The 71,538-nt window shown below is 39.3% G+C and overlaps 4 protein-coding genes and 1 long non-coding RNA gene across 11 annotated transcripts; 1 reads left to right on the top strand and 4 right to left on the bottom strand.

The window, feature by feature from the left end:
* Positions 1-2,675: 2,675 nt before the first annotated feature.
* LOC115737756 (zinc finger CCCH domain-containing protein 14) lies at positions 2,676-7,194 on the bottom strand. The gene is made up of 3 exons (XM_030670080.1): positions 6,860-7,194; positions 5,793-5,850; positions 2,676-3,704 (listed from the first exon to the last, which is right to left on the bottom strand). The coding sequence occupies exons 1-3, from the start codon at positions 6,930-6,932 to the stop codon at positions 2,939-2,941; spliced, it is 897 nt and encodes a 298-aa protein (XP_030525940.1). The 5' UTR covers positions 6,933-7,194; the 3' UTR covers positions 2,676-2,938.
* Positions 7,195-11,037: 3,843 nt separating this feature from the next.
* LOC115737659 (protein PHOTOPERIOD-INDEPENDENT EARLY FLOWERING 1) lies at positions 11,038-26,640 on the bottom strand. 6 transcript variants are annotated; one of them, XM_030669896.2, is made up of 22 exons: positions 26,285-26,640; positions 25,869-25,969; positions 25,444-25,524; positions 25,168-25,275; positions 24,946-25,026; positions 24,757-24,845; positions 24,477-24,616; positions 24,348-24,418; positions 23,547-23,682; positions 23,282-23,353; positions 23,137-23,210; positions 22,920-23,051; positions 22,323-22,361; positions 22,048-22,116; positions 21,298-21,360; positions 18,146-21,215; positions 17,981-18,045; positions 17,832-17,899; positions 16,789-17,554; positions 15,829-16,056; positions 15,536-15,732; positions 14,308-15,175 (listed from the first exon to the last, which is right to left on the bottom strand). In XM_030669896.2, the coding sequence occupies exons 2-22, from the start codon at positions 25,926-25,928 to the stop codon at positions 14,731-14,733; spliced, it is 6,054 nt and encodes a 2,017-aa protein (XP_030525756.1). In that variant the 5' UTR covers positions 25,929-25,969; positions 26,285-26,640; the 3' UTR covers positions 14,308-14,730. The 6 variants fall into 6 exon arrangements, with proteins under 6 accessions (XP_030525757.1, XP_030525756.1, XP_030525753.1 ...); XM_030669897.2 differs by lacking the exon at positions 14,308-15,175 and adding an exon at positions 11,038-11,185 and having other exon boundaries at positions 15,536-16,056; XM_030669893.2 differs by having other exon boundaries at positions 15,536-16,056.
* A 19,255-nt stretch (positions 26,641-45,895) lies between these two features.
* LOC125316020 lies at positions 45,896-49,525 on the top strand. Its single transcript, XR_007199320.1, has 3 exons — positions 45,896-45,966; positions 46,130-46,199; positions 48,902-49,525. It is a non-coding gene; the product is annotated as an uncharacterized LOC125316020 (long non-coding RNA).
* LOC115737747 (protein EMSY-LIKE 1-like) lies at positions 49,290-55,622 on the bottom strand. Of its 2 annotated transcripts, none has more exons than XM_030670068.2 (10): positions 55,309-55,622; positions 53,308-53,507; positions 53,117-53,226; positions 52,906-53,026; positions 52,476-52,694; positions 51,155-51,223; positions 50,501-50,737; positions 50,352-50,420; positions 50,157-50,220; positions 49,290-49,619 (listed from the first exon to the last, which is right to left on the bottom strand). In XM_030670068.2, exons 1-10 carry the CDS (start codon positions 55,334-55,336, stop codon positions 49,585-49,587), a joined length of 1,152 nt encoding a protein of 383 aa, XP_030525928.1. In that variant the 5' UTR covers positions 55,337-55,622; the 3' UTR covers positions 49,290-49,584. The 2 variants fall into 2 exon arrangements, with proteins under 2 accessions (XP_030525928.1, XP_030525930.1); XM_030670070.2 differs by having other exon boundaries at positions 53,308-53,475.
* A 14,397-nt stretch (positions 55,623-70,019) lies between these two features.
* LOC115737751 lies at positions 70,020-70,822 on the bottom strand. The gene has a single exon (XM_030670074.2). It carries the CDS (start codon positions 70,786-70,788, stop codon positions 70,171-70,173), a length of 618 nt encoding a protein of 205 aa, XP_030525934.1. The 5' UTR covers positions 70,789-70,822; the 3' UTR covers positions 70,020-70,170.
* Between the last annotated feature and the right edge of the window lie 716 nt (positions 70,823-71,538).

Raw genomic sequence — 71,538 nt, 5'->3', positions numbered from 1 at the left:
GTCTAAGGATGAATCCAGCGTACTCTTGTTGAGTGTTCAGCGATCCGAGGAAGCAGTGGTCAGCATCCTTATTGTTAGATAGCTTGTCGAAGCGATCAATGAATTGGCGTGGAGTGAACTTGGAAGTCTCGGTCGCCATATAAAGAAAACTCAGGAAATCAAGAAGGGTTTAGGGTTTAAGAAAAGTCTCGAAAGGAAAAAGACGACGACGTAAACCTTTACCCGTAAATTAAAAGGGGGGCCGAAAAGAGTCGAAGCGTCGTCTAAAGAAATGATTGCGCTTCGGGAAGGGAAATCGAGAAAAAAAGGGGCAAATCACAGCTGGTAGCTATCAAATCAAAGAAAATCTTTTAAAAGAAATAAATCTTCGATTTATATCTTTTAAAGGGGGCATTTGTTAACACCCAAAGTTACTCCAAGAGCCACGTGACGAGCACGAGCGGGAGTTTTGATCGCTTGCGGGCAAGTGTATCGAAGATAGATTCGGGAGAACCTCGAAGATGCCACGTGTCAAAGAAAGTTTTGGCGGCATCTTCCTTGGAGGATGAAAGGAGAAGCGCGCGAAAGGAGCCACAATCGGGGCGGTTAATGAAAGATTGGCAATAACCCTCACGAGGTGAAAAGAAAGGGTGTGAGAATCAAGAAACCGTCAAAGGTTATCCACACGACTTATCAAAAAAGGATAAAACGTGGACCCAAAGGAAATAACTGTTCGACGGTTACCAAAGCTAGTCTATAAATACCCCGTGATCACAAGACACAAAAAAAAAAAAAACACTTATCTTTACAATTAAACTCTTAGCCTTTAGCTTAGCCGTAGCTTTTAGATTTCCATCGTCGATTCAATTCTGGTGAGTTTCATATTCAGAGTTAGGCGTTGTTGATTAAATTCCGGCGTTTGCTCATTAGGTTCGCATCAGTCGATTCAATTCCGGTGTTATACCCTTCATTCATCCCGTCCAATACCGTTGATTAAATTTCGATATTGTGTCCTACATTCCCCGTCCAGTGTCGTTGATTAAATTCCGGCATTGTGTCCTACAATCTGGTTTGGCCTCATTGATTAAATTCCGGAGTCGCATCCTAAGTCCTAATATGTCGAAGTTCGTCTCACTGTCGAATGTGTGGGTTGTCAAATCGTCAAGAATCAGTATTGCGCATCCGGTGTTAATATAATTATTCTTTGTATTTGACACTCCGTCCAAAACTGACCCGGAACTCCTTATTGGAAAATGAACGGATTAAGTTCGATAAAAGGTTCTCGCGTTAGCAATCCTTTTGGGCTTCAACTCTTTTTGGGCCAAGATTCATCCGCTTGGGCCTCGTCGAGGGATTTCAACACGCAATAGCTGTTATTCAAAAAATAATAAAGAAAATAGATAAATATGCTCCCATCGGCCAAATATTCTCAACAAGGGCGTTTCGGCCTGGCTGATGGGCTTTGACGACCCAGTCAACTACTTGATTGGAATCCCAATCATGAATTTGTAACCGCACCTAATCTCAAAAAAAAAAAAATTTCTAATTATTTCGAACTTTCTTCTGCTCCTCCACGCCCGCAGGGGCAGAGGGCGATGTTCAAAATTCTAGTTATTTCGAACTGGGCCAGGCGTTGCTTACGTTCTTCAATGATAGCCCGCACAGCCATGTGCCTAGTGATACGCCCACCAGGATCATCTCAACCAAAGATAAGCTATCGCCCTCAACTGTGCACATATCACTTAAGAACTCTCAATTCAGTTTCGGATTGCAGGAGGCGAAGTACTGCTTCGCGCATGGCTAGGGCTTCAACCTGTATGGAAGAGGCCAGCAACCCGACTCGAGCCGCGACAGACTCCGGCGATGCGTCTCTCTGATGCTCCCTCCAGCCGTGCAGCCGTCCCGTGTTTAGAAATTGAGGAGACCACGATCTGGCGGCCTCCACTGAATTCAATGAGCAAAAACAGTGAGGGTAATTCTCACTATCCCCAATCAGCCCTGATCCAAAAGCAGACACCCTAGTTTGGAATGGGAATTATATCAGGCACATAATACTGTTAAAAGGTGGATGGGTATAATAGACAGCGCATCAAAGATAACCACATACAATCTAAATCGGCCATCATCATCACTTCAGCCGCCCAAATCTCTATGGACAATTTGAACATGGAACTTGGGCACTCTCAGCCAAAAATTCGTGTTTTCATTTGGAGTGTTTGCCGAAATGCGATCCCGACCCCGCGAAAATTTGTACACCTCTCTGTCCCTTTTGCGCGCAATACCTAGAAAAACCTCAAAATCAACCCACTAGAGATCAGGAGAATGTACAAATGGTTGCTAGAGGCATTTGATTCAACATTCGAAGGAACCACTGGCCAGTGCTCTATGGTTTGTCCGGAAAGCTTTGGAACCCGGTAACCAAAGCCAGGGATCCTGTCTGTTTGATTTGGTCGAATTTGTTGCTCTTAGGGATTTTTTTTTTTTTGGTCAGTTGTTGCTCTAGGGATTTATTTAGATAATTTTGTGCAAAAGTAAAACGACAGGATTTTAAAAAAAATTGCAGATATTTGATTAGAAAAAAGCTTCAAAGCACAATCATATGATTTTCAAAACCAGTTTTCCTTTTCCAATATATTTAACAAGTGCCATGACAACATAGAGCTGAAGTCAGAATTCACCCTCAGACAGCAATCCATGGCACCCATACGAAAAGCTGTAAAATCTCAACTTGCTAGCATCTGACCAAATTAAAACAAGAAAGAAGTTAGAAAAAAGCTACCCCATTACCAAGCTGTGACAATGTAACTTATCAAAGTGATTCGGTAACCCCAAAAATTGAAAAAACAAAAAACATGAAATAAGTAATGCTACTAACTCAAGACATTAGAAGCTCTCCCTAATACAAGGCTGCACAACAGATCCTCTCCGAGAATTGCACTCTCAAGACTCCAAAGATTCTTCAAACTGCTGTCTTGCGTAGCTCGGCAGCTCCATGCGCAAAGTGACACCTCTCTCCAAACGTGCAAGACCCTTTAGCGAAATTATCGCACAGCTTCGTCTTGTAGTTGCTGCCGGGAGGGGCCGGGGCCCCAGGCCCTCCGTGGCCCTTTGCATGGCCACTTAGTGCGCTGATGTTGTCGATCAGCTCCCTCACCATGGTGCTCGCGTGGTTAATCTGTTCGAATGTCCCTTCGAGTTCGATGTTCCTGAGCACCGGGTTGCTCTCATGGTCCCGGATGGACAGCTTGGCCCCCGTCTGGCGGCAAATCTGCTTCGAGTTCACGCCACCCTTTCCAATGATGGCTCCAGCGAGGGAAGCATCAACACTGATTTTTGCAGTGGCAGACGCGCCAAAGCTAGAAGCTGGGCCGGGTGGTGGTGGCATCGGCTCCATCCTCCCACCCAAGCGGTGGCCTGTAATGGGTCCCATGGCACGCGGATCATCGAAAGATGGAGCTATGGGCTTGCCAAGCTCCCATTCACCGTGAGCAAAATGGCATTTGTCACCAAATTTGCAGCCTTCTGCAGTGTTATACTTGTTGCACATGCGGGTTTTGACAGCAGGCTGAGACGCACCCATGCCATTTTGCAGGGGTGGAGCAACCATATTTCTAGGTGCTGGGGGGGCAGCTGGTGCCAGGTTCATCATCTGGGCCACAGCGTTGTAGCCACCAGGCACATAGTGCAAGAAGTGACAGCCCTCACCGAAGGGACAACCAGCAATGCTGCAATCAAAAGCATCCACTTAGAGACAGTAAGATGCATGCCACAAAACGTCAACGAATCAATGATACATGCTCATCCAATTACATGACTCCACTAGATCAAATTGCATGAAGTTTGTGATTTTCACAAAATAGACAGATGCCTACAAAAATGCAAAAGAAAGCTAGCAACTTTTTGTCTGTGCACAAACGCCAGCACCAACATTTGTTTGCCATGGATATACTCAATTTCACAAACAAGAAAACTAAGACAAAGTTGTAGTAGAACTAACAACAACTGATCTTGGTCGGGCTTAGATTCCACAAGGTATAGAATACCTTTTGAGGCCTACCCACCAATAGCATAAAAAGATACAGAAGCTGAGAACATCAAGGAATAAAATTTTATCGATTTCTTTACACTCCAGGATTGAACTACATTTCTGAGCCCTTCAAATTAGAAGATCATCGTGTCAAGAAACTCCCAAGGTAAAGATGCAAATTTCATTATTGTTAGGAGACCGTGGGCACATTCATGCCAGATTATGTTGTAATTAGTTATTTGGGCTTAGGCTCCATTTTTCACCAAGAGAAAAAGATCCAAATTCCAGAGGACACCACCAATATGTGAATTTTGGGTTTCCTATGATAACAATGGTTGAAAAGCAATGCACTACACAGAAACAGCAGTTACATTGATAATAAGATAAACCAATATGGCTACTGGATAGGGTGGGGAAAATTTTCTAACAGTGATTAATAAGCCCTGGGTCCAATATTATGTTCAGAACAGTTTGTCACATATTTTAGACAACCAATATAAAATTTCATCCATGAATTGACAACGGTGCTAGGAAGTTCGTTATGAAACTGACACACAATATATGGAACTGCAGCAGCTTAACTACCGTCATTCTCACCTTCTTTATGTTTCAAGACCTAGTTCTTGTTAAATCCTAGATTTTCAAGCAAGAACAAAATGGTATCCTGGCAGATTCACATGCTTGCGGAACATATGAAACAATTTATTATTTTCAAGTACTAAAGCACCAACCGCCAATTCACAATTTTCGTGTAACCTTCCATCACTGTGAATATTGTTATATCATATAAGAATAAGTTTCACTAATGGACAGCAACATATACTACACGAGAAAATCCTTCCACTATCGCGATACTAATTCTTTCAAGTTAACAAAAGAATTGCTACAGCATGGTCTACGCAAGCTGATGCATCCAATATTCATTCACAACGACACTCATAAATGGAATGAAATCACACATTCATTCAAGAACTCATAGGAGCAATGCTGACAAGAAAGAGAAACAAACAGTTGGAAAATAACTGTAGAAAGAAGAAAAGTTCTTGGATCCCACTAACAGCAGCTTCCTCCATCTCCTCCAAAAAAACTTATAAAGACATTGGACATGATCTCATTTCGTACACCTATTTTATAGTCGCAAGCGTACGTCTATTAAACAAGTATGACAACATATGAAAATTATCTTCCACTAAAAGGTGGGAGTTTTAGTATGCCAGGTTTAATCCAGTCAAAAGTGAAACAGCTTGAGCTGATTAAGACAATTCAACACTCAATACATTGTCAATCTAATAGATAATTTATCTTCATGAATGACAATTACAGAAGCGCAATTTCTATTCAAATGAAACTTTTTACAAGCTAAGAAGGAAGTCTGTAATATTACCACGTTACCTTGTTTGTGGATATAACTTACCAACTGACCGGTAGGTAAATAGCTGTGTAACATACAGTACAAACTAATTAATATGAGATTAATTATAGAAGTCCAATAAAGGTGACATAATCAATCAGACTCCGAATAACTTCCTTGATCCAATAATAGGCAGCCAAAGTTCATCTATCTGTACCGCATGATAAAGCAGTATCTCCATTATATAGCTTTCTTTTACATGGTTAACCAATGCATAATATGTACCTGTATAACAGCTTAAATGTCTCACTTCATTAGTGAAATCAAGTAATTATATCTCGGGCACTCATAATTAAAATTTTCTAGGAACTTGTAAACATTATTAAGAGAGTATGAAAGTTTCAGCTATTTGATTAGATAGGAAAGGATATAAACCTGAAAAACTTTGTGCATGGCTTCGATTTGCTTCCTACACCAGATAAGGACTCCGATTCTGTTACAGCACATTATTAAGTGTTCTCAGTTAAAGATTTCTGTTGATTTCAAATCTGCTTATCTAAAACATCATTTCAGGTAATTGTAAGACCTTTGGTAAAAACCATGATTCTGGAAACAAGTTCATTTGTCATTTCAAAATTCATGAGCAACATTACAAAATCGAACATTTTCCTCGCGAAGAATGCTCCAGGCACTCCTCAGCACTCCATTATTTCATACCAACGACGGCTCTAACACAACTACTCTATAACAAGAGCATTTCTTGTTCACACTTTTTAGTACTCTCATCAGAAAGGACATGGTAAGAACTGGGTACTAAAACAACACCAATCTATACTAAGAAATGCGCACTCAAAATATAAATGAGATATATTTATACACCAAATAGCAAGGAGGAACCAGGCTCATAAATTCCTAAACGATATGTCATCATACAGTTCACCTGAGGCAAGATGGCACAGGCATGGAATTCAATAAGGTAAGAAGTTCTTTTATCTCAGGTTCATCTTTGCTTCATTTACTCTTGAAAATGAAGACAAAGGAACCTCCTTGAGTGAAGCATGACTACAGTCCTGAAAAATCTTTTGAAGCAACAACCTATTAAACAGATCTTTTTCTTTGATTTAAAAAAAAAAAAGAACAGGGCAAACAATTGATCATACTTTTAATTCTTATAGCACCACAAATTACCCAAATTTTCTAGCTCCTGGCTCAGAATAAGGGGAAAACTGCTCGAACAGCTTTCGGACAGCAGAAACGCCACGGAACACACAAAAAGGACGAAAAAAGGGAAGAGACGCAAATTGGCGACAACTGAAATCAAATCAACAACGCTCCAACACCTCGGAGTTGCTAAGACCACGAGATGCGGCACTAAACGACTAAGGCTCATACATTCCCCCGTGGTTTTCTCAGCAACCAAACAGAGCAAGCACTAATCCAACGTAAAAAAACAAAGCACAAGCTCCGGAACACACGAAACGACGAAAAACACGAAGACGAACCTTTCTTGGACTTCTTGAGCCCCCCATTAGCGTGCAAGCCACCTTCGGATCTTCCTCTCTTGCGAGCGTCCATGGTACAGAGGCAAGGTGCAGACCGAGATCCAACTGGGCGACACCCACTTGGCGTCGAAACAACCAGCCCTCGAGAGCGCCTACAAAAAGCCCTAAAAACCCGAGCTTGGAGCGACTCCACCCACGACGGACGCACTGCAGAAACACCCAGGCGAGCGAGTCGGGCAGGAAAACCCTAACCCTAGACGAATCAGGGATTCGCTACTTGTGTGGACTCACTCGAGCTGGGAGAGAGAGGTCGAGAGAAGAAGAGAGAGAGAAAAAGTAGATATAATTGACAAAAAGGAAAATAAAAATCTGTGCTTGGAGAAATTAGGGTTTTGTCTTTCTGATGATCTCCGCTGGTATTATTGACAGATAGATGCCGGAGAAAGATCAGAGTGGTTTTGACTGTCGTCATCAGCCAAAGATACGACGTCGCAGCTCGTGAGTTCTTTTAGGGGAGAGTGGTGACGTCAGCCGGTGCTGAATCGAGTCGCGGGATCAGGGCTTCTTGTCGGAGCCCACGAGGCTTTGTGAGTGGGGAGCCCCCGGCCCGGCCCATTAACCGGTTCAACCGATTCCGCTCATGGTCTTGGGCCGGTGCTGGCTGGTTCAACCGGATTGCCAATCCCGGTCCGGGCCATGAGGCCGGCTCTGATCTATTTGCACTCTTTCATGATCTCAAAACGGTAAATTAAAATCACTTTGGGTTGAAATTTAAAGGGTTTGTGGATCATCACCGAGGAAAAAGAAGATGGAGACATGGGAGGGCAAAAAAAGATGTCTGCAAGTTTAGTTCTTGACTAGAATTTTAGCATATTTGTATCTACGATACAATTTTTCTTGTTGCGAGCTTAAATTCTCGGTTACTTGCATATTATAATGCGACTCGTTACATAACAAATCGTGCGAATATGTTATAGGCGCGGTTAGTAGTTGCTCAATTATTGATTTGTATCTGACAATTGGATTTGACTCCATGCATGGCCTAAATCCAAAATTATCGAATGAATGTGCAAAAGATCATATCGCATAAGCTTTTATCAAATTATTGGTAAACTTACTGATTCGATATGAATCAATAGAGTCTCTCCATTCTTCATTTGTTAAAAAAATTCATGCTTCAGATAAAATTGTCTTTCACAGCACGTAATGCTAAAACAAGATACCCAATTAACATGTAATGCTTTCGCAGTGTACGGCGATCTTCGGTGTTAAGTTTGAAGTAAATCTCATCTCTACGATTACCTAACCGAAGAATCTAATAAGAATTATGTATCACATTGAAAAATCCTTCAGAGCCCATGTAGATGCCAAGATGGATTCCGTAGTTTGGAATATTGAACTGGACTTAAATTATCACAATAACTTGACTCAATTTATCCTTTTCTTAAAATTATGACACCCAGATTGTAAATAAATTTTATTTAAATATTATTTCTATAAAAGTAATTTATTATTTCCCGAATTTTCCATTGGATACAGAAAATGTTCTCCACCAACTCGTTTTCTTCGGCGAGGAAAATGTTTTCGAACAGTTAATTTTCCGTGAAATCAGAAGTAAGAATGAGGTGCGCGGTTTATATGAACTATTTTCGGCATGCTTTTATTACCTAAAATTACATGTATTTTAATTGGTATTTATGATGTTGGGTGTCGGAATCTCTTAGAAGACCAACTACTACTATCGGATCGCGAAAGTAAATCTGATATGGCCATTATCTAATCAAAATCAGAAGAATGAATCTAACAAGAAACATCAGATTTATTGTATAGATACCAAGTGGAAGTTGAACCGGAGTCCAAAAATTCTTGAAAACTCAAAGTAATTGACAAAAAAAAAAAAGTTGGATATCGCAATAACTCATCTTAATTTATCAATTTTCAAAATTATGGCGTAATGACTGTAAATTAATCTTAACCATTTATTTTCTTCATAATTCACGAGTGCGACCGTAATTAGTAATCGTTTTTTTTTTTTTTTTTTTTGCAAGAAAAACCATATACATCTATTTTCACTCTTTCATGATCTCAAAAAGGTAAAAACCACCATCATCGATCGTTCGCAATTTTGACTATGTTCTTACCCAAAAAAAACGCGCGCGAGAGAGAGAAAATTAAGAGACTTCGAACTAACAAGCAGCCCGAGCAAATAATATTTGATCTAGGAAATAGAAATTTTTTCCTTCAATTAGGAATTCGAAATATATCCTTCTCAAGAAGCACGAAAAAGGAAATATTTCCTTGCTTCGAAACCGAACTCCACTTGGTTTAGATACCAAGGATTCACCTCCCTATAAAAAGCACGGATTACATCAAAGACAATAGTATTGCCAAACTCTTTGATACAGTCTTTCATCCCCTACCACACCACCGCCAAGATTTATTGTGGCCGTTCATCGGCAATGGAGCCGAGCCGGAATTGTCCCGCCTCGACGAACAAGGACCTGATCGTCGAATCGCCCTTCACCCTGTCCCCGGCCGAGTTCGTCGGTTTGGATTTGTACGCGATGGTCTCTGGATTCAAGAAAGAGGACGACGTAGACAAGAGGCTTGCATCAAGAACAGAAGATTTCCAGATTTTCGCAGATGATGACCCTCTTAAGGTGATCATCGAGGTTCAAAGTCGCCCTAACGAGGGCTCTCAGATTTCGTACTTCACTCAGATAATCGAGAACTAATATGGGATGGAATTGACAGGGTTTGTGGGATCATCACCGAGGAAAAAGAAGATGGAGACATAGGCGGAAAAACAAAGTATCTGCAAGTTTAGTTGTTGACTAGAATTTGATCATATTTTATGTCTTTGATACAAAATTTTCTTGTTACAAGCTTGAATTCGCTGTCACTTGCATATTATACCGCGACTCGTTAAATAACAAATCACGCAAGTATGTTGTAGGCGCGGTTAGTAGTTGATCAATTAGCAATTCGTATCTTACAATTGGACTTGATTCGATTTCATGGCCTAAAAAATCCAAAACTATCGAATGAATTTTCAAAGCATCAGATTGCATAGGCTTTTATCAAATTATTGGTAAAACTTACCGACTCGATGTGAACTAATTGATTCTCTCGGTTCTTAATTTGTTACAGATATTCATGCTTCAAATAAAATTATCTTTCACACATGTCATGCTAAAACGAGATGTCCAATTGACACGTAATGCTTTCACAATGTATGATGATCTTCATTTCTAAGTTTTAAAGTAAATCTCATTCTATGCTATTACCGAGCCAAAATTACTAGAATGAATCTAAAAAGAATTGTAGATCCATATAGCATATAACATTGGAAAATCCTTCAGATACTATGTAGAGGCCAAGACAGATTCCATAGTTTCGAATATTGGACTGGACTTAAGTTTATCACAATGACTTTGCTTAATTTATTCTTTTCTTAAGATTATGAACATATAGATTGTATATAAATAATGGGCGGCACCTTTTTCACTCCTCTTTTGGCTTTAACACTCCTTATTTTAATGTTTTGACGATATTATCTCTTGTGTGACCCATCGATTTAATTATAATTCAAGAAACGTAATCCCCTTATTTTATTTGGTCAAATCTTTTTTATTTTGTTTTTTTTTTCCTTGCATGTCCCACTTTTCTTCTTCTCATTGTTGGAATCACTTACTTTCCTTCTCCACGCTTTCTCCATCTTGGCTTTTCATTATCTCTCTCTTTTGAAGAATATGTCGGTAGCAAGACTCCCTTGCTTGCCCTAACATGGATATGACGATGCATGCTAAAACATAGCAAGGGCCTGGCGGACAGTCGCCGGCATGGTGGCGGTAAACTCCCCTGCCGCCTTCGTCTCTCCCTAGCCAATATCAGTATATTCTGGCGACAAGGGACAATCATCTAGCTCCGCGATTACTTCAGGAACATAGGTATGCTGAACCATATCATAGCTCTCTGGTTCCTAGGGAAGCTCTCTGTCCATCGCTGAAACCAATCACCCCTCAAAGTCGTGTGCCCCGACATCAAAACTGGGGCTAGAAAAGTCGCACCGTGCACTCGAGACTCTGGCTGATACCATCTGCCTTGGCCGGGGCCGGGGCTCAGAAACTGGCTGGTTAGTAAGGCCAAACTCCATGCTTGTTTTCTTCAACTTCGACTTAAGAGGATTTGATTCAGTCGGTTACAGGAAGCTTGTGCTTTCCCAGAGCCCGTGGCTTCTGCGCTGATCGAGTTTTGACATCAGTCGCCAAGAAACCAGAGGTCGAGCAACTGAGACTTCCTTCAGCACCCGCTCTTGACGCTTCCCTGTAGCTGTAAGAGTCAAATGGCACACAAAATCATCACTTAAACAACAAGAGATGAACACAAAACGGCATGACAAGAGGATGCAATATTCGCAAGTTATCTATACAACCATAATAACAAGTTATATCAGCTCTCATATCAGATCAAGAGGGTTTGCATCAAAGGAATCGTACCGTGGTCCTCTTGAAAATTTCCCGACAAGCATTAGCTCTTCCTAAAAAGGAAGTAATCCAGCCGCACCTTCCAGTATGACTACCTCGGTACGACTTCGCTCCACTCACTAGTTCTAGCTTCGACATTCTCCACCTTGCGGTTAAGGTAATGACTTCGGGCATGATCAACTCCTATAGTGTGATGAGCAGTGTGTACAAGGTTCGGAAACAAATTCACCGTGGTATGGCTGATCGATGATTACTAGCAATTCCGAGCTCACGCAAGGGAGTTGTATCCTGCAAACTGAACTAAGGACTGGTTTTTGGAGTTAACTCACTCTCGCACATTCAACTTATTCCGCGCATGGGCTTGGACAGATGTTTTTTTCAATTGCTGATCTCAGTCCAGGCCATGGGTACCCCAGTCCTAACGCTAGAGAGTCCCAGCCTTGATAACCGGTGCCTAGGCATGAGCAATCGAGACAGTCTGATAATGGCAAACGTAAGTTATATTTTCGAAAAGTAATTTCTCATTTCCCAAATATGAATACGAATTTCCAGTAATCAACAGAAAATTCGTACTCCGATGACTCTTTTCGTTTTTTTTTTTTGGTAAGAAAAATATTTTCGAACGTTTGATTTTTCATGAATCAGGAGTAGGAACGAGGAGTTTAGTTTTTTGTTTTTTTGGTCAAAGAGGTATGTAGTTTTTCTTTTGTCAAAAAGAGTTTCATAGTTCACATGAACTATTTTCGTCTTGCTCTTATTACCTAAAAGAATTACATGGTCAAAGAGGTATGTAGTTTTTATTTATTTTTATTTTATGATGTTGGGTGTCGGAATTTCCTAGAAGACCAACTACAACTATCGGATTATGGAAACTTGTTGACTATGATGGCCTTCGTTTGGAAGTAAATCTGATGTCGTCATTACCTAATCAAAATCATTAGAATGAATCTAATAAGAAATACAGATTTATATAGTAAGACATTAGACGAAAAACCCTTCAAATATTGTATAGATACCAAGTGGAATGGAGTCAAAAAATTCTTAAAACTGAAAGTAATTGATAAAAAAAAAGTTGGATGTCGCAATGACTAATCTTAATTTATCTATTTTCAAAATTATGACGTATTGACTGTAGATTAATCTTAACCGTTTATTCTCTTTATAATTCACAAGTACGACCGTTATTAGCACTCGCTATTTTATTCGCAAGAAAAACCATATACATCTCTTTTCACTCTTCATAATCTCTTCTTTTTTTTTTTTTTTTTGTGGTCAAAACTCTTTCATAATCTCAAAAAGGTAAATTAAAATCACTTTATTCTCCAAATTCGTTTAGAAAACACCATCATTGATCCTTCGCAATTTCGACTATGTTCTTACAAGAGAGAGAGAGAGAGAGAATTAAAAGACAGGAACTAAAGAGCGGCCTGAGTAAATAAAATCTGATTTCGAAAATACAAAGTTTTTCCTTTGATTAGGAATAGGAAATATTTCCTTCTTAAGAAGCACAAAAAAAGGAAATATTTCCTTACTTGGAAACTGAACTCTACTTGGTTTAATTAATAACTAAGGATTCACCTCCCTATAAAAAGCATGGATTAGATCAAAGACAAGTATTTCCAAGCTCTTTGATACAGCCATTCATCGCCTACCACACCTCTGCCAAGATTTATTGTCACCGCTTGTCAGCAATGGAGCCAAGCCGGAATCATCCCGCCTCGACGAACAAGGACCTGATCGTCGAATCGCCATTCACCCTGTTGCTGGCCGAGTTCGTCGGTTTGGATTTGTAAGCGATGGTCTCCGGATTCGAGAAAGAGGACGACGTCGACAAGAAGCTTACATCGAGAACGAGGGGTTTCTGGATTTTCAGCGAAGATAGCCCTCTTAAGGTGATCAACAAGGTTCGAAGTCGCCCTAACTAGGGCTCTCAGATTTCGTACTTCACTGAGAAAATTGAGAATTACTTTGGGTTGGAATTGAAAGGGTTTGTGAATCATCACCGAGGAAAAGGAAGATGGAGACATAGGAGGAAAAAAAAAATCTGCGAGTTTAGTTGTTGACTTGAATTTGATCATATTTTATATCTATAACACAAAATTTTCTTGTTACGAGCTTGAATTTGCCATTGCTTGCATATTTTATTGGGACTCGTTACGTAACAAATCGCGCAAGTATGTTATTGGGTGCAGTTAGTAGTTGATCAATTAGCAATTCGTATCTTATAATTGGACTCGACTCGATTCATGGCCTAAATAATCCAAAATTATCGGATGAATATTCAAAGCATCAGATTGCGTAGGCTTTTATCAAATTATTGGTAAAACTTGCCGACTTGATGTGACCCGCTCGATTCTTAATTTATTATAGATATTCATGCTTCAGATAAAACTATCTTTGACATACGTGATGCTAAAACAAGACGTCAAATTAACATGTAATGCTTTCGCAATGTATGACAATTAATCCGCAGTTTTAAGTTTGGAAGTAAATCTCATTCTATGCTATTACCTAACCAAAATTACTAGAATGAATCTAGAAGGAATTGTTAGATCTATATATTACATTACATTGGAAAACCCTCCAGATCCCATGTAGATGCCAAGACAGATTCCATAGTTTCGAATATTGGACTGGACTGGACTTAGTTTATCACATTGACTTCACTTAATTTATTCTTTTCTTAAGATTATGAGCATAGAGATTGTAAATAAATTAAACCATATAGCCTACTTATAATTCAGGGGCACGATCGCAATTAGCAATCGCCTCGTCCTTCTTTGCCAGGAAAGCCACATACATCTATTTCCATCCTCATGTGATCTCCAAAGGTCAAATTACTTAAATTTAATTTCCTAAGCTTTTAGCTCTGTATTGACTTGATTCGACACTATCGCAATTAGCAATCGCCTTGTCTGAACTTGAGCCCGAGAGAGAGAGAGAGAGAGAGAGAGAGAGAGACTTTAAATGTGCAACAAATGATCATACTGCCTTTGGAAATACCTTCAATATAAACTGCGCTCACACAAATACATCGATGCCAAAATAGGAGAGCACAGTTCCACGGCAAAAAAAAAAAAAAAATTCGGACGGAGGTCAGATGTTAGATTTCTGTGTCCTAATCTAATCAAGGATCAGGCCCATGTTATCTCAGATCTTCTTCAGATCCCAATTGTAACAAAACTCAAAAGATCAAATAACATGAGCGGAGCCTAAAGAATTTGTAGCATTCCACCCCCGGTGCCCCCGATCGCAAGCTGAAGTGCCTCATCTTTGAGGGGCACGTTGTCCGTCGACCGGGACTCATTCGATGGGAGAACCTCGGGTTTCTCCAAAAATCATTCGAGCTTCGTAAAAATTCTGGCCACTAATAAACTGAAAACCCTAGCCAATATCAGTATATTCAGGCGACAAAGGACAATCATCTAGCTCCGCGATTACATCAGGAACATAGGTCTGTGGAACCATATCATAGCTCTCGGGTTCCAAGGAAAGCTCTTTGTCCATCGTTGAAAGCAAATCACCCTCGAAGTTGTGTGCCTCAACATCAAAAATGGGGCTAGAAAAGTCGCACCGTACACTCGGGTCTCCAACGGAGAGCATCTGCATTGGCTGGGGCCGGGGCTCAGAAACTGGCTGGTTAGTAAGGCCAAACTCCATGCTTGTTTTCTTCAACTTCGACTTAGAGGACTTGATTGAGTCGGTTACAGGGAGCTTGTGCTTTCCCAGAGCCTGTGGCCTCTGTGCTGATCGGGTCTTGACATCAGTCGCCAAGAAACCAGAGGTCAAGCAACTGAGACTTCCTTCAGCACCAGCTCTTGACGCTTCCCTGTAAAAACCAAATAGAACACAAAATCATTACTTACACAACAAGAGATTAACACAAAATGGCATGACAAGAGGATGCAATAATCACAAGTTATCTACAAAACCATAATAACCAGTTATACAGCTCTCGTATCAGGTCAAAAGGATTTGCATCAAAGAAATCATATCGTGGTCCTCTGGCATCAATGCAGAATTTGACCTGTCATACACCAAACATAGCCAGCAATGGTCTATGCCATAGCCAGCAATGCATTGCTTCAAAGATCAACTGCCATCCCACAATACATAAAACAGTTGACCATGACCTCTAGAGAGTAATAATATAATTCTTCCAAACCCGATCTAACAAATAAATGACCACCTGAAACGGCATTCTGCGATGTTCCCAAATGATTTTAAAAGTTTGTCTCCAGTAGAATTGCTTGCAGAAGTTGATGGAACTGAGCCAGATATTGATAGCTTCAGAAAGGATGGCAATGGAATGGTCAAGTCATCTTTCTCCTGCTGGAATTCCAGGGTAACTTCCAAACCTTCTTCAATAGCTGAAACTTCATCTCCCTGGTCAGAGGGGCACACAATCTCATTCTGATGACCAACAGCATCTAGAGCATCTGCCATTAACTTCCTACTCAGAATCAAATTACTCATTTTAACCTTCCTTGCAGCTTCAGTTATGGAGTTCTGTGAAGAATGGTTGATAACTGAATCAAGAATGCTTCTACTAAAGTACAAGCCATTTCTGGGAGATGAGAGATTCTCTTGGCCATTGACACGAGACGTCACCCTCCATACCGATGAGAGCAAAGCAGTGAAGTGCTTCTGAAGGAGTAACTCATTATCTGGCAACTCCATGGCAACATCCAGCAGCATTCGAATGTCATCCTGCAACAAGAAACCAGAAAGAGAGGTTGGCTATTTCTAAGAGAGACTAAGCAATAGATAACTTCATTTACAAGATTCAGTTTCAATCCTAGAGTATTCATTCACTGTTTATTCGGCAAAGATCACAAAATAATTTTACAGAAGACAAGATCAATGTCTCCCATGGATTAAAAGCACAATATACATGGAAAGCAAAGCTTACAGAAAACTTTTAAAACCACATTACTGATATATAAACATATACATTCGGAGACAGGAGGTTATCTCATTAAGATGCATTACAAGGAAAGTCTTCCCATTGATTATGCATCAAAATCTAAACAAAGAATTGGTTCACGCAAGTGCCCCAAACTTTTCGAGGGCTTCGAGGAGGCGACTGGACTGGAGTGCTTTCATCAAATGATGCATGTGGGCTGAGCCATTCCCATCTCAAGTGGTGGCCCGATTCGGCCTAGCCCGGTCGAGAAGAGATTCACATAGAGACTACTGCTATCCGGGAATCACGAGTTACACAGTGCCATGGAAAGTAGAGAACAATCTAATATAAAGTAAACAAACTACCTAACACACTTGGATTCACGTGCCCCAAGAATGTTTAAAAATGCCAGGAAATGGATAAAAGGGGGAGAGGAGGTGGAGAAGCAAAGGAACAACAAAATTAACAGAGATTTTTCTTCTTTGGCAGATGGTGGGGGTAACAAAAATCAGCAAAGGATGGACTGTCAAGGTTACCTCTGTCACTTTAAGAGAACCTTTTCCAGAGACGACATGGCCAACCTTTCCATTGTTAGGGTTGTCCACAGCAGATGAAACATATCTCTGAATAAGTTCTCTAAACCTCTCGCAACAATGAATAGGGTTTCGATATCTTCCCCTATAAAATCCACCAGCAGTCATCCCATATAGTGCATCACTGACCAGGCTCCAGTTTGGACCATATTCATGGACTATAGCACTTAATACTGCATCCTCTTGTGGCAACCACAAATCGGGAGATGGAACACAATCTCTAGACCAGATACTCCCTTTCTTTAACTTCTCTGGTCTCATCATAAATACCCGCTTTATTGGCAATGATGTAATGGAGATTTTTCCTCCCATCCTGTTCCTGCTGACAGCTTTCTGCTCACGGTCAACATCCATGTAATCTAATATATTCGAGTCCACAGATTCCCCATGCTTTTTACCGGATGGCTTGTAATCCAAATCTACACAACTTCTAGAAGGGTCATGTTTCTTGGACTTCTTGGAAGGATTTTCTTCATCAGTGTCCTCAAAATGTTCATCCTTCTTACGTTTCTTCTGCATCGTTGAATGAGGCAATTCTCCATCTGAAATGTCAAGGCAAATGTCATCATCTGAGAACATGGATTCTTCCGGAGATTCGCCTTTGAATTGTTTCCCATCAGAAGTCAATGAGCCCTTCTTCAGGGACTTAAACTTGGCCTTTTTTGCTTTCTTCTTTGACTTCGGCTTGGAGGCCCTAGGACGCTCAATCCTGCAAACAGATATAGCTCGATCACAAATGCTTTGATGAGAGAGAGAGAGGGATTTGAGAGAAAGCTAATTCGTTTCACAAACTTTGAATGCCAAAAAGGTGAACCACTTTGTATATTTCTAGCCATTTTACTTGTTTTTCAGATAGGGTAAAAGTAACTAGCACACAGTATGATTTTACCGTCTCTAGTCCTTTATAACCCCCATACAGCATTCAAACCACTCTCTTAAGAGGGTGAAGATCATAATGTCTAAGAAAGTTTTACTATTCAACTTACTTATCGTCGCAATTTTCATCATCTAAATCTTCCTTCAATTTCGCTTCCAATTCCAGCTCCTCCTCCAACTGCAGAAAGTAGAGTAAAATGACCAACTACTTAGATTCCGAGTGGATTAGATGGACAACATTAGTCAATTTGATACCGACCTGATGTTGAGCCAATGCCTCAACTTGCTGTCGGTACGCCTCAGTCGCAAAATCAGCATCCCATTCTAGTGTCAAGACAACATATTGAGTTCAGAGAGGCACAACATTATACAATATTTGTTCAATTCTGAGGTTACAGCACAAGATACCAAGAGGATATCTTACTTTCATACACAAGAGGCTCTTCATCATCATCCATGTCAGCTTCCAGCTCCTCCTTGTACTTCTCCAGACGATCCAGTTCCCATTCAGTCTCCTCAAACCTTACCTGAGAATCCACAGCTCTCTTGTCTATGATAGGGTCCCATAATTCCAAAACCCGCATCGCATAGCGATCGATTGGACGTAATTGATTCTCAAAAGATGAAACTGCCTGTCCAGCTGCAGCTGCAGCTGCTGCCATCTGTTTAACATCAGCCAGCATATCCAAATCATCTTCCTTGACAGCAAGAGTGAGAGCTCGATCTTCATTAAAATCACTTCCACCAGTAAGTGCATCCTCCTTGTTCAGAGTCGGTATTGGGCCAGCCTGATCTGTGGGCTCATCATCTTTGAGATCATCCTCGTTTACAAGCTCATCGTCTTCCATTTTACTGATTGCTTCTTCTGTGAATTCCTGATTGTCCACAGCCTCTTCCTGTTCGACTTTCTTAAGTGCCATGTAATCTGCTTCATCTTCAGCATGTTTTAAAGCAGCTTCAACATCTGCATTCGACAAAGAAACCTCGCTTCCATTGCTAAAAATTTTTTCCTTTGGCATATGCTTAAAGGGAAGAGTCCTGTGACCTGAAAACAATTCCATAGGATCAAGCTTCTTGAAGAAGTCAGTATTGTAGCCTCCACTCTGTATGACCAGATCATCAAGAGCCCGCTTTTGATTTGCTTTCCTTAATATATTCTCCTCAATGGTGCTCTCACTGATTAGCCTATAGATGTGTACCTCACGAGTTTGTCCAATCCTGTGGCATCGATCTTGTGCTTGCTGATCCATTGCCGGATTCCAGTCGCTATCATAAAAAATAACCGTATCTGCACCTACTAGGTTAATACCAACCCCTCCACTACGGGTTGACAAAATGAAAAGGAATATTTTTGGGTTTGTATTAAAGCGCTGCATCAAAGTTTGCCTCTCCTCTGGTTGGGTGGAGCCATCCAATCGCATGTAAGTATAGCCATACAAATTTATAAAAGCTTCCAATACATCAAGCATCTTGGTCATTTGGGTAAAAATCAAAGCCCGGTGACCTTCAGATTTCAACTTCCTAAGCAAGATCGCCAGCTCCTGCAATTTCCCACAATCAAATTGTATGAGCCGCCTGTCAGGAAAGTATACTTGCCTGCGGACAATAGCTGGTCTAACAGGTGATAGAAGAGGCAATAAAATCTGAGAGCACTTTTCCCCCCAACTCGGGTGCAGGAAGACAGAAGTGTCATTTTTACTGCACCAGCAAACGGGTTCTGGGGCCCGTGCTGCTGGAATTGCAAACATGAAACTCTCCACCAAATCAGTCATCCTCTCAAAGCGTTCTACCGGTGAAAGAACTAGGTCAGCAAGCTTTGATGAATATAAATACGACGACTGATCAGCCTTTTGACGGTGAATATCATAAACTGGGTGCTTGATTGTAACTACATCTCTCAGTGATGTTGAGTACATGGGTCTCCTCCGGCATCTCAATGAATTCCACCAAGAAATAGAAGCAGCACGTTCTTTCGCTTCTCGTAATCTCTCCTCCCATAATGCCTTTTGGATCTCTTCAAATATATTCGTTTGATGTGACCTCTTCCAGTCTCTTCTAGGAGAATACCAATCTTCATTCTGGCTATTCAGATCAACCCTGTTTATGATTAGGTCCGATGGAGTTTCGATGGACCTAACTTCATCACTCTCCCAAGATGTCAAGTGAAAATCAAGATCAGTAAATAAAAACCCCAATCCCTCAAGGTCCACGCCAGAGAAGGGTCCCGTAGATAAAATGGAGCATACAGATGAACTCAATTGAGTAACAATGCCACTCATGTCAAATGAACTAATGATTGGCCGGCCCTCAAACAAATCAGGATGGTTGCATACTTTGCGAAGTTGCATTATAACACTGATCATTCCAAAGAAATTTGCACTTGCAAGAGTAGCTTGCGTCTCGGAGCTAGCAATGAAGTCCTCATACAAATTCCGCTGTCTCCTTGAAAGTCTACAGTATATGACATGCTCATGCTTCATTGGAAGCTGCTTCTCCACATCCCTTTTTAACCTGCGGAGTATAAATGGACGAAGAACATTATGCAGGCGATCAACAACTTCTTTGTTTACCTTTTCCTGTCCTTCAACCATTCCAGAGATTGGATTACAAAACCAATCCTTAAACTCTTGATGAGATTGAAAGACGTGAGGCATTAAAAAGTGCATAAGAGACCACAACTCCATAAGATCATTCTGCAGTGGCGTGCCAGTTAACAAAATGCGCCGCTTGGAGTGGAAGTTTAAGAGAGTCTGCCACCTCTGAGACTTCCAATTCTTAATTAGATGAGCCTCATCCAGAATTAAGTACTTCCATTTCTTCCTCTTGAAGACTTTGCAATCCTGTATAACTAGCCTGTAAGTGGTTATGCACACATGGAAGGAGTTGGGTTTCAGCCAACCTTGTCTCTTAAATTTCCTTTCTTTTGCACTTCCAAAATAAGTTAAGATTTTGAAAGCAGGACACCATTTTAGAAACTCAGTTTCCCAGTTTAGCATCACACTTGTTGGAACTACAATGAGGTGTGGGCCCCATATTCCCTTCTCACAAGCTAGATGTGCAAGCAGTGCAATGGTCATGATCGTCTTTCCAAGACCCATTTCATCAGCTAAAATCCCATTCAGTCTCTTCTCATACATTGTAACAAGCCAATCCAAGCCAATATGCTGGTACTCACGTAGTGGGTGCTTGATAAGAAAGGGGAACTTTGTGCGCACTTTGGTTGTTGAGAATGTGTTGCCTGTGGGCTGGGCAGATCTTGCAGCTGCTGCGGCATCTGCAATTCTATTATCACTCTCTGATTTATTCAGTTCTCCCGCCTCTGCGGCTTTTCCAGGAGAAGAGTCTGACAAATTTGCATGAAGGTCACCATCACTTTCAGACATGCTTTCCTTGTATGGTACCTCATACCTGGGTCCTGCAGCATCTTCAAGATCTTCAGATAAAGCAGAGGCATATTCAGATTCATCCTCTGAGACAGCATCATTGTCAATGTCCTAGCATAGCAAACATGACACAATCATACTCAAATAACAATGCAAATTTACCAATCTACATGCAGAAAATCCTCCAACCTACCTTCTTATACCTGGCAATTAATTCTTCAACAGGAACTTCACTCTCCCTCTGCAGTAACGTAATCTGTGAAAAAGTAAATCCATCAAGATTAAAGGTCCTACAAAAGAGCAACATCTAAAAGAAAAAGTCACTGCTATGTTTGGACGCAATTTTGACCCCTGATGTATGGTTCTAGCACAAAGCTAGAAAAAAGTCAGAAGCTGGGTGAACCAACTCAAGTTCTCACTCATGGCTTACTAGTTTTAGTTGAAAAAATTGTTTTTAATTTTGAAAAACTGTAGAAGAAAGATGAAATACTTCATATGTAAAATACGTAATTCCTATTCAAAACTGAGCCATTTAATATTAAAATTATTCAAGATAAGCCACAGTCGATTAATAGTAAACTTAGCTATCACTCAAGTTGAAAATTAAAGCCAAAGAAAAAGTCAAAGCTACCGTGACATTGAAAGTAGCACAGTGAACCTCAAACATCATAAAAATTCAATTGTCAAAGACGGTCACTCTTCAAAGGGAAAAAAGTAAATGAACAGAAATGAGAAATGCTCCACTTTGTTTCACTCTAGAAAGGTAACATTGGTAAAACTAATCCAATTTAACCCCAAAGTCCCTCTAAGGTCAAACACAATAATAGTTCAAACGAGAAAATCATGACAAAACACTCAAAAGAGTATGGACAAGCAAACCTCCTCTCCAATGATCAAAAAAGGACAAAGTTAATCAAGGAAAAAGCAAATCAGCATTCTCTACCTCATCCATCGGATCATATGAATCTGCTTTTGCCAATTCCTCCTCTTCTAACAAGGTCGCTTCATCATCCTGAGCATGAAAGTGTAGAATAACAGGTTGTAGGTTACAAATATATAAATTTTGAGAAAAACTTCTGACCAAACTCCAGTTCTTAATTCAATCTCACCAGAAAGAAAGGAGAGCTTAACCATTATTTCATGCATATTTCAATAAGCAAGAATACAGATACAAAGGTTTTAAATTAACAGAGCACCAGATGCTTGAGTGTCTTATACCTTGTCATCTCCATCGGCGAGGACATAATCGCCATCTTCCTACATCCCACAAGTGATAACTCAGCAAAATCAGCTTATACAAGATTGTTGAGATAATTACAAAAATAAATTAGGTGATGCACAATGCACATGTCAGAAATATAACTGGAGAGGGAGGGACGGAGGAAGGGAGGAGCGGGAGGGAGGCAGTAGTTTCATGCGAGGCAATAAAGGCCAAATTACAATTTTAAATCAAACCACAATTAATTTTGAAAAACAACAAGTGCAAGAGAAGAATGCACATAGAAGTACGGAAAGTCACAATGAACCACAACCATCACCATTAGAGTACCATGATAATTAGAAAATCATAGGCAAAAATTAGCATATTGAGGCAAGGATGAGTCTGGAGACCCCTTGTACTTCTTATCTTTAATGCCACTAAAACACCATCAAATTTCCCTATAGATTCAAAGAATCATCATCGGTCATGCATTGCCCCAGGATTCAAAACTTTGAAAACAAATTTATCTAAAGAACTTTCTGTCAATTCCTAAACTAAACCATAGATAGGACATGGTTACAAATCAATCACATCTAGGCAACAGATGGAGGAACCTGTTCTTCAAGAAAGTCATAATGCACCCGATCTTTGTGATTCTCCAAAATCTTGGAACTACTTTCGGTTTTGCAGGCCTCCATCTCAGAAACAAGGCTTTTCGGTACACTTAAGCTGCCATTACTTTCAGCCTGAAGATAAAAGAGATAATATTCATGTTGAGCCATAAATTTCTCAGCAACTGAGTAACTGCAACAATAAACACATACAACTTACACAACGACGACCAGTAACTAAAACAGAGCTATATTCATTTGTCTCGCCAGCAGCAGAAATGTCCTTCTGGACACCTGCACAATACCTCATGCATCAGGACTACTCCAAAGTTCACAAGTAAAATGTTCTATCAGCTACAACTTACACTCATCCTCATCTTGCTCATCTGAGTTTTGCTGAGCCGCATCTTCCCTTCCTCCTGGGCTATCTCTATCACCTGAAAAAGAATGAGCAAACATTCGTAACAAACTAACTAGAAATTAGTTGAAAAATGACAAGCATTTATCCATCAGCAATTAGAACAATTCATATTTCTTATAGAAACATCAGCCAATTTTTGTTCGTCCAGAACAACACATCAGCTAAGGGCCTTCTTAAGAAAGATACTTTTAACTACTAAAAAATTTCACCTCTCTCCGCAACATATTGTTTAAGTAACTCCTCCAGTGGAACATCCATTTCATTGTGCAAGGCTTCTAATTCTTCTTTCCTTTCTTCTTCTGTTATGAGAGCCTCATCTTCCTCAATAGTTTGCTCATCATCCTCCTAGAACATCATCATCCACCAAGAGAACTTGTAAGATTACATATACATGGAAGAAGCAAATCAAATTTAGGCACAAAATAAAAAATAAGCTGAAACTCTTCCGACATCTATAAATAACATCAAGGACAACGGATTATGAACTTATTTTTTCTGTACAAACAAATAGAGATGTTGAAAGGGCCCTTGTAATGAATGTGAGTGTCCACGGGGATGCAAGTAATCATATATCAGATTTGATACAGTAATAGTGCATAAGAAAATTGTAGTTCCGCTAAGAGACATCATCTGTAATAAAGTAGTAATGAATGCTAATGTCGCCATTAAAAACATGCAATTCATTTTACAGACATCAGGAAAATTTGCAGAAATACATCAAACTCTTTCTTCCAATTTAGTAATGTAAATCATTTGAGGGGGAAAGCATTCCACTTGTCTCAAAAGCAACTCAACAAGTTACATGGTACTCCAGTCCCGAAACTAAGAAAATGACTATATAGGCACCTCAGTGGTTCCCAGAACATGCATTTCTATACTGTTGCTCACTACTGCATAAAAAATAATGTTGCACAGCACAAGATGCAAACCGGCAGAGAGAGAGAGCAGGAGATGCAAATCCCAAATGCTATATGCCCCTATACAGATAATTAAAGTTTGCAAGTCCTCACCAACTCATCTTCAGTTTGTAGACTAAAATCTTCATCATTTGCAGTTTCTGGATGAGATTCTGCATAATAGACTAACATGTGACTTAATAAACACAGTAAAATTCAAACGAATTAAAAAACTCGCCTCACCAGTATCTAGCTCCATCCCCTCATTAGTCAAATTCTCATCACCGTCCTCAAGTGAAATACTTGGCCGATGCTCCTCGGTCTTATTTTGTTGCAAGGTTCCACATGCATCTGTGAGATTTTCTGCCAGCATTGTTGAATACCTAAAATAAAAATGTATGGCACACACAAACATCAATGTCAGCTGAATCTTCTAAAGATGCCCGTCCTTCAAGAGCAAGCTCATTAATCTCATCACAAGCAAACAGTTTCATATATCCATGAAAATATTTGAAATGTTTACCTCTCAGTTTGGCCCAATAGAAACTCAAGCTGCTTATCAAGCGCCTTCTTCCTTTTCTCATCAACTTCCAACTGATGCTTGTAAAGCACCTACAATTAAGGGTGTTGCCCCAAGTCTCAGAAAATCTTCAAAAGAGAGAAAAAAAAGTTGTCCCTTTGATAGAGATCAAATCCCACTAGATATACCTACCAGCTTTTCTATTTTCATCCAGAACTTCTTCACATCCTTTGAAATATTGAGAGCAACTTTTCTTAATCTTTGTTCCCCTTCCTGACATCAAAATTAAACATAGTCAACCAACCAATGTTCACTGTGGCGTTCTTTATCGCAAACCAACAAGTATACGACGCCTTCCTAAACTAAGAAGAAGATCATGGCAAAGAATGGCAACTAAAAGCAAAAAGGCAAGACCTTCATTTTCTTTTCTTCCCTCGTAGCCTGGTCTAACATGCCTTTGCTTGCTCTTATGGCAACCTTCTTTGCTTGAGCTAGTTTCCATTTACGCTCAGACTCAAAATCCTGTACGTAAGCAGTTCAATTAACGATGTATTTCAACCAATCTGCTGCATTAAACATCTTATGCAAGAGTGATATCACTTGCCCTAAGAAAAACACCCCGTATTTACGCCACAGCTTTCTGCAGTGAAGGAAAACATCAAGCAGGTAAGTAAAAAATGCTTCTTTTACCTTTGACAGCCAGACCATCTCTTCTAAAACATGATCCCAGTGAGTTTTAGGGCGACGAGGTTCTCGGGGGGCTTCAAGCGCCTAGCGTTCAAAGTGAAACCATATGTCAATGACTGAAAATGATAAACTAAGCAAATTATGAGCAAATATCTGATAAGCTACGAGGAGTCCCTCTACTGAAAAGCCCCTGTCGATCAAATGGATCATTCAGTTGCATAAATATCTGCCTCATAAGCAGAAAAGCATTAACATTTCCCTCCTAGCGAATAAACATCTATATCGCATTATGCACAGTGAGCGTTCATCTGGGCAACTTGGCCATGTGTTTCATGAAAAAAGAACTGTGAATATACCCCACTTATTTGACTTGCCAAAATAAATATATCAAACAGAAAAAGATCGAGCAAATCCCATAATATATGAACCTTTTGGCGTCGAGCTCTCGTTTCGTGATCCAACTTCGACCTTGGACCTTTGGACGCCATGGTTATAGTTCAACCTATAGCACGGTGGAAGGAAGCAACATCTGCATTTCCCAACAAGAAGTCACGACAGCGCTTGTCAGACTCAATGATTCTTAACGTAAGGCACTAACGCATAAAAGAAGACTATGTTGCCTTATGCTACGCAAAATTGTAATAAAACCCAGACACCAATTTGCGACGGCGTAGACAACGATGGGCACGGGCCGGGGTGGGAAGAAAATCTGCCCCGACACCGCCCCGTGCAGGCCAAGGCAGTGGCTTTACTGATCCGCACGGCCGGGAGCAACGGCCCTCACGATCTGGCAAGCGCACGCACGCACACGCACGCACGCACGGAGGGGGAACGAGACACTCACCTCGGTCATGAGAGCGATTCGGCGCGCTGGGCCAGCCACCGGCGAAGATTGGCGGCGATCAGAGTCGGCGAGCTGCTTAAAAACGAGAGAGCCGAGCTGGGTCGCCGCAGGGAGCGAGAGACGCGGTACAAAGAGACGCGGTACAAAGAGACGCGGAGCTGGGCTGCTGCCAGCTGGGTCGCGCGGACGCGAGCGGCGGCCAGAGACCGAGAGAGGATGCCCGACGACGGGGGCGGCGAGGGTTGCTGCGGAGCTCGACAGTGCGACTGTGCTGCGCGAGCGAGAGGGAGAGAGAGAGAGGGGAGAGGAGAGAGACTGAGAAAGGGAGAGGGTGAGGGGGGCAGAAGAAGGTGAGGAAGGAAGGAATGAGAAAGGAGACTCGTCAAGAGCACCCGGTTTTGTAAATCTTAATCCTAAGCACCCACTAAAAAAAATGGAACGGAAGGTTTTAGAATTCCTCCTGCGTACCGTGGGGCAATGTGTTAAGCTCAAGCTCTGTTTAGGGGAGAATAGATCATTTAAATCATATTTCTTTTCCGACCAAAACAATAATAATATTTTTTATAAAAAATAAACGCTTGTATAAATTAAGATCATTAATTAATGAAAATTATTTTCATTATTGATAATAATTTATGTCACAATATTTTCATGGACGATGAACATTATTTCCATTTATTCACGGGTGATTCTTTTCATTCAAAACATGTTCATAAGGTATCTCGAAATCCAACGGAGTTTTTTTAGAAGTCTTTGTTACGTTAAGTAGGGCTTTTTTAGGATTATACCACGAAAAATCTAAAATTAATATAATTGTGGTAAATTTACTTCAAACTAATCTTTTAGTCATAAAAAATCTCAAACCGACACACGCGTAATACATTTACCCTCTATTATCTTCCAGCAAGTAAAAGTATAAAACTATCTATTCACCAAGCTTTTGTTTGCTAATTCCTTCTTGCTTGAAATAATTAGGTCTTTCATTGTTTTTATGAGGCCATCTTCGAGGAGTAAATGGAAATTCTCTTCCAATTTGTTGATATCGAACCAATAAATTTGAGTGTCCCTAACTCTAGTCATGGCTATTCTTTTGTTATGGCTGGCCTTAGTGTTGGACAAATTTAAGCTTTGTCAAGCACCATTTATGCTACGGCAGCTTCAACATTCTCATCCGAGTCGGATTTAGTCGCCGACTAATAGTTGTCGACTAGAGTCACGTTCTAGGTTTTCTTATCCTTTTCTTTAAGCAATTGTTCATATTTAGACACTCTTGTTGCTAGCTTAAACAAGTCGGCAAATTCTTGGCCTTCAAATAGTTTCCTAATATTGAACTTTAAACCATTAAAGGCCAAATTGGGGAAATCTTTCTCTGAGAGCATCACTAGCCATTGGTTTCTAGCCTTTGTAAAGGTGACAATAAATTGGTCGACTAGCACATTATTGTACTAATACAATTTAGCTAAATCGGTGATCCGCACTTCAGGTTTTTCAACAAAATATAAATCTAGTTTGCTAGTAGATTGATATACCAAGTGAATGCAGCTTTCGACGGAAACTAAGAAAATAGTCTTAACCTCAGAAACTCTCAAAGTTATTACTAGAAGTAGGGGTGAGAGGTTCCAACTAAGTTTTACTTAGAACATAAAATCTACCCGCTAGTACAGGTTTCTCATTTTTCGAAATCTAGAACATATTATACATATCTTGAAACCCGAAACCTACCATGTCACGGGTTTTAGGGTTCAATTCCATGGTACTCGAGAACCTACCAATTTCACTAAAAACACTTAAGAAAAGCGGCTCCAACATCCACATAATTATTTTTAATCAATAATAGGCTTACGCTAAGATATATACGCACCCCTTCGCTTATTTAGTAGCTCACTCAACCTTACGGAACCACCAAATATAATTTCTGATGTAAATATGAACTTGATCAAAACCACTGAGACCTGAACCAAATAAGGCGGAAACCGAATCAAGCGCAATCATGAACAACCTGGTCTAGTCAGAGTAAATAAGCACTCAAAGCCCACTTTCTTTTTCTTTTTCATGTCAAATTGAAGGTTGAAGCCACTCCAATCTAAAATAGTTTTCTTTTAAAGCAAAACCAATCAATTGATACCAAATCTCTCTCATGAATTTCCTACAATAAGGAGAAAATCCTTCACAGCGCCATGCAAGAGGAGGAGCAATGTCCAGAACGGAAAAACCCACCTTGGTTAGATCTCCCTGGAATGATCGGATTTGGCGGGGAGGAGGGCATTGGCAAGCACGAGCAAGTTGGGAACGCCATCGGGGTTGTGGGTGCTGAGGACGAGACGGTTGACTACTAGGGAAGGATCATCGTCGAAGGACCGGACGACGCAGTTGACGGTGAGAGATGGTCACTCGAGGGCATGGTAGATCGTCATAGAGTAGACTCGAGCGTGTTGCGGTTGTCGTTGAGAGACTTTAAAGGAAGAAAGAGAAATAGAAAATAGAAAGCCTAAATTAGGGTTTATATGTTCCGGTTTCGGTTCGGTTCTATAGAGAATCGGGAATCAGAATCGGCGGATCCTAAAAAAGAAAAACTAGGAATTGAACCCCGGTTTACCATAACTTGAAACTAGACAAGGAACCACAAGTTTGGTTTTCCAATTTCCAGCTATATCATGGAAACATGCTTACCCCTAACTAGAAGGCAAGATGCACATTCATCCTTGCTTATCCATAGTGTGCAATGAAACAACCCATGTGTTCTAGATTGGTCATCTTTGCCAGGAAAAATGACAAAATCAAAGATTTTGAACCATTTGGAAAAGGGTTGATTGTCAACCCAATTAGGATAGGTTTTCCTATATATTAGACTCTCGATACCCCTTTCATGGGAAAAGTACATTAGAAGTGCCATAACTTGTGTACGGCGTTCACTTGAGTGCCATAATTTTCAAAACGTTTACTTAAGTGCCTTAACTTTCAAAAATCGTTCACTTGAATGCTATACTAACTTTTCCGGCGTGCCACGTCAGCCTTCCCGCATGCTACGGTAATTTTCCGCCACGTCGGCTTTTCCAGCTGCTACGTCAACATGGCACTCAAGTGAACGATTTTTGAAAGTTATGGCACTTAAGTGAACGTTTTGAAAGTTATGGCACTCAAGTGAATGCCGTACAAAAGTTATGGTACTTCTAGTGTACTTTTCCCCCCTTTCATCCTAAATGCTACGTGGCTTTCTCAACCATTTGTGTTATGTCTACCTAGGCATTTGGTTGGCCATCTAACCCCCAAGGCGGTGACACTAGTCTCAATGGAATTTCCGATACTTAGATTGATTGACGGGTTAGGACCGACAAATATGTTAGTATTTGGTGTTACTATACAAGTTGTTGGCTTAGAATTGTCAACTTTCGGTATTGGATCATGCTGCGAAATAACATAAAAGATGCATAAGTCGAAGTGCAAAATAGCGAAGAATGAAAGCAAAATCAAAATATACTAGACATGATACGTGGAAAACCCAAAATAGGAAAAACCACGGGGAGATAGAGGGGTTTCACTATCTTTAATAATGAATACAAACATACAATCAAATATCTAAAGATCCGACAAGAAGAAGTGAAAAAACAAAAATGGGCATAATGTGGAGACAAGTGTTACAATGAATTATTCGACATACTCCTTCCCCTTTAAAAAACCTAAAAAAAAAGCGCATGGTCCAAAATACCTTTAACACTAATTTGAAAATCAAAACTCAATAGATCTCCACATTGACTTCAAATCTTCAGAACAGGGTTTTACCAAACGCCACATGACCTCTCCCCCTCACCATCAAGAGTCACCACACAATGTCACCCGCCAAACGGCGGAATCGACAACGCCCACCCTTAAGCCTACACGAGCATTCTCGACGTAGAAACAAGGGATGAAACACCACCAACTCCACCTAAGCAACTCAAATGGCAAAAATGCCGATCGAGTCCAAACAATGCTTAAACTTGGTCAAAAGAACTGGTCTGGTCAATATATTTGCCGGATTAGCCACCGTAGGAACTTTCTTCATCGTAACCATACCCTTAACAACCTTATCAAGCTCAAAGTGGCATCGATTGTCGATGTGTTTTATTCTCTCGTAATACATTGCGTTCTTGATCAATTAGATCGCACTTTGGCTATCACAATAGATAATGGAGGCTCCCTCCCGCTTCACCCCAAGTTTTGTAACCAAATACTTTAACCAAAGAGCTTCCTTTGCCGCTTCAGTTCTTGCCATATGCTCTACTTTGGTGGTAGATAAAGCGATTGTGTTCTACAAGCTTCCTTTCCAACTAACCGTGAGAACCACCAAGCATAAAAACATAACTTGTCAAACATCTCCTTTTGTCGAGATCACCAACAAAGCCATAATCAACGAAGCCAACAACCAAATGCCCTATATTATAACCTCTATCAAAGACCTAACCCATATTTGAGGTATTCCGGATATACTAAAAAATCCATTTCACGGCTTGCAGTGATTTTTACTCAGATGTGCCATAGATCCGCTCTTGAAACTAATTGTGTAGTGATCCGAGTTTTTCATCAACTTAAATTACGATCTGATTAGAGTTTATCGGGCTTGAATTAATAGTAATTGAGCCTTTCGAATTTTTTTAAATATGATGGATTTATTGTTATGGGGACATTACCCGTTTTAATTAGGGTCTATCGGGGTCAATACATGAGAAATTGGGACCGGATGAAGACATACTTATGGCAAGTGAGTGGACGGGTGTTCGAACGTGTCAAACACGTATCGGAATGTGTCGACACATGTCACATGGCAGCCGTGCCTTCCAAGGCGGTGACACACCGTTTGAGGCGTGCGATCCTAGGGGAACTTGTGGCGATCCCCGATTCTTCGGTTTTCCACTCTGCTCTACCTATAAATAGTTTCTGATGTTAATTCATTCATTCGTAAAAAAAACCCTCTTCTTCTCTGAACTTTCTTGTCCCATCGTGCCTCATGCCGGCCGACTATCTATCTAAGCCTTGCATTATGTCGGTCGTTCACGAGAGCTATCATGCCTAGTTCGTAGTTGTCGTGATCGGCCCGAAGGTGTTGCTCGAGTTATTCACGCCCACGCCAAGAGTGTTCAAAGTCGTTCTTCGTTATATACTTCGTTTTCTACGAAGGTAAGTAGATCTCTAGTCCTTATTGTTAGATTTGCTATGGTTCGTCATTGTGAGTGTTAAGCTCCGATCGACTTGATTGTGATTGATTATGATATCTTGATTGCGATTGATTCTATGATCTTGATGGTGATTGATTCTGAGATCTTGATTAAGTTTGTTTGAGAATCCGAATATGATTCTTAATTGTGATTGATTGCAAACTAAGAATGATTCTAAGGTCTTGATTTTGTGACTTTATGTCTTGATTAATTCACTTTGACGATGTTTGACTTTTCCTCCAATCTTATGATTCTATAGGAGGTTTAGTCGTTTGGCTTATTAGGAATATCACCAATGAGATGATTGTTGAAAAACCTCAAATCTTATTTTGATGATAACAACGATAACCAAAGGTTACTAATATGGGTATTGGTTGAGTTATACCAGGTTATGCACAAGCTGAAATGCAAATGATGTTATAAAGTGCTCCAGGTGTTTTTCTGCGATAAAGATCTATTCCGCTAATGTTTAGAGTGCTCTGTCAATCTTTGGGGTTGGTAGTTGATCTTTAAAGTGAACAAGATATTGGGCATTGAAGATGTCTACAAGCTGGAAGGATCTCTATAAGGTGAACATATGGAAGGATCTTGCTCGAGGTGAACAAGTTGAGAAGAATGGAGATATTCGTGATGGCCTAGAGGTACAAAGATCGGGTGAACGGATGAATGGACGTGGTGATGGTGAATAAGCCTAGAACCGTGATGTTCGTTAAAGCTTGGTAGGACCACATTTGTGAAGGTGAATAGCTTGGTGGAGTCGAAATTGTTAATATACTTGGAAGGACTAGAAGAAAGATCGGGTCACTGGATTGTTATCCGAGCGACAGATCATTGGCAAAGAGCAGTTGCTTATATAAATCAAGTGAAAGATCGGGTGAACAATATCAACAGACTAGTAAAGATTTGGACGTCCTAATTACGGGTAAGGGATCATACAGATGTTTACTCTAGAAAGTGTTGGTGGCTTGATCAACTGATCAAATTTTCGGTCTTGAAGAATATAACCGCTATAAAGAATGTGATGATATCAATGACATGAATTCAGCGAATACTAGATACAAGAATGACGATCTTGACAAGGAGGAGAATAAGTCAAAGATGATGGGTGTTCATGATGACTTGGAGTAGACGTGGCCGGTTCCGATTTCTAAAAAAGGTGGAACCGCCGGTTCCTAGGCTAGCAGCTCTTTTCCTCCGGGCCTCTTCCCTTTTTTTTAAAAAAAAATGGGCCAGAACCATGGGCCCGGTCAATGGGCCCGTTAACGGGCAAGTTCGGAGCCGGTTCCAAGCCCCGGTTCCATTTTGGTCATGTCTAACTTGGAGGTACGATGGTCGATCTATCATCAAGATGACGTATTTAGAAGTTGAGATACTCAAGAGGATCATAGAATAATTGAGCACAAGTCATCCCCAAAGCTTTTATATAAACATCACCAACGAACCAAAAGATCGGGTGTGACAATATTTATGTCGATATCACGTTTGGTAATGCTTGAACAATGGATATATGCAGATGTTTCGTTAGAAGAAAATATAAATGTTGGCGGATGAAAGATCCATAGAGAAAGATCGGGAAGTTTATCGAATAGATTATAACTATTGGCATCTCTCGCCTTTTTCATAACAATGTTGGAAACAACAACTACAACAGTTCCAACGAATATCTAACGACTAATTGGACTTCTCAAGCCCCTCCAACGGGAAGAATGAAGTTGTATATACAATAGAAAACTATTTAGGTGAAAATGAGAGAGAGAGAGAGAGAGAGAGAGAGAGAGAGAGCACAATATAAAATGCATATTTACTATGAGCCAGTTTTCTCTCGTTGTTTCTTTGTTCTCCCGAAAGATTTTCTCTAGTAATCTTTTTGTACTGTAATCTTGTGAAAGATCAAGTGTACAATAGTGAGAGCAAGACATGAGTCCTTATAGTGTGATCTATTAGAAAGGTGGTACTTGCCATTTGTAACTTGTCTTGAAGATTATTAGTGAATTTCAGTCCAAGTTGTGGCTGTTAGTCTTTAGAGTAGACATACGTTTGGGGATAAAGCCGAACCATAATATAATTTGTGTGCTTGCATTTTACTTAATCTTTTACTCATTCTTACATACGTTCAAATATTATTTTGTAAAACATCTACTCATCACATCTTTTTATATCACCTACTATTTTGTGTGCTCTTATTTCTTATGGTTTTCATGCACTTCAAGACACAATTTTCTCACGGTACTTCAAACATCTGCTGACATGATCTCTACATATCTCTACAAATGTTTGACCCAGTGTTTAAAATTAAACTTGTTTTATTCCTCAAATATTTTTTTAAAGTTCTCAAACAATCTATTCACCCCTTCTAGGTTGTATTATTAGCTTCAACATGGCCTAGTGGTTATGCTTGCAGAGGAGCTTCGGCTAACTCTCGCGGAATTAACATCTTTCGGATGAGCAAGCTAGCAAAGATGATGAAGACAGTATGATATTCTAGTTGAGGTGTTTGTAAGGTTTAGCTATGGTCATGATTTATTAGTGACGTCAATGGAGCACTAGTAATACCGGTTTGGTTGGGAGTAGTAGAGAACTCGTGCTTATAAACCTCCCAACAAGACTTTGCACTTTTGTAAAGAATTAGCTAAAAGATATACACACACACACATGAATTCAGTACTTTATGAGTATATTGTTTGTGATTGATGTGTATTACTAGGTTAGTAAAACCTATAAGGCAATACCCTTTTATCAGGTGTGCTTGCCATTTATTTTGATTGATGTGCACTTGTGATCCGTATGGCCGACGTGATCGTTTATGATCAAGTCTTCCGCATGCGCTAAAGATATACTATGTATAAATGATAATAAAGAAATACTAAAGAAGTAAAAGAGGTATTAGCAAGCATTCCTAACGTATAGCTAATTCTAGGACACTACCCGGTAATGGTATCGGAGCAGTTCATGGAGTGATAAGGTGCACTAGTGGTTGAAGTGTTTGGTAGATACATACTTGTTTAAAACTACAAGTGCATGTAAATTGTGTTTGTCCGGGATTGGCGGTAGTTTATGTTACGTATTACATAAGAGATTTTGTTGATTACTACCTAAGTTTAATAATTATTGTGATTATTTGTAGATATGGTAAAGTGATCAACTGTGAATAGGACGATAAGTTATGTCAATGAAGTTCTTGAGATTTTGGGCTTGAAACGTAGTGGTTTGATAGTTCGTCATGTATAACCGATTGTGGATATGGAATTGTGATAATGCGATTGATAGTTGTGGGTTTTAGACTTGGATCTTGATGGTAAATTGATGGTTTTAGATATGGATTTATTGGAAGACCATGATGTTCGCAAAGAAAAGAATCACAAAGGATGTGATTTGTAGGCTTGGATTTGTACTTACGATTTGAGGTTTAATAATTGACTTTGGACGATAGCTTACTTGATTATGTAGTTTGATTTAACAAGCAACCAAGAAGGAATGTTAGAAACTTTATGTATATGATTTTTGATATGTTGGTCGCTGATGGTTTAGAATATTCAGTTTAAGACAAGGAATTGGAGATTATAGATTAGTAATATTTGACATGAAATTGAAACTACTCATGCATTACACGGATTTTTGCATTAAAATAGTAAAATATGTTAGAGCATGCATGAGCATATCAAATTGTTTCGTTGGACTCGATCATCACTTGGTATGGGACAAGTTGTAATGGGATACCTACAAACCATAGTGATACATGATATGTGACATGTTGAATGATATTCTATTATTAGATACCTAATTTGGGGACACCTTGCAGAGACGTTTATTTGTGAGGACCTATAGTAACACGATCCGTCGAGTCACCGAGGAGTGGACACCAGGGCGGAAATAAGACCTAATCAAGGAGTGGCTCTGACCATGTTCTTCTCGAACATATAGCGGTAAGGGCAGGAAGAACCAAGTCATGTATCAAAAGAATGAATTTAGGTGTTGTGCTAAGTCTAACTAAAATCGTTCTTGATTTTGTATGGAAACGGTTTCAAAAATTTGAATTGAATTGTGTTTTCAAACTTCAAAACGTTCTTGATTTTGTATCGAAACAATTTTGGAAGTTAAAGTTGATTTGCACTTTTGAAATCTAAAATGTTTTCAAATTTCGAGATGCTCTCGATTTTGAATCGAAACGATTTCGAATCGAAACGATTTCGAATTTGAGTTGTTTTGTGCTTTTGAAACGCAAAGGTTTTCGAAAGCTAAGCAACATTGTTTTCAATATTTTGAGATGATTCTTGAGAAAAAAACTAGTTAAGATAGCATATGCATCTCATCATATTGAATAATGAATAGTAAACATGGAATGGTTTGAGATGCTGTGGCAAGAAATGCCTAAAATGTTTGGGAGGGAGTTGGTGAAAGTCTGTTTTATCTCCGATGCTAATTCCGGAGAAGATCCCATCTGTGTGAGAGATGTATTGTTTATATTGCCCGTAGTGATGTATCCCGCACCGGTTCAAAAAGCGTCATGGAATGCCTAGAGGATAATTTCTAGAGATTTGGAGATTGCACCGAACTTGGCCCAATGAGATGGGTCGGAAACATTTTAGGATTGTAACCAAAATTCAGACAGTTGGCATATGAAATTGGCATCGTAATTGGCAGATAATTGGTATGTCCTGTAATGTTGGACGATCTGTCCGGATGTTGTGAATATATTGAACATTGATGAGTCCACTGTTGATGCCATTTGAATTAGCGAGTTATAAATGGCACAATGAAGTTGTCAAATAAATGAAATACCTATAGGCCGATGATGACCTTGCATATAGGTTAAAATTGCGAGATATTCCAACCGAGGAAATGATCGGAGTATGCATCGAAAGCGTAGTAAGGCCATATGGTTAAGTAAGGAGAAATCCACCGTAAGGATTTTGCTCTTAATAAGGAGGGAGTAAAAGTTAATATTTTGATGAGGAAATTTCCTAAAGTAGTGACCCCAGTTTTCCACTAGCTTAATTTACAAGATGATTAGTACTCGTCGGACTTGAATTAATAGTAATTGAGCCTTTGGAATATTTTTAAATATGGTGGATTTATTGTGATGGGGACACTATGTTTTTTAATTAGGGTCATATCGGGTCAAATCCATGAGAAATTGGGACCGAACGAAGACGGACATGTGACAAGTGAGTAGACATGTGTCCAAATACGTCAACGTATCGGACACGTGTTGAAATGTGTTAGAGCTTGTCAACACGTGTCACCACGTGGTGAGGCGATGAATATGTGTCACACGTGTGACACATGGCAGCCGTGCCCTCCAAGGCATTGATATACCGTTCGAGGAGCGGGACTTGTGGGGAATGCGTGGCGATCCCTAATTCGTTAGTTTTCCACTCTGCTTCGCCTATAAATGGTTTCCTACGTTAGTTCATTTCGTCATTCATTCGTCAGAACAATCCTCTTCTTCTATGAACTTTCTCGTTGCACCACGCCTCACGTCTGCCGACCATCTATCTAAGCCGTGTATTACGCCGGCCGTTCACTAGAGCTGTCACGCCTAGTTCGTAGTTCTCGAGATCAACCCAAATATCCAAGGTGTTGCGTGAGTGGTTCATGCACATGCCAATGGTGTTCAAAGGTGTTATTCATTATTTCTGCTTCATTTTCTACGAAAACAAGTAGATCTCTAGTCCTTATTACTAGATTTGATATGATTCGTCATTGTGAATGTTAAACTCTGATGGACTTGATTGTGATTGATTCCGAGATCTTGATGGTGATTGATTTTGAGATCTCTATTGAGTTTGCTTGAGAATCCGAATATGACTTTTAATTGTGATTGATTGCAAACCTAGTATGATTATAAGATCTTGATTTTGAGACTTTATGTCTTGATTAATTGAATTTGACGATGTTGGATTTTTCCTCTAATCTACGATTCTATATGAAGTTTAGTCGTTTGTCCTAGTGGTCATACTTGCAGAGGAGCTTCGGTTTACTCTCATGGAATTAACATTTTTCAAATAAGCAAGCTAGCAAGGATGATGAAGCCAGCGTGATGTTTTGATTGAGGTGTTCGTAAGGCCTATCTACAGTTATGATTTGTTAGTGACGTCAACGGAGCACTAGTAATGCCGGTTTAGTTGGGAGTAGTAGAGAACTCATGCATTGTAAACCTCCCAACAGTAGTTTGAACTTTTGTGAAGAACCGGCTAATGAATTCAGTATTTTATGAGTATGTTGTTTGTGATTGATGTGTATTATCGGGTTAGTGAAACCTACAAGGTCATACCCTTTTATCAAGCGTGCCTGTCATTATTTTTTATTGACATGCACTTGTGATTTGTATGGCCGACGTGATCGTTTATGATCAAGTTTTTCGCATGCGCCAAAGATATACTCTGTATAAATGATAATAAAGAAGTACTAAAGAGGTAAAAGAGATATGAGCAAGCATTCCTAACATGTAGCGAATTCTGGGACACTAAAAATTGTTTAGAAAATGTCCGGATGAGTGCAAACCATACCATACATAAGGTTGCCCACAGAGCTTGACTATGGAACTAGAGACACCTCATGTTCCTCTTCTTTGATTTTAGGTGATAAAGAAACCGAAAGACAAAAATGAGATGCCGAAGGAGTACTTACTGATTTAGCAATCTTCATCTCGAAATGTTCAAGCACTTTCTCAATATACCTCTTCTACGAAAAGTATAACTTCCTAACCTGTATGTCTCTGTGAATCTCCATACCTAGAATCTTCTTGGCAGCTCCAAGATCTTTCACCTCAAACTCCTAGCTAAGTTTCCTCTTCTATCGTTGTATCTCGAACATGTTCTTTATTGCAATAAGCATGTTATCCACATACAACAACAAATAAATAAAGGAACCGTTATGCAACCTCTTATAGTACACACAATTATCATGTGCTCTTAGTGACTAGTCATAACTCAACATAAAGCTATCAAAATCTTATACCATTGCCGTGGAAATTGCTTGAGACCATACAAATAACGTTTCAATCTACAAATGTGGTCTTCTTTATCCTCAACAACGAATCCCTCGGGGTTAAAATATATAGACTATCTCCTCAAGCTCGCCATGCAGAAAAGCGATTTTGACATCGAGTTGCTCAAATTCTAGATCATAAATGGCTACCAACACGAGTAACAGACGAACGGAATTATGTTTCACAACTAGAGAGAACACTTTATTGAAGTCGATCCCCTTTTTTGTGAAGACCCACTTGCATCCAATAACTCTTTTGCCCTTGGTTTCACAAGATCCCAAGTTTGATTCTTGTAAAAAGACTCCATCTTTTCATTCATCGCAACAAGCTACTTCTTAGATTTAGAACAAATAGTAGCTTCACGGAACATAGAAGATTTTTCAATATTAAGCTCTTCAACAACTATAAGAGCATATGTTAACAAATCTGTGAAACCATACCTCCGGAAAAGATTAATTTGCCATTTAGCCCTCCCCGCAACCAACGTCCGAGGTTGCCAACCTCTTCTCCTTCACCTTTAATCGAATCTGAGTCTTGTTATTGACTATCACTTTCCGATCGAATAGGAACATATTTAGTTGTTCTCTGAGTACTAGTAAACTCAACAACAACCTTTCTATACTCAAGTATGGAATTTTCATCAAAAGTAACATCCCTACTGATTATAAATTTTGATGATTGAGGGTCAGAACACCACACTCTATATCCCTTAACTCTGTCTACATAACCAATGAAAATACATTTTTTGACCCTAGGTTCAAGTTTACCATTTTTTACATGATAATAAGTGGGATATCCAAATACTTTCAAGGTAGAATAATCAGAAGGTTTACCAGACCACACCTCATTTGGAGTTTTACATTCAATTGTTGTAGAAAGAGAACGATTCACCAAATAACACGATATGTTCACGATTTCAGCCCAAAAATATTTCTCAAGTTCAGCATTAAAAAACATACGTGTAGTTTTCTCTAAAAGTGTCTAGTTCATGCGCTCCACCGCCCCATTCCGTTGAGGTGTGTGCCTGATTGTTTGATGTCGAACAATCCTTGAATCTTCACAGTATTTGTTAAAATCACCTCTGCAAAACTCAAGACCATTGTCTATTCCGATACGTTTTGTCTTCTTGCAAGTTTAATTTTCAATTAACATCTTCCACTTCCTTTTTTTTTTTTGGTCAAAATATCTTTCACTTCTTGAACGTATCAAAAACATCACTTTTACGCTTCAACAAATAAATCCAGACTTTCCTAGAAAAGTATCAATAAATGTCAGAAAATGAACCGCACTACCCTTAGATGCAACTTGTGCTGGTCCCCACAAATCGGAGTGAATATGCTCAAATGTGCCCTTCGACGAGTGCACCCCAAGATCGAATCTAATTACGTGCTACTTCCCGAAAACACAATGCTCGCAAAAATCAAGTGAAATAGTTTGCTTCCCATAAATCACATTTACTCAAGATAGTCATTCCTCTTTTACTCATGTTGCTCAATCGCATATGCCACAACTTTGATTTCTCATAATCCGAAGAGAACGATACATTTGACAAACCCACAAAGGTACTTCTCTCGAGAGCGCAAAGGCCATTTTTCTTGTTACTTCTCATTATAATCAAGAAGCCCTTTGATATCTTCAAAACTCCACCTCCACTAGTGTACATACATCTAGTGGAATCCAAAATGCTTAACGAAATAAGGTTCTTCTTCAAAATTAGGATGTACCTAACATCCGCAAAGTTCTTCTTTAGAACGTAAAGGCTATATTGTTATGACATTTTATCCGCACGAAATTAATGCCCATAATTCCGCAAACCGCATTAATGCCCATCAAAACTAAACTATCATTGACTTTCTCGTATGTGTGGAACCAATCTCTATTTGGACACATATGGTGTGAACATGCCGAATCCAAACGACGTCCACATGATAATCTGTAGATAAAACAAAGAAAATTGTCTGCATTAACTAACTCATTATCCTTCATAGATTAGCATTAGAATTGGTACTCTTTATCAATTTTTTTCTTTAGCCTCAAGCAAAGGAAACTCATTTTTATAGTGTCCGAACTTGTGACAATTGTAACACTTCACTTTTCTCTTATCTTGGCCCGACCTAGACTTCGATTGTCCTTTACTGTTATTGCATATATTCCGATGATTCGCCCTTCCCCTAACAACCGAGCCATCGACTTTATCCGCACTACTGCTCGCATTCAATTTTTAGCGAAGCCTTCACATCCTCAAGAGTTATTGATTTCCTTCCATATAATATAGAATTCATAAAATTCTCATACGAGCTTGGTAGCGAACATAACAAAATTAGAGCTTAGTTTTCATCATCTAACTTAAAATATAGATTTTTCATATCCATTACGATCTTATCAAATTCATCTAGATGTTCTTGAATAGGAGTACCTTCTTGCACCATTAACTTATAATGACATTGCTTCAAGGATAATATCATCGTAAGAGATTTCTTCATGCAGAGACTCTTGAGCTTTTGCCAACAATTCCGAAGCCGTTTCTTCATCAACGACCTTATGAAGCACTTTATCAAATAATGATAATTAGATGGTGTTGTGTGCCCTCTCTTCTATCTCCTCAATCGTAGTCATGTAATTGGGGTACTTTCCGTTCAAGGCTTTAACTGAACCTTCGGGATGCAACAAAGACTTCATCTTGATCCTCCATAGCCTGAATTGTTTTGGCGATCAAAGGGTGCCACTTTGAACTTAATAGATGCCATCTCGAACAAAAGACTTAAATTCCTTGGCTATGATATCAATTGTTGCGGAATAACACCAAAGATGCACAAGTTGAAGCACAAAATAGTGAAGAATGAAAGCAAAATCAAAACGCACCAGGCATAATATATGTGGAAAACCCTAAACGGAAAAAACTATGGGGGGAGAGAGGGGTTTCACTATCTTCAACAATGAGTACAAACGTACAATCAAGGATCTAAATATCTAAACAAAGAAACAAAAAACAAAGAGAAGGGGGAGAATGTAGAAGCAAGCGTTACAATGAATATGCAACATATCTCTTTTATAGCTCTCTTCTAAAAAACCCTAAAACAAAAGTGCATGGTCCAGAATACCATTATCACTAATTTCAAAGCCAAAACTCAACAAATCAAACTATTAACCCACTTGGTTTGCCATACCATTGTTACTGATATGATTCTCTTGACCATCGTTCCCATTACTTGGATCTTGGCTCGAGGACTCAGTTGTTTGCATAATTTTCATAAGGGTTGGCTAGTATGACCTAAATTAGTGTAAAGAGAAGGGTTAGGAATATATCCTAGTACCACGGAACTTCCTTGGATTGTTATGTTTGATGCTTCTGACTTGGGCAAAGCATCACTCACAGTGTTAATAACTATTGGCTTAATCACGTCAAAGATGTGGTTGACAATGTGATTAGCCAAGTCATTTTTGCTGCTCCTCAAATGACATTCTCAAAGTGGCCATCAAATATGATTTTGGTGCAACTTCTCTCAACTACTCTTTAGTAAGTTGTGGGAGAGGTATGTCGCATAAGGGATGAGCATGGTCCGAGGTGGTCCGGTTCTTTCAAAGATCGGGAATCGGACCAATAGTCTCGATTCCCAATTTTCAGAATCGAGGAGCGAACTGGTCCATTCGAATCCGATTCCCAAGCTGTTCAATGTAATCGATAAAATAAAAATAAAAAGGAAATGTATTTAAAAAAATGACTTGTTCGATATTCACATGTCCATGTACAATATTCTCGTGATTCACATGAGGATTTCCATGTCATAGTGAATATCGAATACGATTTTCAATATTGTACGGAGTTATGTGAATCTCATTTCTACGTATACTATTGTACTTAACGAGAAAATATTTAACTGGAAAATTTTCCCCATGTGCAAGTCCCTTTCTTTGCCTAGAATCTCATTTCTATGCATATCAATTGTATTTAAAAAAATAAAAATTTGTCAATCCGGATGGGCGATCTATCGGTCCGGTCCCCCGGGAGCCGGGAACCCAACAGGACAAACGCCGATTCCACCTTGAGGAATCGAGACCGAATTGGTGACCTCCAGATTTGGACCAAATCCGTTGGTCTAGTTTAGGCAGTTTGCAATCCGATTTGGTCGATCCATCTTGCTCACCCCTATGTCCCATCGCTTTGGCTTTCTTCTATTGCTCGATTAATGGCTAAAGATTATGAGTTTATGGCAACTTCATTCCCAATTTATAGTACTGTGTGGTTGTTACGAGCAACACGTCTACCTCTTGTTGGTGTTGGTTCTCGCTATGGTAGCTTCCTCAAATGAACAAAGAAGTACTACTAAGCTTGCCAAAAAGATGTTTCGCCCAAAAGTTTTGACGAAGCACCTTAAAAGTGTGGATCAATACGAAAATTAACAAAGAATCCTTTCTTGATTCTTGAAAATGTGGATTGGCGAGTTAAAGGTACAAAGTCTAGAGGCAATCGCGACCAGCCACAAAAAAATATACTGGAATGTAAAGATATCGGGAAAGTAAGATTGAAGAACTGATTTTCATTGATTGATTGACAATCGTTTCCTCAAATCATAGTCCTAATACTTATACCTATTAAGAATGGTTAACAATAGTTACAAAGCAAGCAAATAAACATCTTACATGACTTTTAGAATTTAATAACATGCTTTACATATTGTTTCAAAAGATTCACTATTTCAACGACCATGGCATCATCACTCACTTCATGTTGACGATTTCTTCCGCAACTTGCAACTCCTCTTTCTGTATGTTTTTTTGCCATTATCATTTGTGGCTTCCAAGATTTATGGCTTTACAAATTGTTGGTCGTGTCGGCTTCGCGATTAAATGGATTGTTATAATTCTAGTTGATATTGTTGGTTTCCTTACTTGAACATTTATCTTGTACTTGATTCATTGATTTTTTTACTTCAGCTTTGATTCCTTTATCGAGTAAAGAAAGTCTCATTTATTGACACTCGTGACTCAACACTCGGTAATTTTATCTTGTGTCTCATATTGATAACTTTTGACCGCTTTTGTCGATCACCTATAGTTGCCCACCTAAAGGAATTTGCAAATTTCACCTCAACAAAGTCTTACCCAATCTTTTCCAGTCTGGGTCGACGATCGGAGACTTGGCCAATTTTTGTGTCAACACATTGTCAATTTCTCACACTTTGAGTTTTTCTATCAATGAAGCTTTAAGATGGCCCACCTCTTGCTATTGCTTCCAATGGACACAATTGAAGATTGCACTCGATGTTTATCAACAAGTTCGAACCCAACAGTTACACGTAAGACACGGGTTGTTCTTGCTCCAACCTAGGCCTCATATGTAAGGGGAAGATTGTTGGAGTTATCACACACCGATTATGGAATGGGCTAGTGTTGGTTCATAAATGTGAGGAAAAGTTTCATTCTTTGAGTCAACTTTTGGAGTGAAAGAGGCTCAAGATCACCCAACAAATAGTATTAGAGCCGATGATTGATTGGTAAGCTCCTAATCGGCTTCGGTCCTTGGCAAATATCTTAAAGAAGTAATCTAGTGACCAACTTGATTTTTGGGTGGTGGACGTTGTAGTGTAGCAACGCGGGCCTAATATCGGCCTTCATAATTCGATTTGGAGAAAGAGACCAAAGATGAGAGAGCACATGTGAGTTGTGTTATAGAAGTTCCACACTGGAGAATTAATGTGGTGTGGAGCAATTAATGTATCCTAGTTGGCTCATAACTAATTGGTTTAAGCTTTTGAACAATTGTGGGTCCAACCGGATATGTTAACAATTCAGACTTAGGTTCCCTTTTGGCAATCTTCTCGGGTGAAGGTATCGGACTTCTGCTGTTCACTCACAACATTTTGCAATCTCTAAAATCTTAATTTCACATCTCTAAATTCCTGGCAAAGCTCTAACCCCAAGCACCTTGTTTTGGGTTCAAAAAGCTCATGGCATTCCGTCGATGCCGCTTTGTCATGTTGGTGCATTTCATATGAATTGTGGATGGAAAGGGTAATGGGTTGCATAATTTTCCTATGTACTTAATTATTGCGCCTCTTGCTTGATGCCAAATTATACTGAGCTTTTTCTCTTTGGAAATGAAGCTTCTAACCAAGTATACTCGATATATTTTGGGATGAAAATGGGGAGGTTTAATCACGATTGGCATTGATAGGTAAACGGATTTGGAGTTTTGACTTGCAAGAGGAGTTTGAGATCTCATTTACAAAAGGATAAATGAGCGTTTCATGGCACTTATTAAGTACACGTAGTAAGGAAATATTTTGATTCTCAATATTATGATTGCACGTTATGTGAGAGAGACAACACAATGGAAATTACAACCTTTCTTTATATTGAGGCTTAACAAGGGCCCTCAAGACACTTGTTAACAAAATTGCTTACAAAATCTTATAATGTTTGCTAGGGATTCGGGAATTATAACTCGGAAACTCAAACTCAATAAGTCATCTACAAGAGGACCCTTTTATCTCTTAAGAAAACTCAAGTCTACTTAGGTAATGTTGTAAACCATAGAACCCAAAATGCGACTACAATCTAACATTTTTTTCGTCGACTCGAATTTGAAGTCGCTTCTCATTTCATTTAAACCGCAGTCTTTCGTGATCATGTGCCATTGGGCTTGCACGATCTTTGATTTTCCAATTCCGTGATATTACGCCGTAGGATTTTAGTAAATACTCTTTACTTTTTGGGCACCCAACTATTTTTCATGGTGATTGGTTTTGAAGTTGGTGGGTTCAGGATTTGAAACCCTAAATCTACCCTTTAGGTCTCGGTTCCGAAAGGTTAGATTCGTGTATCGAACCGGTTATGCTTGGAATCATCGTGGAACCGAACCGGTCGATTCCAGCAAGTTCTTGATTCTTCCGAAGAATCGGATTAGCTTTCTGAAAAATCATATAATTGATAACACAAATTTATTTCTTTAACATATGACTAGTAAAGGCTTGCTCGTTAAGAGGTCTTGCGTGCCTACTTCAAAGTGGGAGGGGTCGGTCCTTATTCTCCCTAGTTGCATCTAACTAATTTCTATATTAAACAGGTATTCTAGATCGGTTCAACTTTGGAACCGATTATGCAATCGGAACCGGTTCTTCCAAGGTTCGGAATTGAGAACCGAACTGACCTGAAACAGATCGGGCAAGGCCGGTTTGATCCGATGAGCGCGCCGCTTGGATCCGATTTTGTAATGGTTACACATTTGAGAAGCTAATTTGGAGGATGAAATAAAGAGGAGTTAATGGGCTTGGACGGGTGCTTTCACACCACACAAAGGATCTCTTTTTGGCGTTTGTCGATTGGAAATGGACGAGTCATTACTCACTCCAATCTCCACCATTAATCCATAGTTTATGCCCAGGTCATTCCTACTCTTCCCTTTTCGTGGTCTCTGATATTGCTCAAATCCATTCTCTCTCTCTCTCTCTAGAAGGCGAATTCCTCAACCCCGAAAGCTGAGGATGAGTTCTCGGCAGGTAATTTCGTCTTCCTCTTTCGGTGGTGGGATTATGGCGGATTGGTCGTGTTCTGTTCAGTTTGTGCTGGTCGGTGATGGAGGAGTTTTGGGTGGCTTTAGCTTTTTTCTCTGGGTTCTGTGAGTTCCAGGGTATGTTGCTAATGTTGCTTCTCGATTTGTAGTGCCTCGTCATGCCTGATCGTAAAGCTTTGATTGTGGGTTGGTGGGTCTCGGGATCGGGCTGCCTTTCAGGTACTATTCTTGTTGATGCTGAATCTGTGTGCTGTCCTTGGTTCTGATTCAATAGCATATCTGAGGGGAGGATCGGGGGGACAATTGGGGGTTATTCTGCTGGATGGTTAGGTGATTGAGTTTTGTCTTCTGGCATTTTGTTGTTGAATGTATGTGATCAAATTGCGGATTCATGATTTGGGTGCATGGTGTTGTTTGTGTTGGATCTGAGTGTTTTCATGCTATTTGTGTTGCCAGTTATTGTTTTCCTTGCAGGCATAGCGTTTAGGTTCCATTGATATTATGACTGATCATATCTCCTACTATCTCTCTCCGTGTTCGATTCATCTCTTTTGAACCTCCAAATTCTTGCCTGTGGTTCGCTTTGATCTAGTCCTTGGCACCACCAACAGCTAAGCTAGTTCGCATCCCCAAAGGGCCTTATATTGGCCTAAACTTTAAATTCGATTGCTGTTTTTCTCAAGAGATTTCAAATAATATAAGTGACAAACTTTTTCTGTTGCAGAGTTAGATTTATATTAGTTGGGTTCTCACATTGGTCTCTTAGATGGTAGCTTGCATCTAGGTCCATGTGTCAATTATATCTGATAAGTTTCTCTAACAGGAAACTAGAAATTGCGGGGAAGTCAAAATATCACTAAGTAATGTAGGCGGCGATAATGAATCATATGATAGTAAGGGATCTGGTGCTACATCCTACACATCCTTCTGTCTCCGAATCTTCGTGGGCTATAAGAACTCTGTGATACCTTAAACTTAGTTATATGGAAGATGTTAAAAAGTTCCGCTGGAACACTTGCTAAGTCTTATTAAATGTGCTTTGGAAATTTAAACCTTTGAAGGAACTCTACTAAAATGTGCAATTATTTTATTTCAAAGTATTTTGGAAAGTGTTATTTCTACTTTTAGTGAACTTAACTAGAAAAGGACACAAGAAGTGCCTAACTTTTGTGCAGCGCTCACTTCAGTGCCAATATTTTGCGAACGATCACTTGAGTGCTGCATCTCTAGAGAAAACGATCACTCAAGTGCCTTCAGCAACAGCATGGGGCAATTCGCACTATGTGGCTTGTAAAATAAATTTTTTAGTCCAACATGGTTTTTTTGAGACGAATTCAAGTTCAAAGTAATGATGGAGTCTACGTGGCAAATGGGACTAAGAACAACAACAACTTTTCATCTCTCTCCTTCCTTTCTTCTTTCCCTCTCTGTGTGATTGCATTGGACTGGAATATGCCTTTTGTTTTGTTCTTGATGCTTCTCTCCGCTACACTTGTGAAAATGACGGACACTACCAATGACATAACTGAGGAGATTTTGTTCTAGTGAATGCGGAAACAAATTCGCACCTCTTGACCCACACATATCCATACTCCGAAACAATTCAGCCATCGCAAACATCAGCAAATCTCCAAAAATATAAGTTGGTACTGACAAAAGCAGAGAAGGGATTTGATAATCCAAAAGCAAGAGTTGGGGTAAACTTGCTTAGCTACTTCAAACACCCCATATCCCCAATTTCCCAAATATGGGAAAAATTACTTTCTAAAATTTGAAATGAAGAGCAAGAGCATGAGAAGTGGCTCACGATCGTGCAAGGTGAAACAAATTACATAGGCTGCACTGTTGATTTTTTCCAAAATGACTTCAATATGATTCCTCTTGATTTGTTCCATGAAGTTGGGTATTTGAGCTAAATAAGCAGTTGTCTGTGTCAATTGTGCATTTTCACAATTGTTCTCCTGCCTTCTCAATTGAGCTAAATAAATTCTGTTTTCTTTGTAGCATTATTATGCTGAAAATTACTTACAAGATAAAGTTGCTTTTGGTGTTCTAGCTGGATATGAAGTCATATTGTTAGTACTCTTGGTATATGAAATCTGATGCTCAATCTACGGTGAAGGCACTATTGCTAGATTAGTTTAATGCAGGGGAAATCTGACAAGGATGACAGGTCTTGCCTGCTTTTAAGTTATTTGGATAGTCTTCATTTACTTCATATCTACAATGCCAATGCTGATACCTACAGTAGGTGATCTTGTTCCAGCTTTGACTTAGTTTATTAGGTTCATTCCTTGAGGCCTCAATTCGCTTGGCCTGGTTCATTTCTATCAAAATCTAACAATTTTGGTTCTGTATACCCACCACTCCGTAGCATGTGAAATTGTGGGACTAACTGGGTGTCACGTGGCACGTTACCAAAAACAGGTCAGGGTAAATAAGCGTTGGTGGCAGGCATCAAAAGGTATAAAATTGGAGTTGAAAGTCACTTGTCTATTTGCAGATCTGTTTTCACGTTGAGTGGCATTAATACCTTGTTCCAATATTTTTGTTGGTGGAGGTTAGCTTATAGTTGCCTCAATAAAATTTAACATCCTCCCATGCTGGCACATTAGCTCTTCGTTTCAGTGTCAATCATTGCCTTTGCCTTTGCCATGGGTGTGCTACATGGTCGATTTTGTCTTGATGAACATCCATTTCTTAATTCCTAGAACAGTTATTCTGGCGGTGCAAAAACTCTGTATTCACCCCCTGATATACTGCCCTTCTACTTAATTGTCGCGGGACAATGATGTGAAGTGTCTCTGTTTTAGTGGCACTCCAATTTAACCTTATCTTTCAAAAGAATTATTATTACTGTTATTGACACTTTTACTGGGTGCTTAGTTCTACAGCGTATCTCTCATTCTCTGGTTTAACAGGTTGAGCAAGGAGCACATCTGAGGAAAGGAGCACATACTCAATGCTCTACAGACAAAGTTTGAGCATGCACCTTGCAGCTCAATCAGAGGGAACTGCTCCGGTAATCCACATTAAGCGATGGAGCTGCCAGGTTCCGTAAGCTGAGCAGCTGCACGCATTGTTAGATCATTGGCTAATTCGGGAGGAGTGAACTCGATCTTTTATAGGAAACCGGATGCGCAAGAGTTTTGAGGTACTTTTGTGCAGTCCAACTTTTTAGGCGATGCTGTTGATATTTGCTGGGCATAAATAGCTCATTACCATGCTCACTTGGTCTTGGTTATAGCAAATTTACGCTTTGGGAGAAATATATACGTGCTGTTGTTGGAAGATCAATCTCTATCTTGGTTGGTTGCAAATTGGCAAACGACGTAATGTCCAAGGGCAACCAGTCAATAGTCATAGAACCTACAAAAATCTCTTCATGTCAGTACATGCTAAACAATCGATAGCCTTCCAGCTCCCGATTAAATAATGCCAGTTGTTCTTTGATGTTATCAAAAGACGGAAGCCAATGCGAAATATCCAGCTCAAGGAAGCGTTCCGCTTCTCAATAATTATCATCCACCACTCCCGTCTTCAAGGAAAACACCATTAGAACAGAAATCGAACTCTTTCGTTCTCACACTTGGCATTTCTCTCTTCAATGCTGCTCCATCAAATGTCCCTGTTCTCCATCTGAGTAGGAGAAAAGTACAAGTTAGGCAACAGTAACGCTATCAACAAGCTAGAATATGGAAGACAGAAAAAAAGGAGTTTACTCAAGGGTGTGACAACATCGATCATCTGCAGAAAACTACTCAATAAAGAACAAGTTGCAGGGGAAAATGCGGAAACTTGGAAAGCATTTCCTCTCAATATTCCACTGCAGCAGTTCATCCAAGTATTTACATCATCGATAGGTTAAAATCAGCATTGTTGGATGATACAACTCGATAAAGGAGAAAACTTTAAAAGAGAGCTCAAAAGTTCCAGGACAACTTGCAGATCTAAGCCAAATAATTGCCAATTTGTTCTGCCATATATTCACCACCACCGCTTTGCCTTAAAAATGATACAAGCTCAGGGCTCTAGAAATTGAACATTGTTATTGTTCAGCAAAAAGCGTGAAGCTTTCATTTTACACAAATCAGAGCTGGCTAATATCAGCATCAGAAGATAGCAACATGTAAACAATGGAGCACCAAATAATTTATGTGCAGATGTATCCATTACCGCTTTCACCATCAGAGGTTTCACCTAGCCTCGCAATGGCATCAACAAGCGCCTGTTCATGTTCCTGCATCACACAAATTTCCGTTACACACCAAAATGCAGGGCGATCAAAGGGAAATTGGGTTGGGTTGGGTTTTGGGGGGGGGTGGTGTTGTGGAGGTGGAAGAGAGAGAGAGAGAGTATTAGTAGTGTCACCTTCAGCAATTTCTTGGCCTTCGCAATCTCAGCCGGATCAGGATGGCTTGCATCAAAAACCCTCTCCACCTGGCATCATGTTCCCAGGGATATAAAAGACCAAAACCAACCAACAGTACGTTAAGAAAATGGGTGGTGCATTCTTGTACCTCTTTTACCAAAGTGTCTGTGTTAAATAACTCGATATCATCCGGGAGCTTCTTTTTAGCACCATTTTGTAATGGCAAAAATTCTTTCTTGGATTGGCTTTTAGTAGGTCCTCTACCCCTTCCAGAACCAAGGACTGCTCCACTACGGGCTGAAGATTTCTTTAAGCCTTGCCCTGGACCACTGCGATGTGCTACGGCAAGATCATCACCGTCCCATCGAATGTCTTGAGGAGATATCTGCATATCATATCAAATAGAACATGTCAAGAGGGACCTCCACAAGCCTCAATAAGCATGTAATGTAGCAAAACTAAGTGTGTACCTAGGTATAGATCATCAAAGAAATGCAAATGCAATCACCATAATTTCATCAGTCACCTAATGAATTTTTATACAGACATTCCAAAATTCCCACAAACTTGAGAACTCCCCCATTTGTATTTCAAAAGAGCAACTAATCAAGATTGAGGAGCCAAACCCATAATTTTGCGGTTCAAAACTTTAATAGGCTGAGATTCACGTTGCATGATCTTTCTCAAAATAACTCGAGACCTTGTGTCTTTGAAAGGAAGAACCACCACCAAGTCAAGCCGTAGTACCAATTTGGCTAATCCATACAAGAAATCAAACCAAAAAGACCAAGTTATAACCAACCTCTTTGAGATCAACCCACTCCCAAGTCTCATTGGTAGTATGTATGTCATATACCAGAGCATGTCTTCCCTGGACATAAGTTTCACAGTAGATATAAATGAGCATTTTCTCCATAAATGTAAACGAGCACATCCCTCATAAATCCACACATTTGACAAATAACTTCTGCATAATATCTGAAACAGTAACATCTTCAACAAGACCAAGCTTGAAGCAGATAAATTGTAAGATATAATGTTAAATTTGCAGGCATTGCTTTTCTTCTGTTGTTTTTACTAACAGGGTGGATACAATGTTAAGCATAAATGACATCAGCTTCATAATTTTACGACACGTTTATGTGTTTCACTGCTATAGAAAATAGTGTGCAATATTTATCTCATAACCCACTGCAAAGATTTCAACTAAATGAAAAAGGAAGTGAAGGAAAGAACTCAAATTTGACCAAGACTGCCCATGGGCATCTAAAATATAGTTAACCTCTCTCCTAGAACCTGCTTAATGAAAGTATCAAGAGCAGATAGCTGAAAGATTCAGTATTTAATAATATTAAGCATGTTTGACGTGCCAATTACTTCCAGGTGCGTTCTACCTTTAGAGACTTTCTTTTCCATTTTTGATCTAAATGATTCGATTAATTCAAAGATTCACTTAATTCATTATCTACAATACATGGTAAGAAACAAATGATAACTCCTATCAAATTTTCAGCTATTCAAACCAATTTTTATTTTCATTTTCAACCTCTAGAATTGTAAGAATTCAAAATCAAAATTTAAATTTGCTTTTTTTTTTTTCATTTATCAAACAAGCTCTAGGTCTTGAAGTAATTTGTTGGGGGAGATGCACACTCACTTCCTGGGAAATGTATGGGCGTTTGATTTGGCTTTTATCTTTGGGTTTTGTCTTTTTACTTTCGCTACTATTTTCAAAACTATTACAATTTTGCATGAAACAATCAAAATCTTGAAAAACACAAATATAGGCCCTCATGGTCACTCTATTATTATGTAATTTTTTAGATAAAATACTGCTTCATTTGTTCTTCGGATGTGGCTTATTGCACTGACTGAAAGGCCACACAAACAGAGCCCCTATTTTAAAATCAACTTTGGGTTTTGTCTTTTTATTTTCGCTACTATTTTTAAAATTATGACAATTTTTGCATGAAACAATCAAAATCTTGAAAGACACAAATATAGGCATCATGATCACTCTATTATTTTGTCATTTTTTAGATAAAATACTGCTTTATTTGGTCTTCGAATGTGGCTTATTGCAATGACTGAAAGGCCATACAAACAGAGCCCCTACACCATACCTCGACAGGGTTATAATCAGTGATGACAGCCTCATAGAAGTTGTTGTCATCAGGCCATCTCGTCCACACTTTTCTTCCAATAAGTGGATCCGCTTCTCCAGGTGCATTTGCAGGATGAACGCCAGTAGAACTGCGATGACTATACTGTCTACTAATAGGAGGGGCAGAAGAAGGATATTGAATAGGATTGACTGAGGACAAACCAGGCATAGACCGAACCTACCAAGTTATATAAAGTAAAACATGTGATATGAGAGTTTGAGATAAACTTGAAAATAATCAATTAGTGAAACTTTTGCCCAAAAAAAAAATTAAAACTGAAACTAAGCTTTCTTAGTCAAGAAAATGCCCAAGCCAATTTAAGACAATGGAAAAATCTGGGGAGTTTAAGAAAGCCACAACCCATGAAGATAAATAAGCAAGAAGATACCGATTGGGATGTCTTTTGCTTCTTGCGAGATGCTGAAATTGTAGGACTGGGTAATACATCGTGCATAGGCGGGGCGGTCCCCAGCATGGCAGCTTGATGTCCACCTGCCTGTCTCCACTCCCTGAAACAATGCAAAAATAATCAACATAGAAAAGGATAAAATAAAGACTTCCCATGATCTAAGCATACAGAAATTTTGAAATGCTCAAACCTTATCCTTCGGATGATGTCATCAGAATTAACTCTCGACAGAAGCTCTCTGTGTTCATCATCTGAAACTCTAAGTTCCTTCCTAAGTTCTGTGATCAAACTCTCTTTTTCCTGACATAGAAGCACAAGGAAAATTGAGACGAAGATGCAGAGGGAATAAACTAATAAGTCAAAAACTTATTAGGTAATTACCCAGGTAATAGCATCTGACTGAGCTTTAAAGGCACGAAGAACGGAAGAGTACGCTTCTTGCTCCAAATGATGAATTTGGGCCTCCATGTTGTTGTACATCCTTGGTGGAACAGAACCTAGAAGAGACCTTCCATTGCCTGCACTGCGTCCTTGTCTTGAATTCCTGTTCTGAGTTGAGGGAGGAAGATCATCGTCAGTTCCTGCAATCATAAGAAAGGAGAAAAAAAAATTAAATGCTGATGATCTCACGAATGGTAAAGTGGAGTTTTGAATTTTGAATCTTGATGCAAATAGTAGCCATCAGACATTACAATATTGTAACAACTTACAGAGTTTCTGTTGAATATTTTGCCCATTTTTCATCAGGTGTGCACTATGCACCCAACAATGATAAATGCGGCTTCTACTCTTTCCACTTACAATTACTAAATCGCAACTCAGAAGTTGTATCCCCTCTTTGGAGGAACTGTTCCCAGGGGCCTAAGCCACATGCAGAAAGATTTCAATTGGATGCGTTGAATGTCACAAGTCTCTATCTGCTAGGCAAGCTCCCTAAGGTTGAGTGCAAGCTAAGAAACAACAAAGGGCACTAATAAGCCATGAAAGCTATTTTTCAATAATGTTTTTAGAGAGAAGCTTTCTCAACACTCATAACTGAAGTATAAGCAAGCTTTAAGATCAGTTCATATTATTGTACTAAACTTATAATCTGCAGAGGGCCATCTTTTTCTTTACAAAAGCTGCTCAGGGTATGCAACTCTAGTACCAAATGTTCTTACCGAAGGTCCAAACATGTTCCTAGAAGAATATCGATGCTTTCATATGAGTAGATTAATATTTCATATGTAAGCACATCTAATTGCAAACTTTCACCATTCACGAACCAACAACTCATCTTGTCCTAATAAATATTTCGGAACGCCCTTGTCTGTATGGACTATGAAGTTCTTGTGCCCAAGCTTTGCAAAAGTACTGACAACGTTGCATGGATCCTATGACATTGCCACTGCCATTGTCTTGTTTACGATATGCGTAAGGTTACGACCGATGCTATCTGCATGAGCTGATACCATGGAAACTCGAATGGTCCTCAGGGAAGTGCCAGGCAAAGAAAATGATTCTGAGGAAATCAGCTTGGGAGATAACAGAAATATTGATCCTATGAAAAACATGTGTCTGCTAGTACTAATTTGGAATTGGGATATTGGAGCTACGTTTAGTGACATACATGGTTGACTAAAATGACAACGCTATTTGAATTCAGGCAGGCACATTGGTCCTCAGTCCCAGCAATAAGTAATCTATCAGTGTCATTCTCAACAACTGCAGCTACTTTTCAGAGAGGTAGCGACTTCTTTCTAATGAGTTCAGGGAATACATGCTAAGCATAGAAGAATAATTGCTGAAGATTTGATGAAAGGATGTGTACAAGAAGTACCAAATCACATTCACAGGACAAGCAACAGCTAAAAACTTACGCAAGCCAGTAGATATTACAACATAGTTCCTCTTCCGAGACTCCTGTTCTACCTACCGTGGACTTGCAACTTCTCTTAATCCCTGATTCACCTATCATATATGAAGCTTCCCAACAGTCCCAAAATCAATTCGTGAACTAGACAGCCATCAGATCCCCAATTCAATCTACAATATCACGACATACGAAATCGAAACGTAAATCCACATTCCCGAACGATGACCTAACCATGAGACTCTCCAAAAAGACAGCACCTCCGGACGAACAAAACCCTAAACCCTATGCCTCACAGAACCACCTCGAGCGAACCCTTTCCGGCAACAAAATCCCCACAGCCCAGCAAATTGAACAGGGGGGGAAGGAAAAAAGACCCACAGTTCTTCCCATATGGCGAGACCCATTTTCAATAACACCCACAAACAGCTTCGGGAAAGGATCAATCTCGAGAAAAGGAAAGACAAGAACTTCCATTGTCCGAAATCAACCGGGACGAGGAAGAGAAGGAACCCATGTAATTGACTTACCACTGCTGTCCAAAACCTCATAACCCATCTCGCGAATCACTCGAGCGCGCGCGATTCGAAGCTAGATCTTCAACTTCAAGCATTGCAACGAGGCGGCTCCGAAAAGATGGTAAACCAAGAAACGAAGAGAGAGAGAGAGAGAGAGAGAGAGAGAGACACAAGAACGGGGTTTTTCTACGCTAGTGGATACGACGATGCATGAATGGGAGACGGGCTCGAGTCGAGGGGATGATAGCAGAGAGGAAGAATAGCAGGCGATTGGCTTCGTTTCGACAAAGGAGGAGAGAGGGGGAGGGAAGGGTTTTTTTTTTTTTTTTTTGCCCTTTATGTTTTTCCTCTTTGTTAATATATATATATTTTTTTTGGATTTGGAATTTTTCTGTTTTATAATTTTTAATTACTTTTTTTTGGTCGAAAATAATTTTTAATTAGTTATTAGTTGGATTTCCTTTCTTGGTTTTCTTGTTTAATTGCTGGGTTATCTTTCCTACATTGCTTAATTCCTATTCGGTTATCCAGCCTAGCCAATGGGATCAAGCCACTTGGAAAAGTGGTCCTCGTGAGATGAGAAGGCCTAAATTACCCGAAAAATTGTCCATTTTCAATCCCAATTCTGCTTCGGACCTTTTTTTTTTTACTAAAAGAAAATTCCAAACTTTAGTTTCATTCTTAATTTTGCCCCAATTTTGTTGTCTACAAAAAAAAAACTCAAAACTTTTGATCCGATCTCGAATCAGTTTCGAACTTTTTTTTATTAAAAAAAATTATCAACTTTCGATCTAATTTCAAATGTTACACCCATTGATCCTCCATCCAAAAGTCATCATTTTAGTTGTTTGACGTGGCATTTCTATGTCAAGAACAAATTGATCTTATTAAGATGATGTCAAACAATCATCTCCAAAATGAAAGGGCGGGGTAAGGCCACAGGCCGACTTGACTCGTGTCAATAATGCAACCACGGGGGAAATTATCAAAAAAGTCATAAACATATTGCAATTGCCCCAATTCAGTCCTAAACTTTTTTTTTTTTTTGCTGATTCAGTCATAAACATTTTACAATTGTGTCATTTCAATCCATCCAGAAAATTTTGGCCCGCCGATGCTAGCTTGGATGCCGGCCAGCTGGTGCTGATGTGAACGCCGGCCGGTCGGCGATCGAATATTTCAATATTTTTTTAAATTTTTTTTATAATTTTTATGTTTTTATGTTTTTTTTTTCTTTTTTCCTTTTTTTTTTCTGCCCTCTCCCCTCCCCAACTCCCCTCCAGCCGGCCAAAAAAAAGGAAAAATAAAAAAATCATAAAAAATTTTAAAAAATTATTAAAATATTCGATCGCGGCCAGCCGGCGTTCATGTCAGCGCCGGCCGCCTAAAATTCACCGGATGGACTGAAATGACACAATTGCAAAATATTTAGGACTAAATCATCCAAAAAAAGTTTAAGACTAAATTAGCGCAATTATAATAAATTTAGGACTTTTTTAGTAATTTTCCCCGCAACCACGCAAAGTGACGGACAATGGCGGCACATGTTGTGGTGGACTAACTCACACTTCTGTAAATTTAGAGAATTTGCTTTTATACTTATAAGTTTAACTAGTCTTGTTGAGAGCACTTTAAAAGTAAAATACTGAATGCACCATATCAATCGATGTAGGGAAGTATGCCCTTAAGATTGTATAGGAAGGCAGACTTTGTTGGGGAGCATGAAAACTAGCTTGGACATCACTTGGCTGCTAAAACAAAATCATGTGAACGATCTTCTTGAAAGCATTAATTAAATATATTTAATTTGAAATAATTCAATTTCAAAATGCTGATTGTGTGTATCATGTGAATAATCAGTACTCTAAGCTGTAAATTTTTCTTAATGGACTGCTTAAAAAGTGTTTTTTTTTTTTTGCGCTTGTTATGCCATGCATTTCATAAATAACTATTCTAGAATATTATTTGATTATTCAACGCAAATGGTAAAGACAATTCAAAATTCAATTAAGATGCATGCAAGAAAATTTACCCAATCATTCATAAACTTATTGTAAGGATGTCAATTCAATCCTAAATTTTTTCATTTTGCCAATTTCGTCCCTAAGCTTTTGTATAAAATTCCAATGTAGTCATTTCTGTCAATTTTTACCAGATATGTCCGGCTTGGCGGTCTAGTCATCATTGTTTGTCTTATGTGGCATGTCGTCACGTTAACGATTTGCATGAAAATTGGCCATAATTATTACATTAAAAATTTATGCAAAAGTTTAGGATTAAACTGGCAAAATTAAAAAGTTTAAGATAGAATTGGCACCCGTACAATAGATTTAAGACCGATTAGATAATTTTCCCGATGCAAGAATTTTAATGCATTCACTAGGGATCCAATTATCCTTTACATATGGAAGACCAAATTTATGCGGCGATCGCATGCTCTTTCCACGTAGCGTTACGAGTTTCTTTTCACGTTAATTCACGTCTAACTTAGATCGACTCTATTCGTTCTCTTGTAACATATAACAACACGAATTTCTCTATTGTTGTGTTCGAACTTTGATTGAGGGTAATTACGAATTTACTTGGAACGTAAGTTCAATATCATCGGGGGCCTAATGCCTCCGAAGTGGAACGCGATTACAGTACCATCTTGTCAGTCAATTCCAAATAGTGAAGGAAGTATTCGGATTGGCTCTCGAGTGTGCGGAATACAATCACACACTGGCCATTCTCAGAAGAAGAAAGAAAGGTACTCTTTCCATTTAAGAGCAGCGTTAATGAAATAAGATTTGAAGAAACATGTCGTCGATGACTTAAAAGATCTCTTTCAAACTGAACAAATTGTTTGGGATCACACTGATAAGGTATTTTGAGGATGAAATGATGGGCGTCATGCGATGATGTTCTTTCGATCTAGGAGGAATATCGCTAGGGTTTCTGCATGTAGCACTACCTAACTCGACCCATAGTCTTAAATTACTTTCACATTTAATCAATTTATAAAAATTCATAACCAAATTGAGGTAAGAGTGCGGAGTGAATGAGCGCGTGATCGAGTGAGGGCGAGAGAGAATAAAGAGTGAGTCATACGGTTGCCTCACTCATCTCGCGCTCGCTCACTCAATGAGTTTCCTAGATTTGATTAAATATTAGAATAATTTATAAATATGAGTCGAGACATGTATGATTCACTATATTTATATTGTAATAAATTGGTCATAAACGGATTAAATATATCTTTTTGATGTGGATCGTTTATGATTCGGTCCACCCATTTGACAGATCTAGATCCGACTAGTCCCGACCAAGTTGGTTTTATCTTGGGAAGAAGAATTCATGATTTGTAACCATCGTTAAGGAAAAATACCACGTGTGACGCCCAAAAGAAAAAAAAAAACCTAAGGGAAAGTCTCCCATCTAGAACTGGCCCGAAGTCTCGCAACTCTTCTTCGCGGACGATCTCTTTTGGTTTTCAGAACTTAGTGTCGCAGTGCAATAAGGCGTCTAGGGTTGGCAGAAGGCCTCGGGCTTGCATGATAAATCCCTTTGGGATGTCAATTGGATCTCTCTTGGGGACCCTATTGGAGAAATGATTCAAAGTCCTTTGCATAGAGATGGAGATGATCTTTAAGGTCAAGGACTGCTGGAATGGATGTGGGAATTGGAACTAGGGAAATCTATCCAAAAAGTCTTAATTCTACTATACGACGGCCAATTCAGTCCTATTCTTTTCGATTTTGCAAATTTAATCCTAAACATTTTGACAACTTTCCAATTTAATATCAAACCTTCCAATTGTGTCAATTAACTTTTACACATTTTGATGATTTGTCAATTAAATCCTAAACTTTTTGATGATTTATCAATTTAGTTCTCTCGGGCAATTTTGGCATGAATTTGCTAAGGTGGCGGACTAAGCAATAGAGAATGGCCGGAGCTAACATGAATAATTTTTATTAACTTTTTCTAAATTTTTTATAATATTTTTATTTTTATTATTTTCCTTTTTCATTGTTTTATTTTGTTTCATTCATCCTCTAGCCAATGGCCATCAACTAGCCAGGTGCGAGCCTTGGTAGGGGCTGAGTGAGGCTTACCCTCTGGATCTAGCAAGGGTGGAGCCTTGCTAGGGGTAAGGTGAGGTCATCAGCCGACCATGCCATATAAAATGAGTAGCCTTGATTAGACCATCACGTCGGCGATTTCCGATCAGAACCGACCGAACTAACTAAATTGGCAAATCATCAACGGGTTTAGGATTAAATTGGTACAATTGAAAGGTTTAAGACACTAAAATTGGCAAGTTGTCAACAAAAAAAATTTAGGACTAAATTGGTAAAATTGAAAAGTTTAAGAGTAAATTAGCTGTCGTATAATAGGTTTAGGATTTTTTGGGCAATTTCCACATTAGGAATTTGCTCTAGCTCGCGGCCACAGACGCTCGAACTTTGACCTTGCTTGAGCCATAGTCAATCAAACTCATGCTCTGAGCTCTCGTGGCCACCGTGGTTGCTCGAGCTTGAGCTTGCGGCCATGGACGCTCAAGCTTTCGAGCTCACGTTTGCCCCGGAAGCTTGAGCTTCGAGCTAGCGAGGGGTCGCCATGGTCGCTCGAGCTCAATCTCTAAGTGGGCGTCGATACTCGAGCTTCGAGCTGTACGCTCGCAGCAACGGCCACGAGCTCGAATCTCGCTTCTGCTGCCACATCCTGCGGAGCTATTTGATCTCATGGCTATAGCGAATTCGGTCGCGTGATCCCGATCTAAACACTATCGGCGACACTTCTTAAAGAGTAAAGGGACGCGTCTCAACAATAACGAATACAACAACTACTTCGAAGAGCAAAATTACAGATACCAACGGCGACATTAACCCACCTAAAAAACTAGAAGACAAATAATTAGGAAGTCATCAGACCAACCTGCTGTGCACCCCCACCTAGTAACCTAATCATAAATAAATTCTATAGTTGGTATGTCGGAACCGAATTGGAAAATCGTACCGAAATTTCGTGCATTTTCAGTTCAGTTTGAATAATGAAAAAGTGAACGTTCTCTTTTTCGGCTAAGGTTTTTTCGGTTTGATTCGGTTAGGTTAACCACACTGTAACCTAAATTCCCAACAAAAACTGAATGCTCGACTTAAAACCTCTTTTCTTTCTCACCCCTCTCAAAATTGTCTTGAACCCTAATCTTTGTCTCTCTCCTCCATTCCGAAATAGAAAACATGAATCCATCGTGATTCGGTTCGGTTCGGTTCGGATCAAGTTTCCTACAATCGGAACCGAACCGTTGACACCGCTCTCAAGAACCATCCGAAGGACAAAGAACTCTGACAACTTCACACGACAAGTCTTGAATACCGTGGAGGCGTTCGGTAACAGATGATCCCGACCACCTAAGTAGTAGGTAGGAGAGACCCGAAAACACGAACCACGCCGTTTCAATTTAACTAGATTATCTCCCTTGCGCGAGCCATCCCAAATGAGTATTTTTGAAGTTTGATGAAATCCATGCATGCGTCAAAGTCACCAGAAAACAATAGATGTTCTTGGGAAATTAACAAGGAGATTCTGTAGAGCTTAGGACAAAAACCCGCGCACACGCGTACTCGTACATTGTTGGGCTTGGGAACAAGCGATGAGCTTCTAAACTTAGCACCACTGCTTGCTGCCGTCTCTTGTGTCCGAGGCCATTAATTTCATGGGAATTCGAACCGGCAATCGGCAAGATTCGATCAGTCATCACATGATCTGCGAGCGGCTTTCGTGCTCGAACAGACGACCACCCATTATCGACGTTGTTAATTCTTCTTCTCCTTCTTTAAAAAGAAATCAAGATAATTATTGGTTTTCACATGAGATGAATATCCATCTTTGTAAGAGATGACACTCCACTTCCAACTTCAGCCCAACTGGAAGAAGCTTGCGTTGAACTTGACCCAAACAACTCGACGTCCACGGCGGCGATTTATCTCCACAACATCAGACTTGAGGAAGAGGATAAAGCGTTTAGAAAGCCATGGGAGAACGGTGTACAAGAGGGAGATTTCTACAGCGCCGTTCCTTTTCAACTCATGGCAGAAGTTACCCTTGCATAGGCGGAGCCGAGCCAAGGGTAATTCAGTAATCGTACGCACTTCTGGCATCTTGAATACGACAATAATACAAGCAGTCGTAGCCAGCACCACTAGAACTACGCATGTACCTTGCAAAGATGCATGTCGAGGCTGAAGGACCATGTTAAAATATTTTGGCCAAAACTTTAAAAGGTTTAGGACTAAATTAAAAAATCATCAAAAAGTTTAGGACTAAATCGACACAATTAAAAAGTTTACCACTGAATTGGCAATCACACAATTAGGACTCTGTGAACAATTTTCTTGCTGTAATGTAGCAATGCTATTCAGAGCTTGGTTCCATCATGACTATACTAGATGGTAGATGTGCCGGTTAGTGGTGTCGCGAAGCATAGCAATGAGGTAGAGACTCAAGTTGCGGATGGTGCAATGTATAAGGCTCGCCTAGAAGGCAAATTAATTGAGATTTATGTGTGAGGATAGTAGGTCAAAGAGAACTCACATCAAAGAATTGATATGATGTGAACGAGCGATTAATATTTTAGCCGGCCCAACATCCATTTAAGCGTATAACTAGACTTATGTGTCCAACTATTAGTAAGTTTCGATTTGGGATACGTCTGGGTGATCCCTTCAAGTTGAAGTATCGGACTTGAATGTCCCCCCGCAAGGCTACATCTGCCAACCCTCACTCGTTGCTATGCTATTATTCTAACTTTTGTTAGAATAGTAAAACAAACGTATAATGCCTTTATATTTGTTTTTTGGTTGAATAATACCTTTATATTAATGAGGAAAATTTTTAAATAAAGGCCTAAAACAAATCTTGTTTAAAATAAGGGTCTGAAGTGACCAAATCGTATCAAATAATGACATGAAGTGAACCTTTTCAAATAAGAGCTAAAGTAGCAATATCGTCTCAAAGAAGGCCCAACCTTGTTAGTGGAAGGGCATTTTCGTCTTTTTATTTTTTGATTTTTTTTTCCTTTTTCTTTTTTTTTTTTTTTTTTTTTTTACTTTTTTTCCTCTTCCATCCACCGTCGAGCGAGGGCAGCCCTTGCCTAAGACCGTCGATGGCTGGCTATGGCTAGGGAGGAAAGGAGAAAAAGAAAAAAAAAGAAAAAGAAAGTAAAAAATTGAAATTAAATAATTATATACTTAGATTTTTTTTTCACCGAAATATCCCTTCTCCGATGGTCAAATTTGTTACATGTTCATCAGTTAGCCAAAAGTCTTTATTTGTGTCGACTTGGCCACTTTTTATTGGTATTTCAAATAATTTGATCACTTCATGTCCTTATTTTGAAATTTTCCTAATATAGAAAGTCCAAAGCAGAATCTAAACTCGAGCCTTTTGGACGAACCTATCCACCTACCTCGAAACGCTCGAGCAATTAAGGTATGGCTAACCTAGGTAGGTATTAGCATTTGCTCCTTTATACTCCAAATCTCCAATACGCGATTCTTCTTTGTCTCAGGCCCCGGCGCTTAATCCAGCAAAAGCAATAATGAAAAAAGCTCGGTAATGATGCGTTTGTTTAGTGAATTTTTTTTTTCAAACATTATTTTTCTAAAGATGATCAGTGTTATAACTTACAAAAATGATCAAAGAAATATATTTAATCATCAATCAAAATGTTTAGACTTAAATTTTTTATTCGCAAGGAAAACATTGTCTGTGTAATATTTTTCTAAATGATGCAAACATCGATTTTAGAAAAACGTTATCAAAATCATTCATTTATAGGTTTAGGAAACACACCCGTGTCAATATGTTTTTGCCTTATGAATCGTCTCGGAAAAAAGGACAGACATTAGACAAAGTGTAAAAATGATGCTTCCTCCCAGTGTCCACACCAAGTCCCCATGATGAATTGAAAAATTAGCAAGCTCTCGCGCCCCAGCAAGCCCAACCCTACGGTTCATCCAAATATAAACCAACCCTACTCTCACAGAAGATCTAAATCATCTCAATTCTCAAATGCTCCTCTCTCTCTCTCTCTCTCTCTGCTCATATTTCACTGACTTCATGAAGATCTGTCCCGGCGTTTTTGCTGCCATGTTCATCTCGTTCCTCGTCCTCGACAACACCCTCTTGATCTGCACCGCCTTTTCCATCTACCACAAACCTGAGAATACTCCGGGGAACACTGCACCGAGGAGGCTCGCGATGTTTTCGGCTCGTAACCGTAGCCCTGATTTCATCAGTTCAAGCAAGGGTGAAGGCGGAACGGTAACAGAAGATCCAAGAGCCGGGAAAGCCGCCGAGGCGTGCCTGAGGAGAGCCCCACAAAGCGTGCCCAACCCTACTCAGAACAAGTGAAGCTCTTTTCTGCAGCAACTGCGTGAATATGCACATCCTTGTGATGCACATTAACTAGATCAAGTGGGCTGGGGCTGTCAACGAATGCTGCGAAGTCTTTGGGTTTCTCCTTTTTCCAAGTTTCTATCCATGTCTTGTCCTTTTGGGGTTTTCACTTTCTTTTCATTTTGCATCACTCTCTCACGGAGTCGCATATCTTCTCACCAAAGTCGTTCAAAGCTGTTGATGCATGTGTTGGGAAAATTATCCAAAAAGTCATAAACCTATTATACATTAATTAATTTAGTCTTAAACTTATCACATTTTGCCAATGTGATAAGGTTTGTGATTCAATTGGCAAAATCGAAATATTTGGGACTCGATTGACAAAATTGAAAGGTTTAAGACTGAATTGGCAAAAATGCAATAAGTTTAAGACTTTTTGGATAATTTTGCATACGTGTGTTTATACCTTAAACGAGCTTATGTAATATGAGGCAACATTGGTAAGGCTTGTGTCATAACTTCTATTTTTCTACTAAGCCAAAATGAGTCTCTCTATTTCTTAGCATGTTTTTAGCTTAATCTAATTAACTTAAATTGTGACCGCTACACCAAGTATATCCTAGACTAAAATCATCGAAATGAAGCATTATCATCTCACTATGCTCATCATCTATGGATATCTGCATTTTTCGAGGAAATTGTCCAATCAGTCCTAAGCCTTTTGTATGAATGCATATTCAGTTCTAAACTTGTTAATTTCGCCAATTTAGTCCTACATCTTTGCATGAAATAGCAATGTCGTCCTTTCGGTTAAGTTTTACCGAAAATTATTTATGTGGCGGTGTGCCATGAAGAACTTCCGATGATGATTGGACCCCTACGTCAGCGATTTTCAGTGAGAATTGGCCGGAATGACTACATTTGCATTTCACACAAAGTTTTAAGACAAAATTGGCAAAATTGATATGTTTAGGACTTAATTGACATCCGGACAATAGATTTTATTCAGTAATTTTTCATTTGTTTTTCTATGGGTTCACAAAACATCACTAGAGATCATTTGTTTTTCTTTTTTTGGTCAAAAGAAATATTCCATTCCGTAAGCACAATAATACTTGAGAGGTATATAGAAGACTTTCAATCCTAGCAAATCTCAAATAAGCGTAGAACGATACAAGTATCGTAAAGTAAATTACAAAGTATATTTTGCAGTTAAAAGCACACTCACATCCCTTAAGAATCGATCTATCGCCGTAAATGTTCGGCGGCTAATCACCAAATTCAATGATGAGCACAATCGAGATCTTTCACGTAATTTGCAACGGCTTTGGCCGCGTGTCTAGGTTTGACATTCTCATCACCATCACCAAGCAATAATACCAACATCAATATGTTGGAAAGACACGAATCAAATACATGTAAGAAACTCATATATATATATATATATATATATATATATATATATATATATATATATATAGTTCGGGAGAGTAAACTCTTGAATCTAAATGCACATATAAACTGGGAGGGTAGAACAGCCTAATCTCAAAGAGATTGTAAAGTCACGTCACAAACATCTTTCTTGGTGGTCGTCGATTGGACGAATGGTCAAATTAGTCTTCACGTTCATCAAAGATTACCTGCATAAACTTATTCACATACAAAACAAAAACTCCCAAAACAAAGTGAAAGAAAAAAGAAAAAATAATTCAGGCAAATAAAGAAAGTTTTGAACACCCTGCAAAGATCCCTAAATGCCCAACACTTGAATCTGTACAAAAAAAAGTAGAAATCTTAAAGATGATATGGCAGAGAGGAAGAGAGATAGAAAGGAGGGGAAGAGGGAGAGAGAGAAACCTTTCTCTCCCTTAGGAAGTTCCACTGGCGGCCGCTAAAACCCTAGAAAGAAAGAGAGCGCTAGGACTTGCTAGTACATTTGTGATAAATTTACCATAAATTATGTTTTTAATCACTAAAAATCCCAAATTAATACACATGTAATAAATTTATACCAAACTAATCTTTTAACCACAAAAAATCTCAAACTGGTAATAATTTTACCCTCTATTAATTTGCATTAATTTAGGTTAATACTACAAAAAACTTCAAACTAGCACACAAATGACAAAAGGAGGGTAAAAATCCCAAATCGGTGCACCCGTCGGTTGCCGCGTGTCATCCAACTCAGCAATTTGATGGTAAAATTTAACATGAACTAAAAGAATGTAAATTTATCACAAGTGTACCGGTTTGGGGCTTTAGGTGGTCAAAAGATTAATTTCGGATAAATTTATTATAAGTATACCGGTTTGAGGTTTTTTTATGATATTAACCCTTAAAATAAACACCAAACTATTTTTTTGGCTCCTTTGTGTTTATGTTTAAGTTTTTTTTGGACTTCTTCTTCCGTGGCAAACAAGATCTCTTTATCGGGAAAATTAGTTTTGAGCGCGGATCTCCATAGTCCTTGACCTTTCTTTAAGGGAAATTATCCAATCAATCATAAACCTGTTGCACATGAGTCAAATTTAGTCTTAAACTTTTCAATTTTGTTAGATTTGGTCCTAAACCTTTGAGCGAAATTTTGATGTAGTCATTTTGGTCAATTTTCGTCGAAATCATTGACATGGCAGTGTGCCACGTAGAATGGCCAAAAATGACTAGACCGCCACGTCGGCGCTTAATGGCAGAAATTGACCTAAAAGGCTATGTTGGAATTTTTACACAATGGTTTAGAAGTGAATTGACAAAATTGAAAAATTTGTGATTGAATTGATATCCGTACAAATTATTTATGACTGATGGGGTAGCCTTAGAGTGCTAGATTCGATCATAATCCTTTCAAAGACACAAATAGGCGATCAAAATGGCTACTACATTTCTGCAGGTTAATTTCTGATAAGGTCGATCAAGAACCTGAAGCTTACTATCGGTTCCAAACTTCCAGCATGCAGAAAGGTCGGGAACAATAGTTATGTATATGTTCTTCTTTGTCGATGAGAACCCGGTGGAGAAATTACTCTGCGCCCCCTAAATTATAAAATTTTCGTACTTTGAACCCTAAAATTCTCAAAATCACCATAATCTGTTAAATTTGACGGAAAATATTTCCAAGTTTGCCCCATAAGGTATTCATTTTATTTCAAATTTCCTCCCCAAATCTATCCATCGAAAACACATTGAAACTGCCTTAGTTAAGGAATTTTTGAATTCGGAGGAGCTTCTTATGCCTTTATTGTGCACGCATACTTTATCCTCGTTTGATTTGAATGAATCCATGAAACTATGGGCATTCACTTTTCCTCTAAAGCCGGTCTTCAAGTTAGGAAGCAAGGGGACCAGAAAGAAGAAAAGAAAAGAACTGAGTCCTGAAGTGCAAGGAACAGAAAAATTTTGGAATAAAGAGATGTCTGCGTCAATAGAAGAATCGATGCCTTACCACCTTATTTCTGCTTTTTCAGAGAGTCCTAAGACTGTGCAAAGCATTATTGACATGACCAGTCATAGTATAGTCTGGCATCGATCAATTAATTTGGTGTTTCGTCAGTAGCGATTCTCTCCCTTGGTTCACTTCGATGTAAAGCTTTGTACTACTGTTACCTGGAATTATCAAACGGACGTATCATGTCATAAAAAATCCGATCTAAATAGACAAATTTAATCTGTTTCTGACTTATTTAGTGCAATACAAATTTAGTACTTCATGCCCGATTCGACTTGTACCCACTCCATACTCGGGTCATCGTATATTATTTAATTCAAATCTTGAAAACTTCATATTCAAACTAACGTGAGAGTGCAGAGTGAGTGAGCGTGAAATCGAGTGAGGGTGAGAGAGAATGAAGAGAGACTCATAGAGGTGGGTTGATCCAAGTAAGTTGTAAACTCATTTACGACCCATTTAACATTCATATTATGTTTAAATTCATTTATTTTTTTCTTCCTTTTACTTTTTTTTTCTAAAGAAGTCTTGGCAGATGATGATAATAATAATAATAATAATAATAATAATAATAATAATAATAATCATCATCATCATCATCATCATATTTTTTTAAAAAATTATAAAAATTATTCACTAAATTTCTACTGCTTGAAAGTGTTTTAGCAATATTATTCTTTTTAAAATGATTAGAAACAAGTTTCCTAGATTCGTTAAATACGAAAGTGTTTAACTAATATTGATCGAATCAAGTGTGGGACGAGTATGGGTTGATTCGATATAAGTTGTTAGATTTGTATTGCATGAAAATATGTAAAAACGGGTTAAATGGGTTAATTTGGGTATGATCATTTTCGACTCGACCCACTTGTTTGACATGTCTAACTACGTCAAAGAATGGCGAAACTTACCCACAAAAGTATACATATTGTAGGGATCAATTTTGTCCTAAACTTTTCAATTTGACAAATTTAGTCTTGAACATATATATGATTTTTCGATGTAGTTTATTCTGGCCAATTTTAGTTGGAAATCGTTGACGTGAATGCCAAGCCTCCTATATGGCATGACCAACATTGAATTGGACAATTTTTTCATTTTTTTTAAATTCACATTTATAAAAGATAAATGAAAAAAATAAAAAATAAAAAAATAAAATTTTAAAGAAATTGCAAAAATTATCCATGTCGGCGTCGGTTGTGCCACACATGATGACTAGCGTCAACGTCATCAATTTCTGACCAAAATTTTATTAAAGGACTACATTTCCAAATTGTCAAAAGATTTAGGACTGAATTTGCCAAATCAAAAAGTTTATAACTGAATTAGCATTCATACAATAGCTTACGATATGATTGAATTAGCATTCATACGCTAGCTTATGACTTTTTTGTTTTTTAAATTATCCCTCCAAGAATGCAGCTGCGGCTGTTGACGAGAGGAAAGCTGGCAAGGGAAGGTTCCAACTTCCAAGTCAGTTATTAACCCTACAATCATGATTTTTTTTCCCCTCGAAATCTGAAAATACAAAATTTATTCGAAGTTGCAGAAAGGAAAATAAAGAAAATTATACAACAATTCTATACTTAATGTTCCGATACTTGGCGAGATTGCGAGTGTTTTCATGTTAAAACCAAATAGATTGTGAGTGCCAAAGTAAGATTTTAAAAGTAGAAATCCCTTCAAACGGTCTCGTATGATTGTTGCCGTAAATCTCTGGCCGACGAGACTACCCTCGCTCACGGGGAACGCATGTAGAGTCGAAGTGGTTGGGCAATCCAAGGGTACAACTCCTTGTGAAAAGAAAAAAAAAATCACAATCCATCACCATCTGAACCAGACCCATGTGCAAATTGAAGCGGGCTGTTTTAGAGAAACCCAACATCGAAGAATCGATTGTTGTGTTGAGTTATTAACATATCTTAGTCAGCTCATAGCTCGTTGATTTAAGTTTCTGAATGAAGGTGAGTCTAACTGGATATATTGACGGACTTAAACTTGGGCTCCCTCTTAGCGATCTCCACAAGTGAAGGTATTAGATTTTTACTGCGCACTCCCGCCATGAACAAAGGTGCATCAATCGGACATCGTATAAAAGTTGCATTTGTGTTCTCCGAGATCATTACTGACCATCATCAATGGATAGATCGATATCGCTTCGAAAAAGTTCGCGGTCTCACATCTCCATTGGCTTCACATCGAATGGCTCAAGAATTACTCGAGAATTAAATCACATAATTTCACTATCTGTATTAAGAAAAATTGCATAAATCACCAAGATAGTGACGGAGAGATCCCCATGATCCTAGGCTTTTAACAAACATAAAAAAAAAAAAAAAAAAATAAACATATCAATTTCCTCGAACCAAACCTTACTTTTTCCCCTTTACCTTTGAAGGCCGAACCAGTGGGGCCCCCCCAATGAAATCCGAGCATCGTCAGCCAGATACATCCTACGTTAATTTACTTAAGACTAATCAACTTGTAATAAAGGGACACGCACGTCTGCCGCCGAACGAACAGCCTCAAAAAGCTCCCAGATATATTGTTTAATTAACGTCCTCAATCCCCGTAATCCCATCATTAATATTATTAATTATTAAAAAGTAAATAAAATGTAGGTAAAAATGTGGGTTCCCTCTTTTTTGGCCCTTTTTCAATTTTTCCCTCCTTATCTTATCTTTGCATGTTCATCAGCTTTCGTAAAAGCTAAGATCAAGACTTGACTTTGTAATCCTGCAATTGAAAAATTGAATCCGCAAGCGCCAAAACGACCCGATATTTGTGGTAACTTTAGGTTATTTTTGTGTTTGATTATGCCCGAAAGCTAAACATTACACGCGAAATAAGACATAATAATTTCGAGAAAAAATGACGAATTTCGACGTCATAAATATGAAGTAGCAAGCACGTGACTAATTTAGCCGTTCATAAGCTTGAATTATACCCATCTTGCGCCCAACAAGTTTAACCCACAAGCGAGTTAGAAGTAAGTCAAACCGATTAACATCACCAGCTACCAAAAACTAAGAAGACCCATTGAAATTTCAAATGCCTCTCGCTAGCATTTCTTGGAACCTCCTGTCCGACTCTTGCTTCTCCAGGATGAACTTCTCGCGGCACTTGGCGATGAACACGTCGGCGAGCTCGTCGATCTCGTGGGTGCCGTTCGGCTCGGCGAGGCCGCCGCTTGCTTTGGCCTTGCTCTTCTCTTCCAGCCACTGGAGATAGCCGGACAGCTGCGACTCCCCCTCGTCCTCGCACTCGGCAGCCGGCGCCTCCGACGTGGGGATCGCACAGTTCCACGTCGAGTCGTAGTACAGGTGGTTCGTCCGGAACCCGTCCAGGACCGAGGCCGGGGCGGCGGAGAACGAGCGCGAGGAGCACCAGTTGTAGTACATCCGGAACGACCCGATGTACATCTTGCTCTTCCGCCTGTTCTTGGCGAAGTAAACGAAGTAGACGGGCGGCCCCTTCTTGACGACGTCGGCGAGGAAAGACTTGGCCTTCGAGAGGGCTCGGGCGATGCGGCAGGCGCGCGAGAAGATGAGGTTCTGGATTAGGGTTTTGAGCTTCATGGTGATGGAAGCAGAGGGAGATGGCGCTTTGGTTGAGAAGATCCGAGGGGAATGGAGGGTTCCTAGATTGGATATTGGACCGACCATTTATTTTTTTTGGAAGCGAGATGAGAGGAATGATGGCCCTGAAGGGGGCTCTAGGCAGTGTATTTATAGAGAATTCTGATGACCGAATTGCCCCGTACTTGTGAAATAATATAAAGAAGAAACCCATGGACGCTTTTTAGATAATGGGTGATGTTTGCTTTTTGGCTTTCAAGATTTGCAAATGATAGGGACCAAAATTTCTGAGAACTATGGCTTCTTGGTTTTAGGAAATTCCCTTTATAGGTAACATATATTATATACACATCTATAAATATAATATACACGCATACATTCTATATATATTTTGTTGAGGGGCTCCTCAAGAGCACTTGATAAGTAGTTAGTTATGAAAATTGTGCGGTTTTCACCACGCTATCTGCCCCGATACGATTTTTCAACACTTTTGAATGTTGCATTATTCTGAATTAAGTGTGATTAACTAGTGCCTTACGGACACTCGTTAACGCAACCCGATGATAGAATGGCTTTGCTAATGAATACTTTTACGATACTTAATAAGCGTACTTTGGTAGAACCCGAAAAATCGTGCATCGTATTACTCATTTACTTAACAGGCGTCTCGAGGGCATTCGTCCACAAAAATCTAGAGTATAATATAGACGGGGTCTATCGATAGCGGGTACTCTTAGAGTGCTCATAGAGCATCCCGAGCTAGTGTTTTTTGTAATTAAGAATTGCATTTTGTTTTCTTAAGTTAATCCTTGATTAGTGTCTACGGTATAGAATCAA

Source organism: Rhodamnia argentea, chromosome 7 (assembly GCF_020921035.1).
Source record: "Rhodamnia argentea isolate NSW1041297 chromosome 7, ASM2092103v1, whole genome shotgun sequence".
Lineage (NCBI taxonomy): Eukaryota > Viridiplantae > Streptophyta > Magnoliopsida > Myrtales > Myrtaceae > Rhodamnia > Rhodamnia argentea.
Note: the sequence above shows the minus strand (reverse complement) of the source record. Positions and strands in the feature narration are given on the sequence as shown.

Excerpts from the sequence above, each read along its gene's own strand:
- LOC115737756 (XM_030670080.1), bottom strand. The coding sequence starts at position 6,932 with ATGGACGCTCGCAAGAGAGGAAGATCCGAAGGTGGCTTGCACGCTAAT. Across the intron at positions 5,851-6,859 it reads GCTCAAGAAGTCCAAGAAAG|AATCGGAGTCCTTATCTGGT; the intron begins GTTCGTCTTCGT and ends GTGCTGTAACAG. Across the intron at positions 3,705-5,792 it reads CCATGCACAAAGTTTTTCAG|CATTGCTGGTTGTCCCTTCG; the intron begins GTTTATATCCTT and ends TTTTGATTGCAG.
- LOC115737659 (XM_030669893.2), bottom strand. The coding sequence starts at position 25,928 with ATGGCGTCCAAAGGTCCAAGGTCGAAGTTGGATCACGAAACGAGAGCT. Across the intron at positions 23,211-23,281 it reads TGAGCAAGATGAGGATGAGT|GTGTCCAGAAGGACATTTCT; the intron begins GTAAGTTGTAGC and ends GGTATTGTGCAG. Across the intron at positions 23,052-23,136 it reads TAGTTACTGGTCGTCGTTGT|GCTGAAAGTAATGGCAGCTT; the intron begins GTAAGTTGTATG and ends TTTTATCTTCAG.
- LOC115737747 (XM_030670068.2), bottom strand. The coding sequence starts at position 55,336 with ATGGGTTATGAGGTTTTGGACAGCAGTG. Across the intron at positions 50,738-51,154 it reads AGTGGGTTGATCTCAAAGAG|ATATCTCCTCAAGACATTCG; the intron begins GTTGGTTATAAC and ends TATGATATGCAG. Across the intron at positions 50,421-50,500 it reads CAGACACTTTGGTAAAAGAG|GTGGAGAGGGTTTTTGATGC; the intron begins GTACAAGAATGC and ends ACATGATGCCAG.
- LOC115737751 (XM_030670074.2), bottom strand. The coding sequence starts at position 70,788 with ATGGTCGGTCCAATATCCAATCTAGGAACCCTCCATTCCCCTCGGATC.